This window comes from Myotis daubentonii, chromosome 10 (genome assembly GCF_963259705.1).
Source record: "Myotis daubentonii chromosome 10, mMyoDau2.1, whole genome shotgun sequence".
Lineage (NCBI taxonomy): Eukaryota > Metazoa > Chordata > Mammalia > Chiroptera > Vespertilionidae > Myotis > Myotis daubentonii.
Window position 1 is genome coordinate 34,136,604 of NC_081849.1, and position 72,089 is coordinate 34,208,692.

General features: G+C 45.1%; 1 protein-coding gene, 1 pseudogene and 3 gene segments (V, D, J or C); 3 read left to right on the plus strand and 2 right to left on the minus strand.

Moving 5' to 3' along the window:
* Positions 1-7,123: 7,123 nt before the first annotated feature.
* On the plus strand, positions 7,124-7,760 carry LOC132242852 (T cell receptor beta variable 27-like). The segment is given in 2 exon segments: positions 7,124-7,217; positions 7,344-7,760. Coding segments are annotated over 2 exon segments (342 nt in total).
* Positions 7,761-11,411: 3,651 nt separating this feature from the next.
* LOC132242853 (T cell receptor beta constant 1-like) lies at positions 11,412-50,342 on the plus strand. The segment is given in 7 exon segments: positions 11,412-11,493; positions 11,616-11,910; positions 37,688-37,743; positions 39,911-40,303; positions 40,728-40,745; positions 40,880-40,986; positions 50,107-50,342. Coding segments are annotated over 7 exon segments (939 nt in total).
* LOC132211281 (acidic leucine-rich nuclear phosphoprotein 32 family member B-like) lies at positions 23,251-25,046 on the minus strand (annotated as a pseudogene).
* Positions 26,525-30,478, plus strand: LOC132242850 (anionic trypsin). The gene is made up of 5 exons (XM_059712025.1): positions 26,525-26,658; positions 27,741-27,900; positions 29,380-29,633; positions 29,993-30,129; positions 30,270-30,478. The coding sequence occupies exons 1-5, from the start codon at positions 26,619-26,621 to the stop codon at positions 30,420-30,422; spliced, it is 744 nt and encodes a 247-aa protein (XP_059568008.1). The 5' UTR covers positions 26,525-26,618; the 3' UTR covers positions 30,423-30,478.
* Positions 50,343-62,053: 11,711 nt separating the features above from the next.
* On the minus strand, positions 62,054-63,227 carry LOC132211372 (T cell receptor beta variable 30-like). The segment is given in 2 exon segments: positions 62,054-62,397; positions 62,737-63,227. Coding segments are annotated over 2 exon segments (405 nt in total).
* Positions 63,228-72,089: the final 8,862 nt, after the last annotated feature.

A 72,089-nucleotide genomic window follows, 5' to 3' on the forward strand; every position in this document is an offset into this window, starting at 1 on the left:
CCCTTGGTTCCTTGCAGTCTCTTTCCAGCCCCCTCCATCTTCAAAGCCAGAAATGCTCATTAAAAGCTTGTGCTTCAAAGAGCTCTCTGGCCTCCCCTTCTGCTACCAGCTGGAGAAGTTGTGCTGTTAAAGGGCTCATGAGATTAGAATAGACCTACCTGGACAATTACTCTTTGCCAAAAATTATAACATAATCCCAGGAGTGATGTCATATTCATAGGTTCCACCTATACTCAAAAAAAGAGGGGATTATACATGGGCAAGGATCATTGGGGACCTTCTTAGAATTCTGTCTGCCACACCAACAGAGAAGAAAGGCCAAGAAAATCAGGACCCCAGAGAGCTTAGTTCCTCTGCACCAGCAGTTTATCAATGCAGCTATATTCTCTGCACTAAAATGGCAAACCCAAAGAGTGCAGTGACCTTGCCCTCATGAGCAATGTGCCATCTCCAACCCTTCTTCCATGCTCATGTCTCCTCTAAACACAACTGGGAAGAGTTCTTCACTTTTAGGGACCCATGTGATTAGATTGGGCACAACTGGATAATCCAGGATACTCTCCCTAGCTCAAGGTCAGCTGATTAACAACCTTAACTACATCCACAACCTTAATTCCCTCTGGCAATCTAAACAGTCTCAGGTTGTGGGGATTAGGACTTCAATACTTCTAAGGGGCCCATATTCTGCCTACCACAGTATTATTCCACTAGAGGGTGCTAAGAGATCCCTTAATACAAATATTATATTTCAGATAATGATGAAAGAGGAAGTTTGATAAAAATGAACATTGTGAGAATATATATTCTTCTCAAGTGCACACAGGACATTTTAAAAGATAGACCATATATTAAGAACAGGCAAAGTCTCTTCAGATTCAAGAAGATAGAAATCGTACCAAGCATCTTCTCAGATCACAATGGCATCAAATTTGAAATCATCTACAATAAAAACAATGAAAAAAAGCAAACACTTGGAGGCTAAATAGCATGCTATCAAACAATGATTGGGTTACCAAAGAGATAAAAAATAAATAAAAAGCATCTGGAAAACAAATGACAATGACAACACAACAATCCAAAATCTCTGGGACACCGGTGAAAGCAGTCCTGAGGGGGAAGTTCATAGCTCTACAGGCATACCTGAAAAAAAAAAAAGTAATAAATTATCTAACCCTGTAACTTAAGGAATTAGAAAAAGAGCAACAAGAAAACAAGAAAAGCCCAGAGTAAGCAGAAGGAATGAAATAATAAAGATCAGAGTAGAAATAAACAACACAGAGACAAAAAAAAAACCAACACAAAAGGTCAATAAAACCAAGAGCTAATTCTTTGAAAGGATAAACAAGATTGATGAACCTCTAGCCAGGTTCACCAAGGAACAAAGAGAGAGGACCCAAATAAATAAAATCAGAAATGAAAAAGGTGAAGTAACAACCGACCCCACAGACATACGAAGAATTGTATAAAAATACTACAAACAACTCTACTTCAACAAACTGGAAAACCTTGATGAAATGGACATATTCCTAGGAAAATATAAGCTTCCAAAACTCAATCTAACTACTGATGAAATTGAAACAGTAATCAAAAAACTTCCAGCAAGCACTGGCTGGTTTGGCTCAGTGGATAGAGAATCAGCCTGTGGATTGAAAGGTCCCAAGTTCAATTCCAGCCAAGGGCATATACCTCAGTTGCAGGCTGGATCTCTGGCCCTGGTCAGGGCACATGTGGGAGACAATCAATGAACAGGAGTTTCACATCGATGTTTCTCTTTCTCTCACATCCATGTTTCTCTTTCTCTGTCTCTGCCCCTCCCTTCCACTCTTTCTAAAAAATCAATGAAAAATTTCCTTTGGGGAGGATTAACAAAAATAACAAATAAATAAATATGCAAACCCACCTTTACAAAAACAAAAACAAAAAAAAAAACCTCCAGCAAACAGAAGCTCTGAATGGGGCAGCTTCACAGGGAAGTTTTACCAAACGTTCGAGGAACTAAAACCTATCCTTCTCAGACTATTCCAAAAAAAATTCAAGAGGAAGGCACACTTCCAAGCTCTTTCTATGAAGCCAGCATTACCCTAATCCCAACACCAGATAAAGACACTACAGAGAAAGAGAATTACAGGCCAATATCCCTAATGAACACAGATGCTAAAATCCTCAACAAAATTTTAGCAAGTCGGGTCCACCATTACATTAGAAAGATCATACACCATGACCAAGTGGGATTTATTCCAGGGATGCAAGGCTGGTACAATATCGGCTAATCAATAAATGTGATATGTCACATAAACAAGTTGAGAGACAAAAATCACATAATCATATCAATTGATGCAGAAAAGGCATTTGACAAAATTCAACACCTTTTCCTGATAAAAACTCTCAGCAAAGTGGGAATAGAGGGATCATACCTCAACATAATAAAAGCCTTAAATGATAAACTACAGTAAACCCAATGGGAAAAAACTAAAACTATTTCCCCCAAGAACAGGAACAAGACAGGGATGCCCACTTTCAGCACTCCTGTTGAACATAGTACCAGAAGTGCTAGCCATAGTGATCAGACAAAAAGAAGAAATAAAAGGCATCCAAATTGGAAAAGAAGAAGTAAAATTGTCATTATTCGCAGATGACATGATATGGTACATCGAAAACCCTAAAGACTCCATCAAAAAACTACTAGACTTTATAAATGAATTGGGCAATGTAGCAAGATACAAAATTAACACCCAGAAATCTATGGCTTTTTTTATACACCAATAATGACCTCACAGAAAGAGAAACTAAACAAACAAACAAAAGAAAAAACCCAACAACAATCCATTTATCATTGCAACAAAAAAAAATAAGATACTTAGGAATAAACTGAACCAAGGAGGTAAAAGACCTATACTCAGAAAATAACGGAAAGTTGAAAAAAGAGATAGAGGAAGACATAAACAAATGGAGGAATATACCATGTCCATGGATTGGTAGAATCAAGATCATTAAAATGTCCATACTACCCAAAACAACCTACAGATTCAATGCAATCCCCATTAAAATACCAATGACATATTTCAAAGACCTAGAACATACTCTCCAAAAATTCATCTGCAATAAAAAAAAGATCCCAAATAGCTATAGCAATCTTGAGAAAGAAGAACAAAGTAGGAGGGATCACAATACCAGATATCAAGCTATATAACAAAGCCACTGTTCTCAAAACTGCCTGATACTGGCACACAAACAGACATATAGACCAACGGAACAGAAAAGAGAACCCAGAAATCAACCCAGGCCATTATGTTCAATTAATATTTGACAAGGGAGACAAGAGAATATATGAGTCAAGACTGTCTCTTCAACAAATGGTGTTGGGAAAATTGGACAGATACATGCAAAAAAAATGAAACTAGACCACCAATTTACACCCTACACAAAAATAAACTCAAAATGGATAAAGGACTTAAATGTAAGATAGGAAACCATAAAAATCTTAGAAGAATCCATAGGCAGCAAAATAGCAGACGTATGTCGTAGCAATATCTTTACCGATATAGCTCCCAGGACAATGGAAACTAAGGAGAAAATAAATAAATGGGACTACATCACAATAAAAAGCTTCTTCACAGCAAAAGAAACCATCAACAAAACAATAAGAAAGCCCACTGCATGAGAGAACGTATTTGCCAATGTTATCTCCAATAAGGATTTAATCTCCAAAATTTATAGGGAACTCATACAACTTAACAAAAGGAAGAAAAACATTCCAATAAAAAATGGGAAAAGGACCTAAATAGACAATTTTCAAAAGAGACCATACAGAAGGCCAAGAGACATATGAAAATATGCTCAAAGTCACTAATCATCCGAGAGATGCAAATCAAAACAACAATGAAGTACCATCTCACACTTGTCAGAATGGCTGTCATCAACAAATCAACAGACAACATGTGCTGGCAAGAATATGGAGAAAAAGAAACCCTCTTGCCCTGTTGGTGGGAATGCAGACTGGTGTAGCCACTGTGAACAGTATGGTGCTTCCTCAAAAAATTAAAAATGGAACACCCATTTGACCCAGTAATCCTACCTCTAGGACTATATCCGAAGAAACCAGAAACACCAATCAGAAAGGATATATGCACCCCTATATTCAGAGCAGCACAATTTACAATAGCTAAGATTTGGAGACAGCCTAAGTGCCCATCAGCAGACGAGTAGATTAGAAAATTGTGGTACATCTACACAATAGAATACTATGCTGCTGTAAAAAAAGAAGGAATTCCTACCATTTGCAACAACATGGATGGAACTGGAGATCATTATGCTAAGCAAAATAAGCCAGTCAGAGAAAGATAAATATCACATGATCTCACTCATTTGTGCAATATAATGAACAACATTATAAACTGATGAACAAAAAATAGAACCAGAGACATAGAAACATCAAACAGACTGTCCAATCTATGAAGGAAGGCGGGGAGTGAGGGGTGGTTGTATGCATGCATATGAGCATGACCAATGGACACAGACAGTACGGGGGTGAGGTCATGTGCTGGGGACTGGGGGCAGCTGGGGAGAGGTCAATGAGGGAAAAGGAGACTCATGTAATACTTTAAACAATAACGAATTTAAAAATAAATAAAAGGGGAAAGAAACACACTGTGTCACCAATTGAAAGAAAACCCAATATATAAATACCTTTTATGAGGTCTTTCAAAGGTTAATCATACAGTATAGGAAAATATAGAGGATAGAGTGACTTCCTCAGGACCAATATGGCCTGATCTGAGGAAAGTAAAATAGGATTTGACGTGTGGTGAAAATTCTATAGTTTATAACTGGGATCAAGATCACACATAGAAAAAAATAAGATTTCTATATATTTAAAGGTATAAACCTTGTATTCTTCTACAGGAGTTATAAAGAAATGGCTCTTCAATTGGTAGAGGCAGGCATCATTATTGCTGTCAAGATACTGGACCCAGGAAGGGTGGGTGAGAGATGCAAACTTACTAAGTGGTGCCTCAGAGGAGGAGGCTGAGAGCAAGCAGTGAAGAAGTACAGAAGTACAGGGAAAGACAGAGGGAGAGGGACAGCACAGAAGGAAATGCATTCAAGTGCACAAGGTGCAGGGAGATGGCTTAGAGTCTCTGACCATCTAGAGGATTCTCTCTTCTTCCCAGCCTCTTTATTAGGGACACTGGAGCCTGCCTAGCATTGGGGAAGTAGAGTTCCCCAAACTTTTGAATATGGTGACCCTGGAAAAGAGGAATCACAGGGAAGGTTCTAGAAAGGAAGGGTGGGAAGGTACAGCAACTGGTTCCTAATGTGAGCTTATCGGGGACTCAGCAGCATTTTAGTCTTGGTTGATGTAGAGAAAAATAGAAGACACCAGAGCAGCCCTGCGGTCAACAGGATGGAGAGGAGAGTGAAGCATGTGTCTGAGGAGAGTGAATTAGCTGGTGGGGGAGTGGGCATGTAGGATGTTGGGTTAATCTAATATGGAAAATGCTTGGGACAAATTATACATCTTTGCTGTATCATTATCCACTTTGATGTTGTTGGGAGAAGCAGGGAACCTGGGAAAATCCCATGGACAGGAGGATAAATAGATAGTAAAGTTAGCTTTGGGGATGCAGTTGAACTGAGATGAGGTTGACTAAGTAATACGGAATTATTGACTTAAGACGGGTTCTTGAGAATGAACACTGCGTTCCTTCCCTCAGGACACCTACGCCCACAGCTGGGATGAGGAGGACTTGTCAGGACAACACTAACACCCAGGATTGAAGCTAAACTGAGCTCACTTGCCACAGTGCTTCACAGAAAGAAATGGTACAGCAATATAAAGAGAGAACGCTCCTTCTTAGAGCAGAGTTAATACCATGGGAGCAGCTGTTTCCCTCACTGGCATAGACGAGGGACTGTTGGGGGCAAGAATGTCTCTCTGAGATTTGAGGGCAGCCCCCAAGCTGGGATGAAGGCCCAGTTCTTGCTTGAAGATGATGATTTGGCAAAATATGGAAAGTCTCTGGGAAGCTGTAGCTGTGGTTGGAAGCAAGTAGGAGGGATGGGACAGTCTCCTTCTCTGTCTTCTTCCTCCCCAACAAGAATACTTTGATTCCAAAAAAGCACAAGGAAATCTCAAAGCTGTTCAAGGGGGAAGATATTCTGAGGAACACCAGGAAAGTCACCTCAATGACTCCCAGAAAAGGGAGCGATATGTGCAGCTGCTGGAGGAAGTCAGAAAAGAAGCTGTGACACCCTCGGCCTCAAGCAGGGTCCCCATGACTTGGATCCAGAGTAATCTGGCTGCAACACAGCATCCAGGCCCAGGGACCCTCCACATGAAGCCACATGAGGAAAAGGGAGCGAAGCAAAGCCGGTACCAAGAGCATACAGGGGAACTGAGTGTGCTGCATAAATGTGAGGTTCCCGAAGAAGGCAGACATCAACTTTGCCTTTCACCAGCCCCTTCAAGAGAAGGAGAGAGAAGAGGAAAAGGAAGAAAGATTCCCTAAACTCCGGCCTGAGGAAAGCAGCTGTTAGCACTTATGACCAAGTCTAATCTGCTGAAGAGGAAAGCCGTGTGTCCAGGATTTTGAACGGGATACAGACCAATAAATTAATCTATGGTGTGGATTTCTCTGTTTCTACACATGAGACTCTTTTAAAAGGTAATTGCTAAATATATATATATATATATATATATATATATATATATATATATATATATATATATCAGTGGATAGACAAAGATGGGAAGACACTTGGAATTTTTTTCTGCAGAATAGAAATGAGGACTTCTACATATAAAAGTACAGCTTTGATAATAGCATAAGTCTCCTGTAGTCACATTTCTAAGTGATACTCAAATATGTTATACCAATTTTCATTATAAAGTTGCAAAATTCAGAAACACTTGCCAAGCTTGACAAAAACACACAGATAAAAAGACATTGTCAAATGCTTAGAAACAAGCAGCCTCAAAGCAGAGCAGGGACAATGACAGTGACCACAAGCTTGCCCTCCCACGGTGGCTTGTATTGGTTGCCTGTGTTAAATGTCAAAGCTCTGAGAAAAGGGGAGTGGCTTCTCTCCTGAAAATGAGGGCCAGATGGAGACATTTTAGAAACCAACCAGAGCCCCCAGAGCTGGCAGACACCAGTGTGACGCTGCCATGGGCCCTCAGCTCCTGGGCTGTGTCATGCTTTGTCTCCTAGGAGCAGGTGATTCCCCGAACACCTGGGCAATCCTTGGCCAAAGCTTGCAGGTCTTAGCTGGAGTCTCTTCCTAGAGGCAACAGCACAGGCACCCTCCTCGGCTACCTGTAGCTCTGTCTCCTCTCCTCACAGGTCCTACTGAAGCCGAAGTGACCCAGACCCCAAGACACCTCATTACAGAGACCAAAAAGAAGTTGACAGTGACTTGTTCTCAGAATATGGACCACGAATTGATGTACTGGTATCGACAAGGCCCAGGGCTGGGTCTAAAGCTGATCTATTATTCAATTAATGTTGATCATTTTGAAAAGGGAGAGGTTTCTGACGGGTACACGGTGTCTCGAACAGAGAAGAAGAATTTCCCACTGACCCTGGAGTCAGCCAACATCAGCCAGACCTCTCTGTATCTCTGTGCCAGCAGGTAACCACAGCACTGCATGGCCAGCTGCTCTCCACACAAAAAAGCAGCCACAGAGCAAGGAGGATCCTCCCTTGAGAGGCCCCACCCAACCAGGAGGAAAACCTTCCCCCACCATCAGTGCCCATAGAAGTCCCACCCAAGTCCCCAGCTTCTGGGGCTCTGAGTGATGCAGACCCTCTCCAGTGTGTCCTGCTCTCACTTGTTGTACCAATGAGCTTGTCAAAGGCCAGGCAGCACAAGCTAACTGTGCTTGGGCTAGAGCTGGGGTAAGGGATTCCTTTCCTAGACAAGGCTTCTTACATACTCTGCCATCTTTTCTCCTTACTGACCTTCACTGTTGCCCAAAGAATAGTCCATACCAATCCAAGTACTCGACAACATGTTGTCCCATATCATAGATCCTATTCCTGGATGTTTTGTCACCAGGGAAATAGCACGTTCTGAGTCTTTTGCTAAATCTGACATCTCAGCAAAGTGTCTTGCCGTCCACCAAAATGCCTGAGCCAGAGATGTCCTCTCCTTCCACACCTAATCCGTGGCCACACCCTCTACATTTCTAAATATTAAATTCTTTGCAAATTTTACTAATTTTTCTAACCTCATTGATAACATCATGGTCCACCAAACCTCATCTCTCATATGAATTCCTTAATGGAAAATCCCCATCAGGGTTTTCCATTTACCAGTTAAAGTCTCATGCTTAAGTTACTTCACAAGCCTCTCAGCTCCTTCTAATGATGTGGTGTTTGCATACCTGCCTACCATCCTAACGTGAACTTCCTCTTTCTACAGTTACCACAATTGCCTTCCTTTCTACCAGATATATTCCACCTCTTTTGTGTGACCAACTATGTCCTATGCTGGCTCGCTCCTGGCTCATCACCTATAGTGTTCATCTTACCTAAAGCACCTTCCTCTTCCTATTTACCTGGATATCTACTAATAATAATTCTTCTGCATATGAATTGAGAAGTCATTTCTTCCAGGAAAATGTCCTTGAATTCCTGAGTAGTTTGGTTAGTTCCTCTGCTAGATGCTTGTACGACAGTCTGAACCTCTATCCTCATGGTAACTAACCCACTCAATTGTTTGTAATTTGAAATTTACACTAATAATAGACATTGAGGTTGATGAGAGCAAGGACCATGCCTATATTGTTTACTTTTAAAAAATATTCACCCTTATCAGAGTGCCTGAAGAAAGTGGTATTAAGTGAATGAGTGAGTCAATCTTCTCTTAGATCAGCTCCCCAGCACCCTTCTCACTGGTCCAGAAGCTAAGCCCCCTGCAAAGTCTTCTCCCATACAATTTGGGAAGATTCCAGGGGCTTTCACATGTGTATATAAAGAAGACAAATCATGTTTCTAGTGGAGTTTATTCTTCCTCTACTCCAGCCTCGGGTTTATTCTGTGCCATATGTCACCCTGACAAGGATTTGTTAATTCTCTTGGGTACCACTGTACCGTGGGATCCTCTTCTTTTCCCAATGGGCCCTAAACTACCTGCCTGACACTGCTGAGGCTTCTGTTCTGTACCTTTTATTCACCAGGCAATGCAATCTGGCACACCCTACTGTTGCTCCCCGCAGGTTCTACCATCACTCCAGTGGTAGTTGACATATGGCTGAGATGATTATGTCACAGGCTGGCTCATTGGTACCCATGTCTTATTTGAGTAACACCAGAGCTAACACAGATACCCCACCATGAACTCACTTGCCATGAGCACTGGGGCTTCTATCTGATCTGTAACCCTTTATCTCCTTAGAATAGGTGATTCATGGGAACAAATAGGATGTCCTTGAACTTGGTATGCCACACCCCTACACTAAATCTTTCTTGGGTGGTTAGACATCTGTGTCACACCTAAATTCTCTCTTCAGGTACCAGCTCATTTCATCCACAGTGTCTGTGGATGCTGATGTCAGTAAAATCCCAACTAGTAAATTTCAGGGTCTGAAAAGAAGGCGTCTCTATGATGTGACCAAAATATGTACTATGACCTATATGTGCTGATTCAGACAAGAGCCAGGAATGAGGCCACAATCAATCTATTAGTCCGTTGGTGTCAGGGGAACCAACAGATGGGAAGTCTCTAAGAGATATGGCATCTTTTAAAGTAATACTGAGAATCCCTCCTAACCTGCAGACATATCTAGACATATCTGCCAACAGTTAACCCACAACACTGCACAGCACTGCCTCTCTTCACAGAAAGGGCTGACACAAGGGGAGAGGTGGCTGTGCCTTCCTGAGCCCTGCCCCTACCAGGGGAAGCTACCTCTCCCACAAAAGCCTTTCTCAGTTCACCTTACTAGAGACAGTAGGAGTCCATCCCAGGGCCTGGTGGAGGATGGCCCAGACCCTTTATCGGAATTCACCTGATACCAATCCGGCTTCCCTGGCACCACCTGCTGGAGGGTGATTCTCTCTACCTCAAACACAAGGTGGTCCTCAGGCTTTCTAGTCCATTGCATTTGCCCGTCCCCACCACTCTCACCAGCAACAGCATTGGACTCTCCAGTCCTACTTTAATTTCCATTCAAACTGCTTTTCTAATTTCAGGTCTTAGCCCTGAATTTCCCTTCTCAGGGCTCAACACCTTATTTGTAGTTATTTTATAACTGCATTTCATTGGCAACTGTCACCTAACTACCATCAGATTGCACACACCATTTCCTCTGCCAGTTCCACCTGGCAAACTCATTCTTACCCTTCAGACCTCATGATTGCTTCCCAGGTTCCCCAGGAGGTCTCTGGTCATGCACACAGGATGGCTAAGGTTTATGACACAGACCTGGTAAGGATACACAGCCAGATCATAAGGGAAAAGACCTAGGCAGAGTATGGAGGAATCTATATGAGATGTCCTACACTCCCTCCCTCCCATGAGGCTGCACACTTTCACCCCAGCTATGAAAATGCAGTCACCTGTGTGCAATGTTGCTGCCCAGAGAAGCCCACCAGAGATTCAGCACCCAGATATTTTTGGTGGCTGGTTTTATGGACTGAATTGCATCCCCTCAAAATTCATATGTTGAAGTTCTATGCTCCAGTATCTCAGGATATGACTGTATTTGGACATAAGGTCTTTAAAGAAGTAATTTATGTTAATGAGGTCATTGGAGTGGGTCCTTTCCCAATATGCCTGGCGTTATATATAAAAAAAAGAAAAGAAAATTAGGACCAAGTCACACACAGAAGGAAGATCATGAGGTAACAAGGGGAGAAGATGGCCTGCTATAAGGCGATTGGTTCCTCTGAAGAAACCAATCCTGTTGATGCCTTGATCTTGGACTTCTAGCCTTCAGAATAGTGAGCAAAACAAATTTCTGGTTTTTGTCATCCACCATGGAAGCATTAGCAAACTAACACAGGTGATCACACAGGCACCCTCTCCCTGGCACATTACAAAATTCCAGACTCAAAGAAGCAAAGTGGGTGTTCAACATAAACCACATTGTGCCAGCAGCCTAGACACAATGAACTAATCAGTGGGGACACTACTGAAAGCCAGATACCCATGTGCAATCCCAGAGCCTACCATGTAATCAGGTCCTTCTAAAATAGCTGTCTCAGGCTTGGTATGCTATTTTCTACACACACACACACACACACACACACACACACACACACACTGACACTCCCATGAGGAAAAGGGGTGGCTTTCACTCTAGTCCCTCTACTAGTAAATTCTCTTAGAATCTGGGGATTGCTGAGGGATCATGAGTGTGGGCAGGGACAATGACATCAGAGATGATCAGGCCTGTAACCTAGGCCTCAGAGAAAATACACTTGTGCCTCAAACCTGCTATGGGACTCAGGCTCCTCTGTGGTGTGGCCTTTTGTTTCCTGGGAGTAGGTGAGTCTGGGAAGTTGGTGGTGAACTCCTAACTTATTATTTCTAGGCCTTGGATACAAGACTTTTCCCTCATCAAGCTTCTTGATGACCACCTTTTTACCTCCTTTATCCTCCTTTCACAGGTCTCATGGATGCAGAAGTAACCCAAGTCCCAAGATATCTGATCAAAAGAAAGGGAGAGAAAGTGTTTATGGAATGTTTACAGGATATGGACCATGACAGAATGTTCTGGTATCGACAAGACCCAGCTCTGGGGCTGCAGCTGCTCCACTTCTCATATGGGGTTGAAAATAATGAGAAAGGAGATTTCCCCGATGGGTACAGTGTCTCCAGGAAGAAGAAGGAGGGCTTCTCCCTGATCCTGGGGTCTGCCAGCACCAAGCAGACATCTGTGTACCTCTGTGCCAGCAGTATATCCACAGCGCTGCACAACCACATCCTCTCGGCACAAAAAGGGCAGGTGCCAGAGGGAAGTGACCCTAACTCAGGGCTGAGTTACACCGGCTACTTTGAACAAAGATGGCCACTCCGTGGAACCAAGCCCATGGACGTACAATTTGGCCTGGAAAGCACAGGATATTTTTTATGCCCCATGCACCATCGTTTCTGAATTAGGGGCCATTTCGAAGTTAGTCTGCCCAGACTTGTGTATTATCCCCAGCCTAAATTCATGAGACTCTACCCCAGTCAGGAGGGAACATCCTCACATATATTTACATGGAAGAAGCTCTGTTCTATCATTTTTTTTTTTTTACCAATTTTTCTCTCCCTGTCTTATTCTTGTCCTTTTACTGTCATTTGCCACTTTGCTCCATGTCTTTGCTCTTAATCAATGTTTCACTAGGGGGCATCACACAAGCGAAACTCCTTCTTCAGATGAATTTTATTCTCTCTATGTTGATTGAGAAAGCATGTGGAATTTGAATTCTATTTATTCAATCTAAAATTAGAACAACTCTAATAAAAAACAATCTTTCTCCATGTTCTCTAAGTGGTCACTAATGTTTTACTAGAAACAGGTAAAGAATAAATTATGATGCAGAGGTTATAAAAATTAGGTTACTTCTGTACACATGATCATCTGGAAAAGTATCTGTGTATTTAAAAAATATATTTAATTGATTTCAGAGAGGAAGGGAGAGATAAAAACATCAATGATGAGAGAGAATCATCCATCTGCTACCTCCTGCACAACCCTCAAAGGAATTGAGCCAAACCATGACCTTCTGGTATATAGGTCGACACTCAACCACTGAGCCACTCCAGCCGGGCGTATCTGTGCATTTTAAAGAGTGAAACATCTATCCTGTCTGTAAATAGTAATTGAGTCCTTTGGGAATACAAGAGAAATACTTTGCTTGGAGTGATGGATACACGATGCAGTGTGCAGATGATGTTTTGTTGAGTTATACAGTTAAAACCTGTATTGCAAGCCAATGTCACCCCCAAGAAATTCAGTGAAATAATAAACATAGTAAAAGATTATAACTTCAAAAAAGAGTATTGGAAAGCTTGGTAGAGTTCACAGGTGTGTGCATTTGTCAAAACTTATTTATTTATTTATTTATTTATTTATTTATTTATTTATTTATTTATTTATTTATTTATTTTCTTCTCTTCCTGGCCAGGGCAGCCTCCTGCCTTCCCTCCCTCCCTTCCCTCCGGTCTCCACCCGGCCGCGGCCAACTGTCCCCGAGGACGGCTTCGGATCCGCCGCACAACTCTCAGCCCAGCTCGCGGCCTGCGTGAGGAGGACGAGGAGAAGGAGGCGAGCCATGCTGCTGCGGACAGACGGGGTGCGGCCCCCTAGCGGCTGCGGGTGTCTCCCGCCGACCCCGCGGCCCGGGCCTCCCCTCACTTCCGCCACCGCGGACCGAGCTGTAGGAGGCCCAAAACTTATTTAATGGTACTTAAGAGTTGTGTCTTTTACTGTATGCAAATTTACCTTTAAAAAGAATCATAAATAAATATTGAACACTAGTTAATTAAATGCATGCTTAAGTGTTTAAAAGTGAAGTATGCCTTTAATTAACTTTTAAATGTATCCAAAATGTACATGGGTAGATGGATAGTTTTATGATAAAGCAATAAGTAGCTTTATCAAGGTGGTAGAATCTAAGTGGTGGGCACATGAATGTTCAATATAAAACTTTCAACTTCTATAGAGGTTTTAAAATTCTCATAATAAAATGGGAAATAATAATGAGGCAAATATGTATGTTCTGATATAAACTAAACTTTTCAATGTATTGCTAAGAATACATTGTTAATAAAATAAGCAGCAAGGTATAGGAAGACCAATCAGATACTTGTAAACTTGAATAAGTCAAGAATATGTCTAGTAACAGATACAACAAGCTTATTGACCAGTTGCTTCTGGGGAAGGTACCTTACTTTTTGCTCAGTTTTGTGTTTTTTGAAATTTTAACCACGTGCATGAATTCAATAAATAAATACATTAAAATTATATGATAACGGTAACCATGACACCTCTGAAAGAAAAGTCTAAAGGCACAAGTGCTGTTTGAAGACAATGAAAAGTGAGAAGAATGTCTTTGCTATTGTTTTATAAAAGAAAGAATACCACTGAGAGGGAAAGATTTGGAATTCTTTAAAGACTAAGAATCACTTGGTAATTTTTAGGATTTAGGATGAATGAACCAGAAAAAGATCTTGGGTTATTTTGGCAGAAATTTTGATATATTTGATTAAATTTTTTAAATGTATCCCTAGATATCAAGAAAAAAATGGAGTATTCTATACCTTTCATCAGTATACTAAGCAGGGTTTGTCTTAAATCACTCACTGCCTCTGGCACCGCCCGTAGATGTACAGGCTGCAAACACACACACACACACACACACACACACGCATAGCAGAAAGGGTTACTGAAATATTATTATCTCTAACATGCTGCATTTCCTTGATCATAAGGTAAATTGTTTTTCCAGTTATATATTTCCAAAATATGAGTGAATCCTGTAATCTATATTCATTTCTAATGTAATATTAACACCACCTAAAAATAGCCATTATGTTTTTGAGAGTGCATCTTACTCAGTGGTTCTCAACCTTTCTAATGCCGTGACCCTTTAGTACAGTTCCTCATGTTGTGGTGACCCCCAACCATAAAATTATTTTCGTTGCTACTTCATAACTATAATTTTGCTACTGTTATTATTTGTAATGTAAATATTTGATATACAGGATGTATTTAGGTGACCCCTGTGCAAAGGTCATTCGGCCCCTAAAGGTGTCGCGACCCAGAGGTTGAGAACTGCTGTATAATTAGATGGACTTTCTGAATAAAGATATAAGGTAGGTTAGTTTTACAAGGATTTGTTTCTAAAGGTCCTTGTTTCCTTTATGGTGTTTGGCCTGTCATTCTCATTCATTCACCAGATTTTATTAAGTTCAGACAACTGCAAAGTGAGACCATCCTTGACAGTATTGATATTCCCATTGGGTTTTGAGGTCACATAGACATGGACTTGAGTCTTGCTTGTGTCACTTACTCTTGGATTATGTGAACTTGTGTAGATTATTTAAGATCGTTATGATTTCCTCATCTGTAAAAATAGGATGATAGTGCCTAAGTAGCCTAATTTATAGACTGAAATCATACATGTGAAGCATGGAGTAAGTGCACCAAAAAATACTGGCTCAACTTTTATGAACAATAAAGTATTTTATTTGGAGGGAGGAAAACAGGAGTAGAGGCCAGTTTACTAGAGTATGGGTTGAGGGAGGAATAATGGGGATGGTTTGGGACAATGAAGACTCAACAGACAGTTGAAATTTTGAGTTATAAGATTCCCTCATATTCTAAAGTTTTCTTTAGTTATTTGAAGTGCTGCATTCCATTTTTGCTTTATACCCAAAGGGTAGCACATACATGGCACTGAATAATGATGGATGGAGAGGTGGTGGACATATAGTGGATGTTGGCAGTGACATACTGGGAAACCTTGTGAGTGAAGAGTTACACAGTTCCACTAGGGGCAGACTAATTTTCTCCACATTTTGCAGAAACCCAACTTCCTATTTACAGGAAAGGAACTACACAGTGGTGAGGAAAGATGACCCTGAGTTTGACTTCTCAGTGTCTTTTCTCATGGAAGAGGAGAGGATATCACCTAAAGATGCTGACTTTCCTACTACTTCTCCTAGGACAAGGTATGAGCCTTATTGGGTGGGGAAGTCTGGGATTAATATTAATGTTGAATAGAGGAGTAGAGGGTCTGAGGCCACCAGTCAGAGAATGGGGGGGGGGAGGAGGGGAGGGGAGATGATGGATTATAGGATATGACAGAATAAGAGTTGGCAGAACAAAATGGAGGCAGTGCCCCAGGGTTCTTTGGGAGCCAAGGTGACATTGGAGCAAATAGTAAAAAGAGCTTCCTTCCTGGGGACAAGCTGGTCAGCGCTCATGGCTTTCTCTATCTCCCTGCAACCAGGCTCTGTGTTCGGTGCTCTCCTCTCTCAAAAGCCACTCAGGGACATCTGTCAACGTGGAACCTCGGTGACAATCCAGTGTCAGGTTGATAGCCAAGTTGCCCTAATGTTCTGGTACCAACAGCTTCCCGGACAGAGCTTGACACTGATTGCTACGGCAAATCAGGGCTCTGAGGCCACTTATGAAAGTGGATTTACCAAGGACAAGTTTCCCATCCACCGCCCAAACCTAACGTTCTCCATTCTGACTGTGAACAGTGTGAACCCCGAAGACAGCAGCTTTTACTTCTGCAGCGCTGGAGACACAGTGCCGGGCACAGATCAGAGATCTGCGCAAGAACTTCAGCTTCCTCCTGCCCATCTTCCTCCTCCCCAGTTCCCATCCAGATGAGCTCTGTAGAGGCAAGCTGGAGGGAGGAAACCACAGCTTTCAGGCAGAGACAGATGTTTGTGTGTTTGTGGGTAGGTATGAGTATGAATGTGTAGACTGAGATGGAGAGAAAATGTGTAGGACTAGCTGGAGGGCCTATCCACAGACATGAAAGGTGGCTACTGGGAGCCTGAAGATAAATTCCTCCAGAAGAGTGCTTAGAAATGCTCAGTAAACACAATCAAATATAGTTTCCCTTCAAGTGACAAGTTCATAAATACCCTTTAACTATTTCATCTCAACGCTATATTTAGTCTGTTCTCTATCAATATAGTTCAGAAGGCCCTTAGTCATCTTGATAGCATACTGGCCCATTGCACTTGTGGTATTATGGTGATTGTTCTTTGTGAATAGAAATTATAAAGCACTCTAGATGCCTCAGTATATGACATATGCAGGCCAGAACAATGTATAATCTGCAAAAGTTCAGGGACCTGCCACACTGGTGAGCTTTTAAGTAGTCCAGATGTGTGGGACATGTCAGAATTTCCCCTCTAATATGAGAGATAAGTCTTATTACCATCTACTATGCAGAAAGAACTGCAGTAATTCGTGGGCTTCTATGGACTTTGGAATTAACATATACTGCAGTTGGGTGTGCTGCTCTGGTCTATTACTATATCATCTGTAAGGCTGGCCCTGGATGGGCACAAGAGAGTTGTGTAGCAGAAATAAGGTTGGGATGAAAGCGGCCCTGCCACCTGGGCCAGAGGCCAAGCAGGCTCAGTTGTTCTTGAAGTACCTGAGGCCAATTGGGATGCTCTGTGAAGCCCTTGGCATTCCTCAAGGCTGATGCAGAGTTTTGGTGTAAAGCCATCCTTTTTCCACCTGCCAACAACTTGTTGTCCTTTGAAAACCTGCTCCTGGCTTTTGACCAAATGCCTCATCCCACATTCAGAACTGGATGTCATCTGATCAGCAACACTGGAAGGCTGGACAACCACAGAGTTTTCTGTGATACGTGGGAAATGTATAACCAAGAGCAGACTCAAGCATAGCTGGCTTCATACAGAAATGATTTCCATCTCACTCCTAGTTTACTACAAGGTCCAGTGGGTCTTGCCCAATTTCCACACATACTAATTCGGGGGCCTCTGGGATCCACATATGAGTCTATTGGATCTAGTGCAGTGGTCAGCAAACTCATTAGTCAACAGAGCCAAATATCAACAGTACAATGATTGAAATTTCTTTTGAGAGCCAAATTTTTTAAACTTTAACTATATAGGTAAGTACATTATTATTAAGTTAATTAGGGTACTCCTAAGCTGGCCTTTGCTAAAAGCGTCCTCAGTCTGACTGAGGTACGTTCGCTGAGGTCGACCCCTTCCATCTCTCCCATCCACAATCATCTTGTATACTTGTTTCATCGATCTTTTGCGTGCAATTTGCGGAAGCGACTAGCACTAACCACTGCACACCAGACTGCTGACTGACTGGTTCACTCAACTCGTGCATGAATCAAGCACATCTCCCCCACACCGTGTCTCCTGTTGCCCAACTGACCAACACCCCCCACTTCTTCTAACACCACTTCTTCAAAATAGACTCTCCCAGGCTGAAAACCGACTTCTGTGCATGGGCCATGAAGTTTCAATCGCACTGTACATTCACGCCCGCACGTGATATTTTGTGGAAGAGCCACACTCAAGGGGCCAAAGAGCCGCATGTGGCTCGTGAGCAGTGGTTTGCCGACCACTGATCTAGTGGGTCCAGTGCCCGCTTCCCTTCCTGCATCATGCTCCCATTTCCCCAAGAAGTGGGCAAATTCACATACAGATAAGTCGGGCTGTGAGCATCTTTCTATATGATAGCACAGGTTTCTCCTAAGAAGCATTAAAACACTAGCTAGAAGCTTGAATTCTGGCATCAGATAGACCTGAGTTTAAAATTTGGCTCTATTGCTTGATCACTGGATCTAACTTTGAACGGGTTGCACAATTCCTTTATATATCTCCACATATGTAAAATGACGATAATAATGATACCCACAAAATGAGGTAGGAGGGTTTGCTATAAGAATGGGATGAAAAAACCCATATAAACTACATAACACTGTGCCTCATAGCGATAAAACATGCAACGTAGTTACTACCTAAATTTATTTCTCACTGTAATACATGAAATTATACCTTAGCAATTCCTTTCCTGAGGTTAGCTATTGCCCTTTCTGGGAAAATTTTATTTATTATTACAATAGTTTTAGCTGTTTTAATTGCAAAATAAATGCATGGTATTGTGATATACAGAGATTATTAAAATGAGAATTTTTTTAAATATTTTTATTGAGTTTCAGAAAGAGAGGAAAGGAGAGGGAGAGGGAGAGAGAGAGAGAAACATTGATGTCAAAGTGGAACATCAATTGCCAGCAACCCTGGCATGTGCTCTGACCAGGAATCTAACTGGCAACGTTTCTGTACATGGGATGACACTCAACCAACTGAGCCATACCAGCCAGGGCTAAAATGAGAATTTAAATCATGCATTTAAACAAAGTTAGATCATATCATACATACTGCTTTATAATTTATTCTCTTAATCCATCAATATTTCATAAACACCATTTTATATTAAAATACTTTATGTCAACTTCTATAATAATATTTTAATGCATTAATGATAATCCTTTTTAAAAATTGTTTAATGATTTTTAGAGAGAGAGGAAGGGAGAGAGAGAGAGAGAGAGACAGCAATCATTTGCCTCCCGTACACACCCCAACTGGGGATCAAACCCACAACCTACGTATGTGCCCTGACTGAGAATCGAACCCACAACCCTTTGGTGTATGGGATGATGCTTCAACCAACTGAGCCACTCACCCAGGGCTAACCATCCTTTATATATCAGTTTTATGTCAAAACCAATGGCAAGGTAAAAACCGTATGCTAGATGACAGGGTTATTTCATTTAAAAAGCAATGGTTGTGTGTTTTGGTTTATTTTTCTTACAGACTCAGCAGGCAATAACGAAATCCTCTTTTCCTCACCTTCACATGACTGTCTCCTTATTATTCAGATTTTAACTCAAATATCACCTTCCCAAAAAGATCTTTCCTGGCCACCTTACCTAATACCGCACTGTTGCCCCAACCACCTGTCACTCACATTGATTATCACTTTATCCTATTTTAATCCTTACTAATCACCATTATCTGATAGAAATATATATGCTATCTATACATAATAGACATATTCTTATTTATTGTCCGTCTCCCATTGCTGTACACGCAAATATACATCAATGCCACTAAAGCAAGCACCTTTTCTATTTTCTGCATCGCTGTTTTCTTATAGCTTAGAAAAAACACAGCAATATCACGGGAATTTAGTAACTATTTACTGAATGTTATGGATGAGTTGTACTTCTTCAAAATTCCTGTGTTGCAGTCTTAACTCCCAGTACTTTAGAATCTGACTGTATTTGGCGACAGAGTCATGAAAGACCTAATTAAGTTAAACCAAAGCCATTGGGGTGGGCTCTAATCCAATCTGGCTGGTGTCCATATCACAAGAGATTAGGACATACTTGGAGTTAACACCAGGGTTGTGCTCACAGAGGAAAAGTAATGTGAGAACACTGTGAGAAGGTAGCCATCTGCAAACCAAGGAGGGAAGCCTCAGGAGAAACCAATCCTGCCAACACCTTGATCTTGGACTTCTAGTTCCAAGAACTGTGAGAAAATAAATTTCCATTGTTTGAGACACCCATTTTGTGGTATTTTGTAATGGCAGCTTTAGCAAACTAATACACTAGTAGAGAAATATAATTCATAAATAGAGGAAAGTTGGCCAAGCTGTATGGACTTCCTTGGAGAAAAACTCTAGAAAAGCATTTGAATGTAGATAATGTCAACCCATAAGAAAATGAAGTAGATTGTTCTAACAGGGAGGGAACGGATGCTTTGACCTTTATATCTGGATACAAAGGTGGCCCAACAACATGATCCAGGCCCTTTGCTGCCTCCAAGGCTGGGAAAGAGACAGATGTTATGGGTTCTAGATACGTAAGCCCAAAACCTGCTCAAACACAGTGACCCTGAAGTGGAGGGTCTTCAAATGGAAACTGTGTTGGTTGGTGCCTATGTGGACAGAGCACTCCCTTTTGGACCTGAGAGCCTTTTGCATATACTCCTGAATGGGTTGGCCTATAGCAGTGGTTCTCAACCTTCCTAATGCCTTGACCCTTTAATACAGTTCCTCATGTTGTGGGGACCCCCAACCATAAGATTATTTTTGTTGCTACTTCATAACTATAATTTTGCTACTGTTATGAATCTTAATGTAAATATCTGATATGCAGGATGTATTTTCATTGTTACAAATTGAACATAATTAAATCATAGTGATTAATCACAAAAACAATATGTAATTATATCTGTGTTTTCCGATGGTCTTAGGCGACCCTGTGAAAGGGTTGTTCAACCCCCAAAGGGGTCGCAACCCACAGGTTGAGAACCGCTGGTATAGAGTTTTATGAGCCAAATGAGTGGAGGGAGCCCAATTGGCTTATCACCAAGCTGGACTTGTGGGACTCAATCTGGATATAATATGAACTGAAAAATAAATACACATGTTACTCATTAAACTCTGAGTATCATGGGAGAAGTCATGGCTGCTACAATAACGATTATCCACATGGGTAGTCCTCCTAGGCTCTCTCCCGATTTCTTCTGTTGTTTTTTTTTAAAATATATTTTACTGATTTTTTACAGAGAGGAAGGGAGAGTGATAGAGAGTTGGAAACATTGATCAGCTGCTTCCTGCACACCTCCTACTGGAAATGTGCCCGCAACCAAGGTACATGCCCTTGACCGGAATTGAACCTGGGACCTTTCAGTCTGCAGGCTGACACTCTATCCACTGAGCCAAACTGGTTAGGGCCCGATTTCTTCTGCTTATTCTCCAATAACCTTGGGAGTCACTTAAGCAATTCTAGTAGGTCCAAGGATGGGACAAAGAGTGACTGAAATGTGAACAGAAAGACCATTATAGTATAGAGACCAATCTATATTTACATTAAAAAAATAACCTCAGTCTACTTCCCTATTCACCCCTCCATAGAGGCCTAAAGAATATATAAAATATGCAAATGTTTCCTCTGGGCATAAAACATGTTTGTGCTCCCTGGCTTCAAGGTGGGGGATAGGATGGGGTTAGGGGAGGAGCAGAGGCTACTCCATTTAGCCAACCAGCCATGACCTGTCTATGCCTACACATCTCTCTCACTCTTGGATTTTTCTGGATCACACAGAGGGCTCCCCCACTATCCAGATTCAGTGACCTCCAGGATAAGATATTCAAGAAAATAGTCCTTATTGGATAAAGGGAAAACATATAGTTTAGAAAAATAATGGAGGAAGAAAGGAGCTGGGAGTTTGGAAGAAAGATAGCCCGCAATGTGACAATCTGATTGGAGAGTGATAAAGGAGACTGAGGCCCAGGGAGGAGTTGATTGTTGATTATGAGCTGAGAAGAAATAACTGAGTTGGGGGGGGGGATTTAAAAGGAAGAAATTAGTGATTTGTAATCTGACCAAAATCTACTTCTCAGACTACTGGGAGGTCTGAAAGAATCTAATATGTGGAAACACAATGGAAATGAATTTAGCTTAAAGAGGTGTCATCTGTTAATTCCTTAACCAGGTGACCTTGATGAAGTCAACCTCTGAGCTTTAGATTTCTCATTGGTAAAAAGAAGAAAACTATACCTCCTGCCTACCTCATGAGGCTGTACTGAGCATCGAATAAAAGGAAGAGCAGCCAATATTTATTTCTATGTTTAAGCAGGCTGATTCTAGAGTCAGACTACCAGGCTACCATTCATCTCTACAAATGACAGGCTGTGTGACCTTGAGCAAGTTACTTCACCTCTATAAAGCTCATTTTGGCATCTATAAAATGGGAAACCCCATAAGTAGCTATGATAATAAAAATTTTTTATAAGGTCCTTGAAAGGTTCACACAGTGTTTGTATAGTAAGCACCTAACAACTCTTTCATATTATCATAATTAAAAGACAATGGTTTGATATGCTAAGCACTAAATATGAACTAAGAGAATGTCTTAAAGAAATAGACAAAGGAATCCAAGGTTCAAATTGAAGAGTACCAAGAGCTGTATAGACTTATCCAAATTGAATTGAAGCAAAGGAGGACTTGAATCCATCCCACAGACCTGAATCCATGCTACACATCTGAGCCTAGAGTATGATGCAAGTCTCCACCTATAGCTATCTTCTCTGTCTATAGGGTGGTTCCTGATACATTGAATAAAACTGACCTCATAGTCTGTGTGGTTGTGATGGTTTATTCTAAGGAGCACAAAATATCAAAGGAAGGCTAGTTTTAAGGCTTTAGACACAGAAAATCCCCAAGCTCTTGGGTGTTCCCTTTTAGACAGTATCAGAGCTGTAAGCACCAATACGAAAATGTTTCCCCATGCCCAAAAATAATTTCCTATATTCTACCAAGGATTAATTACCTCCCCAATACTTTTCCAGGTCATGTTGGTATCCACAGCAAGAATTTCTCCTTATTCTCTAAACCAGGACTTTCTATGAAGACCCCACAACAAGGGATACAAAGAAATAGCATATTAGGTGATGTTACAGGACAAGCCCCTATTATTGAGGCTCCATAACCTGGATAACCTGGGTCAGCTACCTGTGAGCACAGAGAGGTGTGTCATCCATGCCTTAGAAGTGTACTAGAGGGGTCCAGGTCATGGCAAGGCAAGGCTCTGAGACCAGGTGCCAGGTGGAATGCCGCGACCTTCATGGCAGGGTTCAGGATCTGAAGGAGAGGCTGATGCACAAATGAAAATATTATATAAGAAGTATTAATTTAGAAGGCATTGGGGGCCAGGTGGAGCCTCTTTCTTTTTTTCCAAAAATGTTAAGATTTTATTTACAAAGCTTCTTTGTTTTACAGAAAGTAAAAACGTGTTACAGTCTTGGTGTAACTGGTAGCCACAGCTGGTTGACTCACCAATCATAGCTATCCATGCTACAGCAAGAGTCTTACATGAAAACCTAACAATGCTTACAATGTTGTTGGGGTGCAGTCCCCAAGCGTGGTCGTGAATTTCCAAAAGGGACTAAATGGAGGAAGGCGGAATGTCACAGGAACTATTCTTTGGCTCTTTGAGTGGGTGGGTGTCCTGGGGTTTGTAACACAGCTACCTTTTTTTTTAAACAGCTCCCAAATCCATATGATGAGCAGTCCAACCAATACTGAACAGTTCTTTTGGTTTTTTTGCAAATTACTTGGGTTCTTAAACATCTTCTCCATCATCTGTTTCTCTCTTCCTCTTTTCAGCTTTCCTGCTTTCTTCCTCCTCTTCATCCTCATCCTCATCATCCTCATCTTCATCAACTTCTCCATCATGTCCAAATTCTTCCTCCTCACTGACTTCATCTTCATCCTCTTCTCCTTCTACATCTTCATCTTTATCTTCATCATCAAATTCTTCTTCCTCACCATCCTCATTCTCCTTGTCCTCCTCATCTTCTCCTTCTTCATCATCCTCTTCTTCATCCACACTGTCCACCTCAGCATCTGAGTCAGGAGCTTCTCGATCCTCTTGGTCATAGCCATCCAGGTAGGTCAGCTGGGGCAAGAGTTTGAAGACACTCTCTCAGTAGTCATTCAGGTTAGCAACCTCACAGTTAAACAGATCCAGGCTTTTCAGACATTCAACTTTTTCAAAGGTTCCAAGGTACTGATATCTTTCAGTTTATTTCCACTTAAATTTAGATGTGTGACATTTGGAAGTTTTCCTGCCAACATGTCCAAACCCCCAGAGATTCTATTGTCACTGAGTTCAAGCTTTTTCAATTTTGGTTGTTTGGGGAAATTTGAAACTGAAATCAAGCCTACATTTATTAAACTGAGGAACTCTAAATTCACAAATTCAGCTGTTAAGCCTTCAGTTTTCCCATCATCTGATTTGCAATTGTCCAGGACATGTTCTTGAACAGCTGCCGGGGTCCGGTTCCTCAGCTCCAGCTTGAGGATACACACCAACCTCTGGCCTGGTCTGATTTTTATTCACTTGAATACACATTTGCCCTTTAGCAATGCATACAGGCAGATCTAAGGTAAAGTTTGATGAACACTGTAAGGGTTATCAGGTTAGGAAATTTCCTTGAGCCATTGAGCCCACTGCAGAGCAGTTTTATGCTGATTTTCAACCCAGCTGAATATCAAAGTCCATTGGTTTTCCAATGTTTCTTTTTGCATTTTTATGCTAACTGCTGTTTGCTTTAGCCTCCAGGAGTGGAAGGTTAATTACCTCTTCTATTTCTGCCAGGAAGACAAGCATCAGGAGGGATCAGGATGGAGCGTGCCCTCTGACTTGATCCTAAACAAACATTCTCTTAGATCCACCAGCCATGATTCTCATGCTTCTCTACACTTCCCATGTCTTCCTGTAGGCCTGAGACCATTTTCAGATCTGTATAATCAGGCAAGACAGAACCTTTCTGATTCTCAGTCTCATCTATAAATGGAGATAATTTTGTTCTGCATAACTCACAATTAAAACATTTGTGAAAAGTTTAACTTGAAACTCAACACAAATGAATATCAGCATGGTGTGTGTGAAAGCCCTTTAAAAACTGTCAGGCACTATACAAATATAGCAGTATTCCCACCTGGATATAAGCCCATTGGCGGTTAAAGGGTGTGCAGTGAGGACAGGGGAGGGCTCTGAGCAGTGGGTCTCCTGGTAAGGAGAAGCTGGCTTCCAGTCATGTCAGACACTGGACCAGAAGACACCCCATGGGCCCCTCTCAACCCCATGGGTCTCACATTGGCATTTCCCCCAATTCACTCTAGTTTTCAGTTCCTCCATCCCTCTTAACCTACTTTCTATCTCACCACTTCTGAGTTTTTCTCATTTGGCTCTTCATCTCCAGAATATTTACTCATTTCTACCTTTCATAGAATTCAATGAACTCTGCCCACTCCTGCCCCGCCACTAACCCTGAGCTCAGAAGAACTGAGAAGTCTCTTCATCAGAGGGTCCTTCAACCAGGCTCACATAGACTCATACACAGACTACTTCCATCTCTATACCCCTCTGGCCAGGTTTTGCCTCAATAAAGTACAGAATTGTGTCTTGGTGGCCATGGAAGGTCCCAAATTGAAATCATTTTCTGGGAAGATTCACTCTATATGGATCCCAGCACAGAAGTGCCATTGCATCTAAAATAGAAAATTCCAGACACTCCCCTCCCCACACACACACACTGCATCTTTGTTATTGATCACCCAATCCTTAGCTCCTTTACCATGTGCTAATCCTTCTACCTACTGCTAATCTTCTGGTCAGAAACCAATTTTATCAGTCCAAACCCTTTCTAATATCTGATTGCACATAATTCTAGCTCAAACTGTCAGCTCTTAGCAATTGAGGCAATTTTCATCACTGTTAGTATAGATTCCCATGGCAACCAGGAGGCTGCTTAAAGAGAACCTATAATAAGGTGAGTGGTGAGAAAGGCCAAGGTCCTGATGGTGAAGAAGAGGAGGAATGTGGTCTTCTGTCCCCCAAATGTACCTGGTGACACCATTTAACCCTTGCCCTTTCCACCTTCCAAATACCCTCCTCCATAGGCTTTGAAAGGCAGGAGAGCCAGCTGAAAGCCCAGAATTTCAAGGAATGCAGCCTCATCCTTCTCATCACCTCTTCATGATACAGTCCTGGTTCCTCAAAGCCTTGGATTTGACCTTCCTGCCCACTGATTTAGAGTTGAAAAAGGGTCTTCACGCTCACATATAGAAACTTAGAGAAGACTTCTTTCCTCTCAGGGGACACCAGGATACTGAGCAGCCACATTTATGACCAATATCAGCCCTTCCTTAAAGTCAGTTAAATAAATCTCCATGAGGTCAGAAAATTTCTAAGGGCCCAGGTTACTCTTCTCCTCCTAAACCTCATCCTCTTAGCCTAAGAAGGCCCAGATGTTATATGAGGGGCTTGGCTTCCCCTGTTCTCCTCATCCTGGAATACCTCTATGAATCACCAGGTCTTCTTCCTCTCTGCCCTCAGAAAGTAAATGTTCTAATCACCTGTAGGTCACGAACCCACAGAGTGGCCAAAAATAGCAGAGTTGATCCAAGACCCTGGGAAAGGGAAAACTGCAGGTGTGTTTGTACAGGGAGTAGGGGTGGCCACCTACCCTCACTTCGGGAGGTATAAAGGCTCTCCACCACCAACCCAGCTCTACTTCTGCCACCATGAATCCACTCCTGATCCTTGCCTTTGTGGGAGCCGCTGGTGAGTTCCATGTGTTGCTTCAGGCTCTGCCTCCTGGCAGAAATACAAGTTCCACCACCTTGCTGCCTCTCCTATTTACCGGTGCTCTGATGTTCTCTCTCCCCTGTCTAACACCCCTCTATCCCATTCCTGGGCTCTCTTTAAGCCTTACCTCTCTCACCTTCTGGATGACCCACTCTCAGCTCCATCATCCATTCATCTCAGGCTTTTAGAAGAGAGGATGGAAAGGGAGGTGAGGTGAAACTGGTTTATTAAATTGACCAGTGGTCTTGAGGCTTAGGTCTGACAACTCTGGGCTAGCTTCACTGTGGATATTTCTTTAATTATTATTATTGATTAAGGCATTACCACTGTGGCTATTCTTAACCCCAGATACACCACCTACAGAGACTGAAAGAACATTCATGCCCGAGTCCTAGCTCTAGAAATTCTGACTTCTTTGGCCTAAGGTGTGGCCTGAGCATTGAATTTTTAAGTTTCCCAGGTGATTTTACGGTTCTCAGGTGTAGAGCCAAGGTTGAGAAACACGGTTCTATCAGCCAATAACAGTGCTTAACTTTGTCCCATCCAATGGGTGTGGGGGCTCCTCTCTCTGGCCTCTCTGTGCCGATTTGAACTATGGGAGAAGCTGGTGCAGTCAGAGTGACTGAGCCAGGAGGTTTTCCTTGTTGGGCCAGCCCATCCTGATCCTCCAGGGCTCTGATAGTCGTGGGGAGCAGATGAGTGATGTTGAGCAGGAGAGAAGCATTCAGTGGGTGAGAACACCACATTCTGAGCTGTATCACATTGAGGGCACTATGAGGATGTTTATTGTGTCCTCATTCTCCTGGTGCCCCTGTAGAGGTCTGGGCTGGATCCCTGCAGGGAACCTAGCTATGTGCCCTGCAGACACAAGGAGAGACTCAGGAGAACCCCATCCATTGCACTGACTGGGGATGGCAGTGTGTCCTCACTGCCCGTCCTTGCTGCCCGTCATCTCTGTGCTTATGAAGGAATCTCAATTAGTATGACCTGGCCAGGTGCTCGGGCTATACCCTCTAACATCCTGCTGAATTGGCTTCTCCCTCCTGTCTCCACTCAAGTTGCTTTCTCCACTGATGACGATGACAAGATCGTCGGGGGCTACACCTGCCAGGAGAATTCCGTCCCCTACCAGGTGTCCCTGAACGCTGGCTACCACTTCTGTGGTGGCTCCCTCATCAATGACCAGTGGGTGGTGTCTGCGGCTCACTGCTACAAGTCGTAAGTGCTGGGCCCTGATGGCAAAATCCACAGAGGGGGCTCTTGGAGAGCTTGGTTCAGTCTAGGGGAGGGTGGGAAGAAGGACCATAAAGAGGAGAAGTTGTCAATGACAGCTGATGCCCAGGCATGGGGGTGATGAGAGACACCTGTAGGAAAACTCTGACACCCCAAATAAATAAATACAACAGCCAGAGCTACAGTCATGAGAGCAGAAAGAGGCTATTTAGGGTACAAGGCCCAACTGGGAAACAGGCAAGGACTTCATACAAGTAACCTTTGCCAGTGGATGCACATAAAAACACCTAAGAAATGTTAAAAAAAAAAAAAAGAGAGAGAGAGAGAGAAAGAAAGAAAGAAAGAAAGAAAGAAAGAAAGAAAGAAAGAAAGAAAGAAAGAAAGAAAAGAAAGAAAGAAAGAAAAAAGAAAAACGCCTGGGGCCTGTCCCAAGGTAATTAATTCAGACTTTTCAGGAAGAGGTGTCTAAATTTTGAACTCTCTCAGCTGAGACTCACTGCCTAGAGCAAAGGTTCGCAAAACTAAGTGTGGGTCAGAATCGCCTGGTGGATCTGCTGGACCATGGGTGGCTGGATCCCACCCCCAGAGGTTCTGGTTGAGTAGGTCTGGGGTGGAAACCGAGGCTTTGCATGTCTAACAAGGTCCTGGGACCACACTTTGAGACCCACTGGATTATATCATCCAGAACGATAGTGCTTACCAGACCAGGAAGGGAGCAAAAGTCACCGCTGTACATAGCAAAGTCACAGAGTGTGAGCAATGCCTGGGGGCTTCAAGAAGCTCATCTGTGCCCATGACATTGGAGGCATGGGGTTGGGGGGGGGGGGGCACAGCTGGAAAAGCAGATTGAGGAGCCACTGCAACTGGACTCCTTCACCCCATCCCAGCTCCACTAACACTTACATCTGAAGCAGAAAGGCCCTTGGTGTCTCAACTATACTTTCCCCCACCCCTCTGCTGCCCTGTGCATGGGCACAGCCCCACCATTGCCATGACCTTCACAGTGGGTTCAGAATAACTTGAAGGAGGGCCGATGACACAATAGATACACTATACAAAACATTTGAGTTTAGAAGGCATTGGGGCGGGGGCGGGGCGGGGGACAGGTGGAAACCTCTTTCATGAAGAGGCACACTGAGTTCTGGCCTAGTCAGCTTTTTATTCACTTTGAATACACATTTGCTCTTTAACAATGAATACAGGCAGATCAAAGTTAAAGTTTGGTTAATGAAGTAAAGATTATCAGATCAGGAAATTGCCTGGAGCCATTATAATCACAGCTGGAGCAAAACTTGTGCTGATATTCAGCCCTGCCGACTATCAAAGTCCATTGGCCTTCCCATGTCCCTTTTCCATGTTAACTGCTGTTTGCTTTAACCTCCAACACACCATGAGCAGGGAGCCGGGTATCCCAGGAAAGAGTGGGGATGTGCGAAAAGGTCCTCAGTTCTCCTCTCCCAACAGTCGCATCCAGGTGAGGCTGGGAGAGCACAACATCGAGGTCGATGAGGGGAATGAGCAGTTCATCAACTCCGCCAAGGTCATCCGCCACCCCCGCTACAACAGCTGGACCCTGGACAATGACATCATGCTGATCAAGCTGTCCTCGCCTGCGGTCATCAGTTCCCGGGTGTCCACCATCTCCCTGCCCACCTCCTGTGCGCCTGCTGGCACCCAGTGTCTCATCTCCGGCTGGGGCAACACCCTGAGCTCTGGCAGTGAGTAGGGTTCTCACTTCTTCACTCTCTGACTTCCAAATGTTTCCCAGAATGGAGCATCGCCTGAGCTCAGCCCCCTCAGCATCCAGTCTGCAAATAATGTCAAGTGTCCACCACCCTCAGGCTCCGTCCTGGAGGCCAGAGAGATGCAGAGTCTCGAGGAGTTGACCCAGAATAGGACAAGCATAGCACTTGCCATTCTCGCCTCCAGGGAGGGGTTCAGCAGTGGCCATTCTGGGAACTGAATCGCCTTGATTCTTGCTGGGGCTTAGGTTCTTGGGGACAGCCCCAGATTACCATCCTCCATCCTGGCCTGACTCTCATTTCTCCTTTCCTTTATCTCTTCCTCTTCCTCTAAGTCAACTACCCTGAGCTGCTGCAGTGCCTGGATGCCCCATTGCTGGCCCAGGAGCAGTGTGAAGCCGCGTACCCTGGACAGATCACCGACAACATGGTGTGCGCCGGCTTCCTCGAGGGTGGCAAGGATTCCTGCCAGGTGATTGCCCTTTCCCAATCTGAGACCCCTGCCCATCCACATGGCCTGCCTAGAGGCTGGATTTGAATCCCCAAGGCCATAAGCTGTGCTCCCCTGTTTCTCCCTCCTTATAAACTGTGTTGTGCCTTCCTCCTCCCCAGGGTGACTCTGGTGGCCCCGTGGTCTGCAATGGAGAGCTTCAGGGAGTTGTCTCCTGGGGCTATGGTTGTGCCCAGAAGAACAAGCCTGGTGTCTACACCAGGGTCTGCAACTTCGTGGACTGGATTCAGGAGACCATGGCTGCCAACAACTAAAGATCCCACCTGTCCCCCTGCCATCACTATGCTAATAAAGTGACACTGATCTGAAAGCCTATGTCTGTATCTGCTTCCCTGCCTGGCTCTGGCCAACACCCTCCCACCGAGGTCAGCCGGGTCTGGCCGGCCCTTATACCAAGTGCCCCACTTATCAAAGATGCTCCCTGGCATACTAGTTTAGCAGCAAATAAAAAGATGGAATCCAAAATCATAAGCAGGAGAGAGGGGACGCTGTTTTCTAGAAGGAAATACATTTCCAAAAGGCTGTCAGAGGCTCCTTGACCTTGGCACTGGAGTGCAGTGTGCCCGTGGGCACAATGTGCCGGGCCCTTTCCTCCCTCTTCCTGTACCCAGACTGAACACACCTGGGGAAGCACCTGTGCATCCACCTTGGCCTCTTCTGAATCCCTGTCACGTGCACTTAGCCAGCGTGTGCTCCCCAATGGGCCCTACTTCCTGACAATCTGCCCATGTGTCTGGGGGGAAAGAAGCTTCCCTGGGTCTCCATCCTTCAGGCTCCAGAGAAATTGGCCTTTTGTGCACCTCACCTGATGATACCAATATACATATACTGTACGGAGCTCTTATAGACATTACATGGTTGTTTCACCCTCCCCTCTGCAGTGGATATCACTTCTGTGGTACAGACAAGAAAGCAGAAGTTAGTTCACCTACGTCCCTCGTCCAGCAAATGGTAGATCAGGGGTTCAACTTCTTATTTGCCTGGCCTCAAAGGCATGCTCTCTCTACCCTGCCTCACGGTCTCTCCCATGCTACTGTGGTCCATCAACTCTGCCCTTCAACATCTCTCCAGCCCACTCCCTGCATCACTGCCCTTACTGAGGGGGCTGGCCTTCTGTCCACCTTCTAATACTGCACCCAAAGAGGTCCTGCTCATTACATCAAGTCCTGATTAATACCTCTCCTGACCTCCCACAGCTTCCAAATGGAACCCAAGCTCCTTATCCTGAGATGGGCCCTTCCTGCTTTGCCCCTGCCTATGTTTTCAGCCTCACTCCCTGCTGCTCCCGTCCCCTCCAGTGCTCTGAAGTCCCTGTGGTTCCTCCAATGAGCCATACACCTCTGACCTCTAGCTCTGGACACTACTGTCCATCTCACTCAATGGTCTTCTCACCCACCCCTTCACCCTCTTCAGAAAGGTCTTTTCTGACTCCTCCTGTTTCTGATTCCTCCCCTCACCCCTGTGCCACTGGCCCTCAAGCCTGAGTGAGGAACCCTGCTTCTGATCCTCGCTGATGTCTGTCACAGTCCTGCTCGTGCCACTGAGTGAACATAGATCCATCTGCCTTAGTATTCGGTGGTGAGCTCCTTGGGAAAGAAATCTTGCCTTGCTCATCCTGATATATCTAGTAATTAAACAATGCCTAGAATATAATAGCCCCCCAGTAACTGAATCAATAAACTATGACCTAGGAGTGGAGAGAAATGTACTGAAGAAAGACAGAGCCTCCAGAAGAATGGTTCTCCAGGTGTGGTCCCCGGACCAGCAGCACCAGCATAACCTGGGAATTTAGGAGAAGTGCAAATTCTTGGTCCCACCCCAGACCTTCTGAGTCAGGAATTCTGGGATGGGACTCAGCGACTCACATTTTGGCAAGCCTCCCAAATCATCCTGATGCAAGCTAAAGCTTGAGAACCAATGCGCTAGAGAGCTTCCTAGCTGTACTCTCTGTGAAAACAGTAGTAAGTAACATTTTTACTATTTCAGGGACCACACTCATCATTAAAGGCATTATCTATCTTATCTAGTTCTCACAGGAACTCCTAAGGCAGGTGACATTATTACTCTTCCCATTTCACAGATACAGAGGCTGGGGCTTGAAGGTCTCACAGATGTCAGTGGAGGGCCTGGGTGGGGGCCCGGGCAGACTGGCTCCAGGAGGTGGGCTTCCCTGAGGGGCAGGACCTTCAGTGGCTGCAGGGACAACAGCACCTACCGGAGCACCAGGACTTAAGTAAGGAGGCCTGGTTGCCTATTCCAGCTCTGTTTCTGCATCACACGTGAGGTTGGCAACCTATTTAGCCTCAGGTTTCAGTTACATCTGAAGAAAGTAGGAGACAAATTTTAGATTAACATGAGAGTAACCGCATGCTTGAAAGTTTCAAGAATTATGCATATATAAGATGTTATTTGTGTATCTCCTTCCCGCATGCCAACACACACCTTGAGAAAGGCACACAGGTAACCCCACTTTCCCCTGGTCCCCGTGAGCACCATCCACATTCTTCTCACTCCCTCAAGTGGCCACACTGAGATTGCAGCTACTTAGGTCTTAAAAAAGAAAATAAGGAAAGGCTGCCCCCTGCTGCCCAAACTGATGAATGACCGCATTCAGCGCTAAGCTCTTTTTAACCCCTCTCCCCCTATTCCCTCCCCCCCACCCCCCCACCCCCAAAAAGCTGCATATGACAATGTGACAGAATGGCAAAACTGGGGCAAATCCCATCAGAATTAAAAGAAGCTGTGATACCAAGACAGAGTGGTATTATTCTCTGTAAGGTGGTCAGGATGAGGATCCGGCCCAGCTAGATAGTCCAAAGGAAACTTACTGAGAGGGTCAATTATTGGTAAGACAGGAAAATATACGGAAATAGATCAAACTAAGTCATTACAGTGATAAAAAGTGTTTCTCGATGTTGAAAGGGAATAAAGACCAGGTCTTACTACAGTTCAACTGATAAAAGCAACCCAAGACCTTTTATTCGGGCTTATGATAGAGTGTGAGATCTGCCGCTATCCCTAAGTAAACAGACTGTCTTCCCTTTCTCTTTTTTTCTCTAAATTTTAAGAGCCACACTATTGCATCCAACTTGTGACACCACCAGGTAGCACTCTAGTGTTCTCTACCCTGACACCTGTTTCTTTACATGTCAGGGGACAAGCAGTGGGTCCAAACCTGGCACTGAAATAGAAATATCCAGGGTAATTTGAGGCTTGATTGTTTATTTAAGTACAAATTAGTAAAGCCAATCCCAGGATTTTTAATTCAAAAGTACCTGGGACTACTCAGAAATATGCATTTTTTTCACAAGCTTCCTCAGCAAATTCACAACCATAAAACCATGGGCACTTGTTATTCTCAACTGTTTTGTTATTTCAAATAATGCAAATAGTTTACACAGATTTTTTAAATTTGTATTCAATAATATTTAAGGATAAATATCCATAGGTGGAATTTCTGGGTGAATAAATAGATGCATTTTTGTAATTTGTATAGATATTTTCAAATTGTTCCCCATAGGGTTGTGTCATTTTGCACTCCTATCCACAATCAATACAGTAGTCTCCACTTTATCCATGGAGGATACAGTCCAAGACCTCCAGTGGGTGCCTGAGACAGACCATGGACAGTACCAAATCCTATGTATACAATGTTTTGTTCCTATACATACATACCTCCAATAAAGTTTAATTTATAAATTAGGCACAGTAAGATATTGACAATAACAACTAATAATAAAATAAAACACTATTAAGAATATACTATAATAAAAGTTATATGAATGTTGTCTGTCTCTAAATATCTCATTGTACTGTAGTCACCTTTTCACTGAAAGGAAGCACTTTACAGCATCTCTTTTGATATCCAAATTATTAGCATCAGTACTCTTTTGCTTGGGGCCATTATTAAGTAAAATAAGAGTTATTTGATCACAAGCACTGTGGTTCCAAGACAGTCGGTCTGATAACGGAGATGGCTACTAAGTGACTAAGGGGCGGGGAGCATCAACAGCATGGAGACACTGGACAAAGGGATGATTCACATATACTCAGAACAACATGTAATTTAAAATTTAGAAATTGTTTATTTCTGGAATTTCTCATTAATATTTTCAGACCTTGGTTGACCACAGGTAGCTAAAACCTTGGAAAGCAAAACCTTTCATAGTTTGAAAGGTGATAAAAGGAAGCTCCATTTAGTGAAATGAGATCTAGGTCACTCAACTGGAGGTTAATCAAGGTCATCTCATGCAGGAAATCTAAAATATCTACCAACTTAAAATGTATCTACCCTGCAGGGAAGAGGGAGAAGACTGACTGATTATCTGGCCATGATTGTATGTGCCTGAGACTATTTCTCCAGTTCTTCACACCCACTTCCCCGACTCCCTTGACCTCCCTCTGACATCTGAGCTCCACAAACACAGGTGTGGTCTTCCCTCACCCACACCCATTCAGAAATGCACTGAGCTCACAGCTCTCACTTTGGCCACATCTAGGAAAGCCCAGCCTGGGCAGCTCATGGTCAGTTCTCCAGACCACCCTAGAGGTTCGGAGTGGGGCCAAAGGGACAGAGTCTGGGTGTTTGTTAGGGCCTCATTCTCAGATGAAAGGCGTGGTCTCTGAGTGTCACAACCTCAGGGGCAGGCCCAGGATAGAAAGGGGGTTCCACTTTCTGGCAGGGTGGCTCCCCACTATGACGACAGACTCTGCAAGAGGGGCGGATACCAGGTTAGGGAGAAAACCAAGCCCTGTGGTAGGCAGTCTCAAAAAGACACATGTCTCTGAGGAGCTAAGAATATCCTGAAGAAAGGGTATGGGGTGAGGAGGGAGACCCTTGGCCTGGTTTGAACCTTGCCACCTCACACCACGGGGCAGGGGATGATGCCACTGCCCCCAAACTCCAACACCCTCAAAGGACAGCTGCTCTGGTTGTTTCTTCCTGGCTCTGAGGGGCGGGCCCATGGGAGGGGCGTTTTTGTACAAAGCTGAAACATTGTGGGGACAGGGGGCCACGGTGATTTATCTCTATGGGAAACCTTTACAAAAACCTCTCAGCATGACCCAACCCCATAGTCCCTCCACTTTTCTCTAGGGTCACAGGCCCAAGAGTGGCTTGGTTCAGAATGCCTCCTCCTCACTCCTGTCTACCTGTCCAGCCAAGGCCAAGGATAAGGACAGGCCTGAATCAGAACTGAAGCTTCCAGGCAGAGAGCCCAGATGTAAGAAGGACACCTCAGTGGGTTTATGGGGGAAGGACTCAGGGAGACTCCTTCATCCCAGGACAAGGTCAGTGGGAAGGTACATGGGAGGTGACCCAATCTATAAAGAAAGAAGATAGATATATATTGGGTTCTGGGACCCTGCCCTCCTCTCCAGCCCACATACTTTGAGACATTTGAAAAAGGGGCACGGGGCCCTCTGGATGGATCTAGCCATGCTCCATGACCTCAGAAGTCAAAGTTGAATATGTTCTTCTGTTCAGTACTTATAAAGCAGGGATGGGGGGCAGTTAGTTCTCATTCCAGAGACCAGCCAGGGCCCCTCCTCTCCATGCCTCAATTCTGTTTTCTTCCTTGCCCCATGTCACTGTGTGAACACCCAAGTTTTCTTTGGAGAAGGCACCAGGCTCACAGTTGTAGGTAAGATATGCTCTGGATCTTCCGGGGCCCTTGGTAGGGCATAGTGGGTCCAAAGTGTGCATTTTAGAGTGGCCCTATTCTGATGTGCTAACTATGATGTTACCTTCGGCCCAGGGACCAGGCTGATGGTCGTAGGTAAGGCTGGGTCTCCAGGGGGGTCTGGGGAGGGAGGACTCACCCAGACAACATGGGCAGGAAAAGATGACCTGGCTCCCAGGTTCTACATCTGTGAACCAGTTCAGAGGAAGGTCCCTGTACGAGCACATTCACTCAGCCACCTGAGGTCCCCTGTAATCCCAGAGCTGAGCCTGAGGGGTGGTGCTGCCCCTCTGAGTAGTTACCTGGGAGAGGGAGCTGGGAGAAGGCCAGAGGGTCATAGCGATCTCTGACATTGGCCCATCTTCCCTCGCCAACAGAGGCTCATATTCCCTGCTCTGAACTTCATGGGAGATCACACCGTGCCTCTTCCCCATGTCACTGGGCTGGCTCTGGAAGGGTATGCAGGGTGTCTGAAGCAGGCTAGGGACTCTATAAGGGAATCCCAGCTGTGCTCAGCAGACAAGAGGGGTTTTGAAATGGATCCAGGACGCTGTGTTCTGGAAACACCCTCTATTTTGGGGAAGGCAGCCGGCTCACTGTTGTAGGTAAGCAAGTCTAAGCGAGTTGGGGCTGAAGGGCTGGGAGCCTACAAAAAGAGGCAGGGACCCAGATGGAGCCTGTCTTGGGAGCTTAGATAAAAGCATGTTTTCATCGGAAAGATCTGAAGTCTTGTCTTGATGCAGACAGGAGGGACCAGGCTCCATCTCCAGTAACCCAATGGACTGCCTGTGCCAAAGTCTGGGTTCCTCTCCCCAGGGGCAAGTAGTCTTAGCCAGGAAGGGCTCACCTTGTCCACCTCCTGAGTCCGTGGAAGGTGCCCCGTCATGGCCAAGGTAGATGGAGAGCCTCTGGAGGTAAAGTTGCTGTAGTCCCACTGTTTGTCTCTCACACAGAAGGGGATGGACGCAGGAGGGGGGATCTCACAGGGCTGAGTGGGTCCTCTTACCACAGCATTTCTGGTGGCACAGTTGTCTCCCCTCCACCTCCCAGAGTTAAAATTCTGCTGAGAAAAGGGAAGGAGAACTGGCAGGTGAACTTGAGGAGGAGGAATGTGAGGCCTCAAGGACAGTTTTCTTACCAGGCTTTAGTGTTGTGTAAGTAACGAGAAGCTATTTTTCGGCAGTGGAACCAAGCTCTCTGTCTTGGGTAAGTAAAAGGCCTCCCTGGGGAGAGCGTGTTGTAAGGTGGGAGTTTCAGGAGGATGCCTTGGAGAGGACAGGGACTGAGAACACAGCAGGGAACAGGCTCCGAGAATGTGGGTGAGTGGACTAGAGTCCCGGGAGTTCTGGGTGGACTGAGCTTCTGGAAGGAAGGGCCCCACACCTGTGGTTCTGGGGTTTTTTACACTCCTGTGGTACTGTGAGCAACCAGGCACAGCATTTTGGAGATGGGACTCGACTCTCTGTCCTAGGTAAGGTACTGGCCTGAAGTGGTGGGGCCACTGTCCCTTAGACCTGACTTTGTCTCTGCTCCCAGCCCTGGTGGAAGGGGACTGAGGGAACTCTTCTATCCTGGAGGGGAGTTTCAGTCTTCAGTGCATAATCTGCCTCCTTACTCTTCTCCTGGTTCATCCTCCTTCTTACATTGGTGGATATGCCCCACCGGAGCCTCTTGGTATCCCTCTCCCCATTCTATGCTTGGGTCTTCCTCCTAATAGACTCTCTTGGGTCCAGAGCCATGAACCCAGGCAAGGAAAGGTGGCTTCTGGCTCCCAGGGAGCTAAGACTAGCCCTCTGGCAGGAGACCGCTGGTAGGTTTTGCCACAGCTCTCTGCTGTTGTGTTCCTATAACTCGCCCCTCTACTTTGGGGTCGGCACCAGGCTCACCGTGACAGGTATGGGGTCCTGCTCCTGACTGGGGGGTGCTTGTGCTGGACCATGATGATCAGTCGCTGGGAGGGGAGTGTGGAGTAAGGACAGGATCAGAGCTGCCCTCCTTCCTGGAACTCAGGGCCCTCTCCACCCTGCCCGAAGCCTCCTCCTTGCTCCACTGTGTTTGTGCGCCATCTCAGCGGTGGGTTCCACGCTTAGTCTTCAGGTTCTGTGTTTGCTTTCTCCTCTTCCCATTGTTCTCCAGACTCCTCTCATCTCTACTTTTTTATTACTATGTTGTTTTACTTTCCCTTTCTTTTCTGATCTTCTCCATTTTCCCTCCCATTCTAACTCCAGCCCTGCACCGTTCACTCCGTCCCTGTCTTGACTTCTCCAAAGATCCCGGTGTGTCTTTCTGGGTGGTTTGAGGGCTCAGGAGGCAGTGAGGGACCAGATGGGTGAGGTTGGGGTGGTTTGAGAGGTGATCCTGAGTCCCAAAGGCAGAAGTCCATGTCACAGCATTGTAAGAACTGCAGGGGAGTCTCTGGGGGACACAGTGTTTGGTGGGGATTAGCGGAGGTATGTCAAAATTAACTATTACAATGGGAACCTATACCATCTTCCAACAGACTAGATATAAAGAAGAGAAATAGGTAGGAGGACTCATTTTCTCAAACCTCCGGGTCTGTGCTGGGATTACAGGCTAAGGGACCTGTGCTTGGGAGAAGCGGGGCAAAGATGGATGGGTCTCGGCTGGAGATACAGACAGGGCTGGAGGAAGGGGGCAGGTTGGTTGGCTGGATCAGGCTTTGTTCCACAGATGGGGGCACAATGTCAGAAAGTATGATGGAATTGGGGTTGGCACCAGGCTCGCCGTGGGATTCACAATGCCTGGATTCAGGGGAAGAGGGCTCATGAAATTAGAAAGTTAGAGATATAAACAGAGTTAACAATGCCAGCCTCTTGGAGTCCTTCAACTGTAAGGGGTTAAGTTATGTGAAAATCATTTGTAAAGGACTCACCTATGGGCACCATCCGTCTCATTCCCATTGTTTATCTACTCCAAAAACTGTATTTGTGGTCAAAACAGAACCAAATACAGGGAGCAGAAAAGTCTGACAAAAAGGAGGGTGCTTGAAAGATGGCTGTGGTGTCTTCCATCCCTCTGTGTATTCAGGTGGGAAAATGCCTTCAAACAATTCAAGAAATCCTTTCTCTCCCATCTGTCAGACTGTAAAAAGGCCCAGGGGTTTACAATATGGAGCCTCTGATGAAATGGCCTTCAGACTTTGGGAGCTTTTTCCTACCCAGCAACCAAGGTCTCAGTGCTTTTAAGAATGCAAAGGTTGGCTGTGAAATAGGATTCCAACCCTGGCAGGGAGGCTTGCTGGGCACTGGCAGGAAGAAAGGGCTCAATCCGTGGGGAGTATCTCTCATGAGATGACAGGCATCCCAGGCAAGCTACCATGAACCCCGTGTGTCCGCGCTTGGGAGGAAATGTGGAACAGCTGAGAAGATAATAGCCAGGTGCACCTTGGAAAGTTACACAGTAAAAAATAAAGAAGAGAGAAAAAAATTTGAGTTGGGTATAGTATATAGAAAAAATATTTAGTCAGATGCAATGGGAAAGGTGTCTCTTCTAGATAAGAAAGACTAATTCTTATATGTGCTATCATACTGACAAACATATACACCTTACAAAACAGGACAATGCTAATTAGAAAAAGTCAGTTTAGCTCCCAGGGTTATGTTGCTAGTGAGAATCTTCTGCCTTAACATCCAGGCCCATTCAACTCTGCTATAACCACTTCTAAATCTCAAAGATTACATCGAGCACCAAAGAGGGCTTTGAACAAGGAAGAACAGATAAGACAGATATACTCCTCTGATAGGTAATTGAGCAAGGCCTGAGTGTGAGACTTTAAAAAAAATCCAAGAAAATTGGGACAAAAGGGGGTGCCCCCTTAGGGAGGTGGAAAAGATAGTCACTCCATGGGGTGACTAGGAAGGAGATGGGAAAGTCAAGGAAAAATGACAATAGAGAATGGGACCTATAAACAAACGGGATCTAATACATAATGTTGCTTTATGTTGGCCCCCTTCCGCAGGCCCACATAAAATACACACAGCCCCTACCAAACCTAGACAGCTCTCAGACCAGCCCTACTCCTAACCCCTCTCCCCTTCCAGACGACCTGAACAAGGTGAAACCACCCAAGGTCACTGTGTTTGAACCATCCGAAGCAGAGATTGCCCGGACACAGAAGGCCACGCTTGTGTGCCTGGCCACAGGCTTCTACCCCGACCACGTGGAGCTGAGCTGGTGGGTGAATGGGAAGGAGACCCAGAGTGGGGTCAGCACAGACCCTCAGCCCTACAAGGAGCAGCGCAACCACAGTGACTCCAACTACTGTCTGAGCAGCCGGCTGAGGGTCTCTGCCACCTTCTGGCACAATCCTCGCAACCACTTCCGCTGCCAAGTGCAGTTCTTTGGGCTAGACGAAGAAGACCAGAAGAATTGGGAGGACACCCGCCCCATACCCATCACCCAGAATGTCAGTGCTGAGGTCTGGGGCAGAGCAGGTGAGTGGAGCCTTGGAGGGTCAGGCAAGGAGGCGCCAGACCAGAGAGAAAGGGGGATCCAGGTAGAAGGCCACAAAGACCAGGTTAGACTTTTTTTTTTTTAATAAAAGGAGTGGGATGGGAAGATGAGAGCACACCATGAAGAAGAACAGGCACCTTGGGCTAGTTCCTCCTCAGATCCCCAGCCAGCACAGCCTTGCAGCTGGCCGCTTACTACTGGCCTGGGTGGCTCAGCATCTGTGTGGTGTGTCCCCATCCCCTTCAGAGCTGCCACATGTGTCTCATGAATTTCAAGGATAATGTGTCTATATTGGCACACAGGAAGGCAGTGCTAGACTCCTCTGGTCTGGGCCTGAAGTGTGCTGATTACAAGGCTGACAGTGTTTCATCTGCTCATCTCTTCTCTCCCTCTTCTTTCTTTCAGATTGTGGCTTCACCTCAAGTAAGTGACCCTCTGCTTCTTTCTCTCCTTCTCCCATGGTCTTTGGAACCAGAGGATGGAGAACCCATGGACCCTGGGAAGGGGCAGAGATATCTGCTTAAAAGTATGTACTTGCTCTCATTTCCTACCAACAGGTTCCTACCAGCAAGGGGTCCTATCTGCCACCATCCTCTATGAGATCCTTCTGGGGAAGGCCACTGTGTATGCGGTGCTGGTCAGCGCCTTGGTGCTGATGGCCATGGTAAGGAGGAGGGTAGGGTGGGCAGGCAGGTTGGAGGTGACACTCGAAACATAGCAACTCAGATCCAGGACCAGAGGTGGGAGGAGAGGAAGAGGGGTTTTACTCACATTTCTTAGAAGATGCCTTACTTAGTCAACCTCCAGAACCACAGTGGAAGAGATGTGAGGGAAAGAGAAGCTGGGGTCACCTGAAACCTAGTTATGAGGAGCCCTGTTCATCTAGTCAATGGGCCATCCTGCTTCCTCTAAGTCCCCAACACTCCAGGTAACTCCAAAACCTTCTTCCCCTCTTCAGGTCAAGAGAAAGAATTCCTGACACCAGCTCAGAGGTGCAGCCAGGAACTTCCAGCCTGTTATCTCCCCAATATGGATTCCCCTTTTTCCATTCCTAGCCAGTGCTTCTGAAGAGCTGTCTCAATCTCTCAATTCATCCTGATATCCACCTGCTATATACTTGCACAGCTGAACACTCCTGACTAAAATCTCCCTAACCCCAGGAGACCCTGGTGTGCCTACATTGACTGAACCAATAAAAATGGCCTGTTCTGGCTTGATTCTGCCTTGAGTGTCTACATATCTCTTTTTTTCCATCTCTAAACTCTCATGGACTCCAGTTAGGATAGAAACAAGATGTAGTCAAAGAAAGTGCAGTCCCCTCAGGTAGCCAGGGACCCAGCCTGTGACTGGCACTGCTCCTTCTGTGGGGAACTTAAGAAATGCGAAAGGTGGTGATGGGACGTGAAGAGGCTCACTCCCAAACAGACTAGAGAAATGGTGATGCTGACCATAGGAATCTGCTGACCTACCTGGACAAAGGTGCTCTGTGGAAGAGCTGACCTACATAGGTGTGTCAACCCGCCAACTGGTTATGTCCCCCTGGCTATCGAAGCCTGATTTTCTACATGTCATTCCTGTCCCTGTCAGCTGTCTCACTGAGCACATTTCTCCTCTCCATTCATCACCAACCAGGTTTCCCAGCTGAGAGAAAAATGCACTGACCTGGAGATTTATCCTCAGCAGCTGTGTCTTCAGTTTTTTAAGTTACAAATCAGTTTATCTATTTCTCTCTAGTGAACTAACAGTTGTGAAGATTCCCCTTGATCATGCCTAGAAGGATAGAAAATAAAGTTTCTCCAAACCCAAGATCAACCCTATTGCTATTTCTAGAAATCCTACAAAAGTTCTTTGTTGTCTCATTGTCACCATGATCATGTAGTCCAAAATTCTTAGGATGGCATGAAAGACCCACAATTGTCCTCCACCTTCTTATTCCACACTCACCTCACTCCTCTCATCACCAAACCCCCTGAGCAATTTGCTTCCAGGCCATTTTGCACTCCTCTACCTGGAATGACTGAGTACTCTTGACTCCTACTTACTTAAAGATTTGGCTCAGTATCTTCCCTCAAGAGGCCTTCTCTGGAGCTCCTTACCCCTTATTCTCTTAAGGTTGGGTTGAATGCACCCTATATTTTGCTATCATTGTGCATTGTGCACCCCTCCTTCCTGACACCACACTTGATGCAAACTACCTCTTCACTTGTCTGACAACCCCATTTGATGGTCAGCTCCTGATAACAAGGCTGTGTTTTACTACAGCATCCCTGGGATATGGCCTAGTACCCTAGTTCAGTGTAGAAACCCAATAAATTATCTTTGAATAAGTGAATGAATAAATGAGTGAGCCCAAAGTGACCCAGTTTGGGAGCAGGTATCACGACAAGCCTGCCGGAAATAGCCACGTACCCTGCCATCTACAGGACTACAGAACACAGCCTTCCCTCACCATTGTAACACATGCACACATTCAAATGTGTGTGCACATATATGTACATATATATATAAACTCATTGAATACATAGATAGCAATGTTTTTCTATGAACTTGCAAGAAAATAAAGATATCCAAGTCACAGTCTCCAAGCCTACCTTTTCCTAAAGGGGATGATTCATGACTAGAAATAGCTGAAATACAGGCGATGCTTTGAAACAGCAATGCAAGCTGTCTACTGAAATGCAGTCAGAGGCGAGTGCTCAACTTTCTGATTGGGAAAAGTCTGAGAAGCTGGAAAACTCTTCAAAGGAAGAATGGAAGTGTTAATGACCGTCAGAGGCATAAACAAAAGTCGAAACAATGGGGCTGGGTACTTCGGTGTAGCTGAGTACAAGGTTCAGAGACAGGAGTCATAAAACATAAGGCTGAAGGGAAGATGGACCAGCATGAGGCCTGGCGCATAGTAGATGCTCATTAAATATCTGTGCAATCAATGAAGGATAAGGAGCTTGGACTTTGTTCAGGAAGCAATGGGGAATTACAGAGGTTTCTGGGGTGCTGTCCTGGTGCCATAAGTAGCCATCACCTGCTCTATAGATCCCACCCCTCGCTCCTCCTACATCGCCTGACTATAAATGTGCAGGTGGGCACGGTGAGTCTCAGAGGGGAGACCTGATGACATAGGAGACCTCCTCAGAGTTGTGTATGTTCCAGGGAGGGGCCTCTCTGCCCCCCATCCCCACTGGCACCATAACCTTCCCCAAGCCCCTCCCCACTCTAAGAGTACTCTGAGTTTGTCTTTCCCCAGCCCCACTCAATCAGACCAACCTCTGCCACCTGTGCTTCCTGCCTCTGCTCAGTGGTTGAGGGAGGGGGGCTAGAGGGGAGAAAACATTTTTGTATCATGGTGTAGCATTGTGGCAACTGGGGGGGGCCACAATGATTCAAGTAGAGGAGGTGCTTTTACAAAAAGCCCTGCCTCAGAAAATGCATCCACCCAGCACAGGGGATACGCTCCTGATGGGGAGAGTAGCTGGGAGAGGTCTCTGAGGCTGGTCCCAGAAGGTCTTGCAGGCACCCTGACTCAGTGAACACCTCTACATCTCTCTGCTCCAGACTCAACTTCCCAGAATGCCAAGGGCCAAGGCAACAAAGTGGGATCTCATTCAGCTGTCTCTAAAACCTGCCCTTTGACAAAGTAGCGCATGCAGCATTCATCAAGAACTCACAGCAGCCCCGTGGGAAAGACCTTGCTCCATCTTTTCCAATGAAGAACTAAGGCCACAGGGGCTATAAGTAGCAAGAGGCAGGGTCTAGCCCACTCCAGCCCAACCACCACCAATACCCCTTCAGATTTCACCGCCACTGTATTGTCCTCAAGCCAAGTTGACTTCCTCTGTGAATTGGGGGTGACCTGACAGTGTCCAGATTGCCATGTCCAGCTACATCTGGAGATGGGGGGATGAGAAGCCAGGAAGGAGGAGGGAGGCGCTTAGGCTGCGCCAAGGGGGATGGGGAAGTGTGTGTGTGTGGAGGGGGGAGGAATTCTTGGCAGCCCCTTCCCACTGTGCTCCTATGCTGAGCAATACTTCGGGCCAGGGACCCGGCTCACGGTGCTCGGTAAGAAGCTGCTCCAGGTGGGAGGGAGGGTGGACTCTCACTTGGACGACCCCTGAACACTGGCCCTCAGGGAGTGGGCGCTGGAGCCTCCCAGGGGCCCAAGTCCGGGAAGGTGGGGTTTGCGCCTGGGTCCCCAGGGCTGTGCGAACACCGGACAGCTGTACTTTGGGAAAGGTTCCAAGCTGACCGTGCTGGGTAAGGAGGGCAGTTGGGGGTCCAGAGCGCTCCGTGGGGCAGGATGGAGGGGGGGGGGCAGCTACCCAGCTCCACTGGGGCTGTGCTCAGAGGCAGGGCGACACTGGGTCGGGGACTCTGGGTGCTGGGTGCTGAGTGAGCTATGGAGTGCCCGCTGTGGCGGGAGCGGAGACCTGGCTGAGTCCGGGGCAGCAGCCGAGGGCAGCGCCGGGTTTTTGTCCCGGGCCTGGGTGCTGTGAGCACAGATACTCAGTATTTCGGCCCGGGCACCCGGCTGACCGTGCTAGGTAAGGAGGGACGCCTGGGGGCCAGGAGGGCAGTGGGGAGGGTCGGGGAGACCACGGGGAGCGGCGCCTGTTTTTGTGCTGCGCCCAGAGGCTGTGAACCAAAACACGCAGTACTTTGGCCCGGGCACCCGGCTGACCGTGCTAGGTAAGCGGGGACGCCCGCCGGGCGCACGCGGGTTTTTGTGCGGGGCTCGGGGGCCGTGACGGAGAGACCCAGTACTTCGGTCCCGGCACGCGGCTCCTGGTGCTCGGTGAGCGGCGCGGGGCGCGGGGAGCGGGCGGGTTTTAGTGGGGGGCTCCGAGGCTGTGCTCCGCGGGCGCCACCCTGACTTTCGGGGCCGGCAGCCGGCTGACCGTGCTGGGTGAGTGGCCGCGGGACTCGGCGGGGCGGGGCGGGACGGAAGGCGGCGGCGCAGGGCCCTCGCCTTCTGGGCACCTGGTCCCCCGGCGCTGCGCCGGAGCCGGCGGGCTGGGAGCCGGGAGCCAAGCGGGATGTGGCGCGGCGGGGTTTACGTGCGGGGCTGGGGCTCTGTGAGCCTATGAACAGTACTTCGGCGCCGGCACCAGGCTCACGGTCGTCGGTAAGAATCGGACTTCTCTCTGCCTTCCCGCCCCAGCCCCTGGGGCTCTGGAGAAGGGTGGCGGCTGGAGCTGGGGCGCCGCGAGTTGTCCGTGGGTAGGGTTGGCTCTGTGAAGGGGGGATGGGAATGGGGGGGGGGCTCAAGGTCCGAGAACATGGGCAGAGTGTCAAGGGGGCTTTGGGTCTGTTTTTCTGGGGTATTTAGAGGCAGGGTGGGCGGTGGAGAAGAGGATTCTTTGAGCTCTGAGAGCTGCTAGAAGGCAGAAAAAGGCTGAGACTAGAAAACCTGGGCTGGGGAAAGGGCGGGAGGGGTAACTGCTCCACCGGGGAGAGAGCTGGAGGGGCAGGAGAAAGTGGGAAGAGCTCGGATGGCCGGCCCCCTGCAGACCTGGCTTCTGGGAGGTGGAGGGTGCCCTGGACAGAGGAGGGGAAAGGATGACAAACAGTGGAAGAGAGAGGCCCAGATGATAGAGACAGAGAAACATGAATCAGTGAGGAAAAGAGCCAAAACAAGCCGGGTTTGCTGATTGGATTTAGAAGTGTGGACTTGAGATTAAATTGAAAACCCTTTCTGTCTCTCCTAAGCCTCAGACCCCTGGGGTGGGGTGGGCAGTGGTAGGGGGAGGCAGCACCCAGTCCTGCCATGGCTGGTCCTAGAGGAGGGACAGTAACCTCAGCCAACTGAGGTGCATTTACCCCCAGATGGGTCCCCTCTCCCCCAGGCTGCAATCATTGTCCTCACACTAAGAAGTACTCTACATAACAGTCTAGGTTAGTGGTTCTCAATCTTGGCTGCACATTAGAATCACCTGGGAATCTTTTTAAAATCCGGATTTCTGGGCCTCATCCTCCGGAAATTCTGTTTCTTTGTTACTAATGTTGTGGCTTCGCCCCATAACAAAGAGACAGAATTTCCGGAGGGTGAGGCCCAGCAATCAGGATTTTAAAAAGATTCCCAGGTGATTCTAATGTGCAGCCAAGGTTGAGAACCACTGGTCTAGATGGTGTGGAAGCTCATTTATTACGAACACATAAACTGCAGATATTTTGCTGTGAGGTAAGGAAAATTCCCAGGAGGATCTTGGGCTCTTAGAGCTGCAAAGGGACCCTAGATGTCACCTGGTGATGAGAATGCTGAGGCCAGAGAGGGAAAAACTCTTTACCTGGATTATGTGATAACCACGAGCACTGTTGGTAGTTAAATTCATTGGGCTGGAGCCAATGGGGCTCAGCTGAGCTGCCCAGAGGATTCGCTGGCTGTGGGTGATCAGCCAGGTTGGAGAACAGACCTTGACTTTCGAGCCAGTGAACCCAGGTCTCAATCCCTGGCTCTCTAATGATTGGTGACCTTGGGCATGTGTATCTGTGTGACCCTCAGTTCCCTCTAATATACAATATCTTTAGCAAAGCCTACCACTTACTATCATTGTGAGGATCCCAAGGGAAGGCTCTTGTAGAGTGTTCAACAAAGGGTGGATTGCTGTAATTCAGTGCCTTCCTTCCCCACCTCTACTCACTTGATCACTGGGGAGGGCAGGAGTGGGTGAACCCAATGTCCTAGGAGGGGCAGGATTTGGCCTGTGGATAATGGAGTGAGGGCTGTGAGAAGTGGGTCAGGAACAGGCAAGCAGAGCATACACACACAGAAGCTCATTAGCACGCACACCTACATACATCTGGGCAAGCTACTCACACCTTACAGGGACTCACAAACATGGAGGGATAAGACCTGCCCCCACTGCGGGGCTGTATTAGACAGTGCTTCAGAGTCATCAGATCCTGCTTCTGCTCGTGCTGCTCATCGCACCATGGGGAGCCTCACACATGGCTCAGAGGACATCTTTCATTTTGACACTAAGCACTGATAGTTTGCCAGGTGAGGGGTCAGAGGAGTGCATCTGTAGTTACCCTGGAGGCAGGGGCTTGGAGATGAGAGCTAAGTAACCTGGCTGTAGGCAGAAAGGCTGATGGAGCCGGTACTGCATGTTTTAGGATGTGGCCACTTCACACAGAGCGGGCTAGTGAAGACCTAGGGACTTGGTAGCAGGTAGCAGGGAGGAGGTCCATGGCAGGGAGCTGACATGACAGGACACAGGCTGGCTCAAAGTGAAAATGTGGGGACACTTGTTAAAAAATTATTTAGAATTTCAAAATGGTGGCAGCAGCCATTAAACCAAGTGTGTGGTCCTTCTAAGTGTGGGGTCCTGTGTGATCTGTGGCTGTGACCCCATTTTAGTAGAAGTATGACATCTCTGTTAGAAGAGCATTCCTCTATCTTCTAGGCGGAACTGGATTTTCATGAGAATGAGATTTCTTAATTTTTAACAGCATTGCCCAGAAACAAACACAATGAATGGAAAACAGTATAAAATAAACGGGGAATGGCCCAGAAGGAATAAGCCCGCCAATAGAAGGCCTTCACCTGTGGCCTGGAGGACACTGCAGACAGGCTTAGGACAAATTGTATCATGACAACTGGGAGCAAGAAGTTGCTCCGATGCTCTCAGATGCTCATTTAGGTGGGAAAGATGCAACAGGTGGAAACAAAGGGGCAGAGAAGTTTGGAGAATCACTGAGTTGGACATAAGGGGAGACTACTCTCTGAGCTGAGGAAAACTCCGGGGTTCTTGGAGGTGGTGGAATGGCTTGAATGACTTCATGAACCATAAAAAAATGCCAGGAAACCCCAAAGCTCATGAGCATGTCATGATACAAAAGGGTGTCCTCACCTCAATGGATAAAAATGTGCCATTTGCACACTGTCATCTGAAGACAGCCCCAGCTCCCAAATGATCCCCTTGTCCCCAAATCCCCTTTCCTCAGCCACTTAGCTTCAGATATTAAAGACCCAACTGAGGACTATGTGTCTGAATTGTTGTATCTTTTAATCTCCACACACACCCTGAACAGTCTGTGTTGTGATTCTCCCTTCAGGGCAGGAAAAATGATGCCAAAGTCCTAAAGTCATTTCTGAGATTTGGATCCTGTTTTTTGGATTCCAATCCAGTGCTCTATTTAAATAATTACTAAGTAATATGGTGAGAAGTAGACAGGTAGCTTTTATTGAGGGGAAGAAATGAAATAACATACTCAGACATTAGGCAGTACCATTTATCATGCCACCTTAGGGGATGGAGAGACAGTAGACAGTGACACCCAAACAAACAGGACCTACTACATAATTTTGCTTTATGATGACCTTTCTTCTCGTCATACACACACATGCACATGCATGCACACACAGCCCCTACCAAACCTAGACAGCTCTCAGACCAGCCCTACTCCTAACCCCTCTCCCCTTCCAGACGACCTGAACAAGGTGAAACCACCCAAGGTCACTGTGTTTGAACCATCCGAAGCAGAGATTGCCCGGACACAGAAGGCCACGCTTGTGTGCCTGGCCACAGGCTTCTACCCCGACCACGTGGAGCTGAGCTGGTGGGTGAATGGGAAGGAGACCCAGAGTGGGGTCAGCACAGACCCTCAGCCCTACAAGGAGCAGCGCAACCACAGTGACTCCAACTACTGTCTGAGCAGCCGGCTGAGGGTCTCTGCCACCTTCTGGCACAATCCTCGCAACCACTTCCGCTGCCAAGTGCAGTTCTTTGGGCTAGACGAAGAAGACCAGAAGAATTGGGAGGACACCCGCCCCATACCCATCACCCAGAATGTCAGTGCTGAGGTCTGGGGCAGAGCAGGTGAGTGGAGCCTTGGAGGGTCAGGCAAGGAGGCGCCAGACCAGAGAGAAAGGGGGATCCAGGTAGAAGGCCACAAAGACCAGGTTAGACATTTTTTTAAAAAAAAGGAGTGGGGTGGGAAGATGAGAGCACACCATGAAGAAGAACAGGCACCTTGGGCTAGTTCCTCCTCAGATCCCCAGCCAGCACAGCCTTGCAGCTGGCCGCTTACTACTGGCCTGGGTGGCTCAGCATCTGTGTGGTGTGTCCCCATCCCCTTCAGAGCTGCCACGTGTGTCTCATGAATTTCAAGGATGATGTGTCTATATTGGCACACAGGAAGGCAGTGCTAGACTCCTCTGGTCTGGGCCTGAAGTGTGCTGATTACAAGGCTGACAGTGTTTCATCTGCTCATCCACTTCCCTCCCTCTTCTTTCTTTCAGATTGTGGCTTCACCTCAAGTAAGTGACCCTCTGCTTCTTTCTCTCCTTCTCCCATGGTCTTTGGAACCAGAGGATGGAGAACCCATGGACCCTGAGGGAGGGGCAGAGATATCTGCTTAAAAGTATGTACTTGTTCTCATTTCCTACCAACAGGTTCCTACCAGCAAGGGGTCCTGTCTGCCACCATCCTCTATGAGATCCTTCTGGGGAAGGCCACTGTGTATGCAGTGCTGGTCAGTGCCTTGGTGCTGATGGCCATGGTAAGGAGGAGGGTAGGGTGGACAGGCAAGGTGGAGGTAGAGGGTGAAACATCACCCATGGGATAGGAGGGGATCTCAGAGCCGGACCTCAGCCCTTTCACCTCCAGGGAATTATAACTGGACTGCCAGTCTGGGCAGAAAGTATAGGGATCATTATAGAATGCAGCATTGAAGGATGGGGAGAATCAGCCTGCCCTACCCAAAATTGGGGCCAAAGTTGGTCTCCTCTGACCCACTCCTACTGTTCATGACCCCTGGGATCCTGACAGTGTCCTCTCTTCTGCAGCTCAAGAAAAAGGTTTCCTGAGACCAGTTCCAGATGAACATCCTCAGACATTTTTAATCCAAACCCTAGATTCACCTTCACATGCTTCCAGTCTGTGTTCCCAATGAAGGATTCTCTCCTCGCCCTCTTATCTCCTACCTATATAAGTATCTTTCCCTTCTCTCTGCTGCCCTGCAGACTGAGCTCCTCAATACTGAGTCTGAGATAAACTAAACCAATAAAAATGTTGTGCTGGACTTGGTAGTGTTTCATGAGTGTCTATGGAGTTCTGCCCTTCAAAGACCCACCTTCTGGTTGAGGACAGCATCACCTCTCAGGCATATGGAGTGACGGACTCTCCTCTCTGATCAGTGCTACTTCCTCCTGTTCATCCTGGTGGGGGTGGACCTTATACTCCATACCCAGGCATTCTGTGCCCCAGTACATAGGGTTAGTCTGAGGGGTAAGGTGCTATGCTCTTGAAAAAGGATGAGGACAGGTAAGGACCTCAGTACAAGACAAAAGACAGGGCATACCTGTGGGTTAGAAAGCCTGGTCATTTCTCAATTCCAGATTCAAGTTTCATTTATTATGCATTCACGTTTTATCTGTGTCTGTTAACAACTCCATCTTATCTTATTTCTGGACTTCAGCACAAGATTTATTTAGCTCTATTCTGCATGTCTAGGTTAGAATCCTAAAGAAAGAACAGAGTTTAAAATGCTGACACGTGAAACCTAATTTCCTAGAGGCAGGACACATGGGGTCAGGCCCTGGGGGTGGAATAGAGACAGGAAGCAGGGTTCAGTGGGGCTGAGGTGCTGTAGCCACATAGCCCTTCCAATGGGCAACTTCACCTGAAGGGATGGAGACCAGGCCACCCCGGATACAGCACACTGAGTGCACCCACTTGGGTGGACGATTACCTTACTCAGTAAACTCTACAAGAAGGTTGCATTTACTGCACTAGAGGAGGGGGGGCAATTAGAGAAAAGAAGGCAGAGATGGAGGGAGAGAGTTCATGTGTAAGTTATTTGAGGCCAAATGTCAGTGGTAAGAAGGAAGTCTGAAAGCTAAGAAAGGGTGGTGAAGATGAAGTCCTTATTGATGCCCTGCCTGACTTCAGACTGGGGGCTGGGCACTGGCCCACGTGTTGTCCCAGTTTCCCTCACAACAACCCTAGAAGCAGATATTAGTCTCCCCACTTCACAGGTAAGGAAACCACAGTCCAGAAATCAACTGACTGGTAAGCTGGGAAACACTGGCACATTCTGCTGAAGATTCAGGAAACATTTCCAAGTCAACACTTGGATGGTGTGATAGTCACACGGTGACACTGGAGCAGCTGCTCCCAAACTCTGATGCAGGACCCACAGCAAGAGTATGAAGAGACCTTGAGTCCTGCATGTATTTGTTTTCCAGTGCTGCTGTAACAAAGAACCACATCCTTGATGATTTAACAAAATATATTCTCTCATAGTCCTGGAGCCATAAATCCACAATCAAGGTGTCAGTAGGGCTGCACTCCCTTCAAAAATTCTAGGGGAGCCCAGCCAGTGGCCAGTGCGGCTCAGTGGTTGAGCATCGACCTATGAACCAGGAGTTCATGGTTCAATTCCTGGTCAGGGCACATGCCCAGGTTGTAGGCTCAATCCCCAGTGTGGGGCATGCAGGAGGCAGCCAATCAATGATTCTCAGCATTGATGTTTCAACTCTCTCTCCATCTCCCTTTCTCACTGACATCAAATATATATATATATATGTGTGTGTGTGTGTGTGTGTGTGTGTGTGTGTGTGTGTGTGTGTGTGTAAAGTTCTAGGGGAAAATTGTTTCTTGCTTCTTCCCATTCCTAGGATTGTGGCAGCCTCATTTCAACCTTCTGTCTACCCTCATCACTTTCTTCCCTATGTCTCTGTGTCTAAGTCTCCCTCTCCTTTTCCTTACTAAGGCAGAAGTTATTGGATTTAGGACACAAGCCTAACTTCAGAAGAATTTCATCCTGAGATCCTTAACATTTATATCTGCAAAAACCTTAGTTCCAAATTAGGTCACATTGGGTTGGCACAAATTAAGGGTGGACACTGTTCACCCCACTGCACTGAGTGTCTAGGAACTGGAGGTGAGAGGATTATCTGAATCATCTCACATAAGTCAGAGAAGGATGTGGCCCAGGGCAGGGCAGGCCTAGAAAAATCATCACATGACTATAAGTTCCCATCAGTCACAATAATCTCTAGGTTTCTCTAATTCCAGTACAGTTTTGTTCTTATTGTGGTTGCTTATTTGTTTTTGTAATGGCTAAAAAAGTCCCAATACAAAGGAGACAGAGTTTAGGTCCTAGACCAGCACCCACAAAAGCAGCACCTTCCATTCTTTAGGCATGTGTGGTGGTTCCTCTCAAGGGTGGGATAGGGAGATGAGCTGCTGAAGGGACAGTCAATGCCTCAGAGAGAATAGGGCATTGCGTGGGCCAGAGGGAATGGACTGGGACATGGGTGTTGAGAGATGGGGTATTGAGGGATGAGAGCATTGTGGATGGGGTATTGTGGGACTGTATGTTGGGAGATAGAGGTCTTGGGGAATGAGGTGTAGGGGGAATGGGGTATTGGGGACAGGGGCCTGTTCCAGCAGAGCTGTGAGGAGGGAGCTGAGCAAAAGTAGGGCAAACATCAAGGTGGAGGTGGGTTACCCTCACAGAAGAGAAGTGGGGTCTGTGGGCTTGGTGACTGTCATCTTGGGAGTGCTAAAAGCAGAGGCATCAGCAGGTGGGAGGATGTGGGAGAAGTTGCTGGTTAGCACCTGTGGTTTGTCAAGGTGAGGAAGGAAGGAATGGCCTCTGAAGGATGAATGACTCAATGCCGGAGACATAATAGAGGTGGAGAAAGTTACAAACTTCATCTGGTTCCCATCCAACATGCCACTTGACCCAAGAAAGGCTCCTTTCTTCAAATCTTTACAGCCATGGAGAATTAGTACTTGAGACCTCTCTTGAAGCTCATGTGTACAGCAAGGGTGTCTCTCAGACAGCACAGCCCCCAACATTCCACGCCCAGGCACTGGGAAGTTATTTTATTCTGCATCTGCCTCTTTCTCTAGAATCTAAATAGGTCCTTCTGGACCAATTCTGGGCATGCCATCCATTCTTCCTCAGGTGAAACTGAGCGCAGATGGGTTAGATATAGGGCAGTCATCTCATTTATTGCATAAATGGGGATACTATTGAGAGGAAAATGGGATGCTGGGATAAGAGGGGTAAATCAGGACTGTCCTCATAAGTGCCCAGGACACACGGACACTCCAGTAAAAGGGACCCCCAGGGGGTTTCTGGGCCCAGAGGTATTCCTGGAATGAAAGGCATTAAAGCAATTCCTCATCTACTTGGGCCTATCAACCTATTCCAACCTCGGGCTAATCTAAGCTTCATCCCATTAAGAAAATCTGTGGGCAGAATGTAGTCTAGGCACAAACTTCACAAGTGACATACAGTTCAGGAGTAGAGCTTGATTATTGATTGAAGACACTTGAAGTCAAACATCTCTAGAAGAATGCCCAGGGTCCCCCAAGTTATCACCATTCCATGGGGCACAACTGGACTCACCATGGTAGCACCCCAGGAGAGGAACCTCAACCCTACAGATTTTAGAAATTTATTCAGAAATTAGGAGACAGGAGGAATTCAACTGGTCATGTAATAATGGAAACATCCTGGTGTGTGTGTGTGGGGGGGGGGGCGGTGCAGGGATTGGGATTCCTATGGGGAGAGGCTAGTCAAGTCACTGTCACTTGTCCAAAAGAAGAATTTTCCTGTCAGCATCAGTATCCGCCAGAGACCTGCAACCCTTCCTACTGCACAGCTCATGGCCAGGATGCATAAGCTTGGTCAGTGGTAATGGGGTTAGAAGAGGTTGGGCCCATCCAGAGACAAAGACTTTTTCTCTCTTAAGTAAATGATTAAGGAAGAGTGGGTAAGAGAAAGAAAAAAAAAGGATTTTGATGATTATATAAAGAAGAAGTGGTACATATATACAATGGAATATGACTCAACCATAAAAAAGAATGAAATCTTACCATTTGTGACAACATGGCAACATGGATGGATGTAGAGGGTATTCTGCTAAGAAAAATTTGTCAGACAGAGAAAGACAAATGCTATAGACTTTCAATTATATGTGGAATCAAAAAAAACAACAACAAAACAACAACCACCTACACGAAACAAATTAACAAACAAAATAGAAACAAACTCACAGATACAGAGAACAAATTGATGATCTCCAGATGGGAGGAGCATTGGAGGTGTGGGTAAAAAATGTTGAAAGGGATTAAGAAGTACAAATCACCAGTTATAAAAATAGTCATGGGGATATAAAGTACAGCATAGGGAATATAGTCAATAATGCTGTAATAACTGTGTATGGTGTCAGATGGGTATGAGACTTCTCGCAGTGATCACTTCATAAGTTATATAAATGTATAATCACTGTAAACTAATATAATATTGTATATCAATTATAATTGAAAAATAAATTTAGGAAAAAGAAGAAGGATTCTGGATGAATAGAGATTGGGATAAGAGTAAGGGATCCTGATAGATACTAATCTCTCCATTTCCTGCCCTGAGCCATTTCCCCATCTTCCTCCTCCCAGGTGCCCCAGAGAATGGCAGCCCAGTGACCTCAGCCCAAGCAGTCTATGTAACACACAGCTTCGAATGTTCCGTATAGGAGAAACTTCATGAGGTCTTTTTTCTTAGGGATGGATGTGGGAATGGAGAATTGGTACTTGAGACCTCCCTTAAAGCTATATGTGTACAACAAAAACATGCTCATACCTAGAGGTATTACATTTAAGGCTGTTAAGAGATGTTGATGGAGATCTCTGGAATGCCTAAGAACCCCATGTCAGTTTTAGCATTGCCACTGACCCATGGATGAATCAGTCATCTGCAGCCCCACTGACCTCTGCTTAAACTTTCATCACCAAGTTCCCTTTTACCATGTTCATGTGGAAATCACCCTATGCCATATAGACTGGCAGTATAGAAGGCCACCAAGCCTGGGCAATTTTAATTACAATTAATTCTCATTATTTGTGGCAAACTCCCATCCTTTCAAAAAGGTAATTTCTGGGCCCTGACAGCCCACAATGTGAGACATCATCCATCCCATCTGGGCCAGGAGCACAAAGCACTTCCTGCCTTAATGTAGGGTCAGACATCCTCCCCTCCCATCTGGAGGACTTTCTTCTCTTGCACTGTGTTTATGGACCTGAAGTCCCTGGGCTCTTAACATGCCCTTCCCCTCTGCCTCTCCTTAAGTTGTATTGTGACAGTATTTGTTCATGCCCTAAATCACTTCTCCTCCGTTTCCGTCCACAGTCTTTACCTCTGCTGCACTTGTACTTCTTGGGGAATATGGGGTCCCAGAGATGAGTGGATGGGTCTGTACATCAGCAATAAGGGCCTGAAAATGAGCCTCCAACTGTGGCTATTCCCACAGAAGTTTCATCAGCCTCTTCTAACTTATCTTTCCTCTGTGAGTATGAGAAGTGATCTTGATAGGAAGACTGCATTCCAGGGCTTCCTGTTGACCCCCTACAGCATCCTGGCCAGACTCGCTGACATAAAGAAGTGGCTTTTAGCCTAGTCGGCGTGGCTCAGTGGTTGAATATAGACCTATGAACCAGGAGGTCACGGTTCAATTCCCAGTCAGGGTGCATGCCTGGGTGGCAGGCTCAATCCCCAGTGTGGGGAGTGCAGGAGGCAGCCGATAAGTGATTTTCTCTCATCATTGTTGTTTCTATCCCTCTCTCCCTCTCCCTCCCCTTTCTCTCTGATATATATATATATATATATATATATATATATATATATATATATATATTGTTGTTGTTGTGTTGTTGTTGTTTTGCACTTATAGCTTTAAGGGAGGTCTCATGACCCCTTCTGATCAGGACGAGGCCAGTCCAGCAATTACACCTCAATCCTCTGCACCCTCACTACCATGGTGGGACTTGATCTTAACTGGATCTTGGGTGGTAAAAAAAAAACACACATAAATTTCTGTCTTGAATCCCTCCCCAGTTATGCTCAACTTGCCCTTGGACAGAAAACTCTTGACTTGTCTGGGTAAGCCATTTCATCACTATGAGGAATTTTGCCCTAATTGGGTGTCCATAAAACTCTTTGTAGTGGCCCTCATTGGTCACAATGTTACTCCTATGAGAGCCCTTCCTAAGACACCTCCAGCCAAGCGTCCACAAATCTATGAGAGACAGAATCAGCGGAAGCTTCAAAAGCTTGAGTTTGCAGAATGGAAAAAGCAGGCAGTAGATAGGTGAGAACACTATATAAAGAATATGAACTTTATCAAAGACTCATTTCTAAGATGAGAACAATTCACTCATGAGTAAAATTAGAGTAGGCCATTAGATTTCCAAATAATAGCCTGAACTATGCCAGATATCTTTTAAGATAAACCCATGATAGTGTTGTGCATAATAATATAAAGCAGATTTGTAAATATTAAAGAAATCTAACAAAATGCATGTTGGCATTACTATCAATTAAAATAAAATCATATATTTCCCTGTAATCCTATAAAGGAAGAGAAAGAGATGAAATCAGGCTTACATAAGTGGCATTGTGGTCTGATTGGATTCTACACTGGTCTTTTAATTGTAATTATGTCTTTATGTTTGAAACTATGTAAAAGAAATCAAATTGGCCCTACTATATTATTTTCTAAGTAAGTTAGAAAAATTTGAATTTCAACAATATTTACAACAAATAAATGGAATTGTAGCATTCAAAAATTAAATATATATATTTAAAGCCAAAGAGACCTAGGCTTAAACCTTAGATCCACCACTTATTAGCTACGTGGCCTGCAGCAAGTGACCTGGGGCAAGAAACTCAGTCTTCCTTCCTACAAAATGGGCTCAATCACAACCTCAAAATCACATAAGGTGATTTGATCTTATTTAATCCACACAACACATAAAGCTGTTATCACAGCATCAATAAACATCTGCTGCTATTATAACAATTAGTATTCGCCTAAAGATTATTTTCAAGCCAAACTTGTCCAGTTCTCTCACTTTTTGTTCCATATGGCATGGTTTTGAGGACTCCCAGCTCCCACAGCCCAGCCACTCTATTCTGAAAACATTTACTAAAAGTATGATGTCCAGACAGGAGACTCTGACCTACAGAGGGCAAGAAGGAGCTTAACCTCCTTATCCTCAATATCTTCTACATTGGGTCCATAGTAGGGCAGCTTTTCCACGTCTGTACTCAGATCACCCCATTGACTCACAGAGCTCACTTTTCACTCCAACCCTGATCATTTTTACATTCACTGCAATGTGTTCAGTACATGAGCAACATGGTCCACTTCCAATGTTTCGAAGGTTGGTTTTCTCTCTTTTGGAGGGTGGCTGGGGGTGGGGAGGGCTTGTTTAATTTTATCATATTTCTTCAGCTCATCTCTCCAACCTATCTCATTTCTGCAGGATTCTGATTCTGTGGTTCATCATATTTACCCCTCCAGCCTCATGCCTCCTCATATATGATTGCCATGACTTATTTATTCTTATACAAGTAGTCCCTAAAATTCTTAGGAAGATCTCAGCTCAGCATAAAGCCCACGTTCCCTAAGTGTTGTCTGAGACCCAGGAGCTGCTGAAACTCAGAGAACAGTTTCTGGTTCTCAGCTGCATGGCCCTGGACAGTTCACTTTTCTTCTCTGGGCTTCTAGAGCCCCTCTGTAAAGTGAGGAGGTGGGCAAAGTGATCTCTAAGGAATCGTCTAGCTCTGCTCTTCAGATTCAGTGATCCAACATCTGCAGGTCTTAAAGCCGCATAAGGGAGGCCACTCAACTGGGACTCTAAGCTCTTCCCCAAGACAAATCATTCACAGCCTCAAAGAGTGGCAATGGTGTAAGGGGGCAGTGCGGACCCCAGGTCCCACAGCTAGAAAAGAGATCCAGGGCCATGGATGAGTAGACAAAAACCATGTTTAAAGGAGAATGGCCTTGAATCAAAGGCCAAGAAGTAAGGAGCTGCATGTTGGACTTCTTCAGGGGACAACCAGAGAAGGGATGGGGTGTCTGAGCCCAGTGCAGGGTGCTGGGCTGCTTATCTCTGAGTAACATCAGCATAGAGAATAACAGCCACCCACCTGCCCTTAATGCCATCTCAGGGACTCACAACAGGATGTGGTTTGGTATTTACCAGATCCTGCCTCTGGGGTGCCTGTGAAAGTTCCTCCCCCCAACCCCCATCCTGAGCCCCCTAAGAACCACATGACCACATCCTGCCCGACCTCTTCCGTGCTGCTCTCTTTACTGGGGCCCTGGCGAGCACCCCTGCAGTGGAAAGAGAGGAGAAGGTCTCTCAAGAGGGATCTGGGCAGACCACCCCACCCCCAACTTAACTTCTACACCTGCAGGAGGTCACACTGAGATCTGAAGCTGCAGCGACACCTTGGAGATAGTGAGGAATGCAAAACAGCTGCAGTAACTGCTCTGACCCAATTGAGGTCCCTTCCAGCCCCACATCACTCAGGCACCTCCCTTCTCTCATCTGCCCCCTAAATGCCTCACCCCCCACTCACCCTCCCACTTCCTTCCACTCATCTAGTGAGAGCTGTTAATGAGTCACCCAGAGGGACCGCTAGGTAATGAACAGACTGACAAGTGGACAGTCCCTGAATGTCTGAGCTATGTCTGTGTGCTGTACTGACTGGGTTTCTTTTAGCATCATCCCCCTGCCCCCCCTCCGTGCTAAGGCCTGGTGGATATTCTGTGCCATCAGGGTGAGAGGAGGAGAAGACATAATGCAGGAGAGAATAGAAAACCAGAGTCTGAACATCCCAAGAGAGGGAGAGGGAATAACATGAGACATATAACCCATCAGGCCTGCTTTGTGCAGCTCACAATCTGTCTCACACTCAACCCAAAGCTTAGAATCCCAGTCAAAATTATGAAGTAACCAATTGCTGTTTCACCAGCTTCCCAGCCCAGGGTATTTCCATCTTCCCCAAGCTTCCAGAGGCCCAGGGTCTCTCTCTCTCTAAGCCCCTTGAGTGGCTGAAATACAGGCAAAATGACCTGAAGGAGTTTGTTCCTCTGGCTGCCAGCATGTAGCCCTGGATCCCATGTGTGGGACTAGTTGTCTGGGCTCACCTACAAAGTCAGAGCCAAGAACCAGTCCTGTAAGATCTCCTAACTTAAAGAGACAGCCTCAGCTGCCCACAGGGGCAAGTGAGATTGGTGAGTTCCTGGCCAGATGGAGCATATCTGAGTGGCGTGAGTCATCCTGAGCTGCTTTCCTTTGTTTCCTGAAAGGATGAGCACTATGGGTATTTTCTGGGTCGTCGGCACCATGGAAACCATAAGGGAACAGGACTCATGAACAGAGCAGGCAACATTGAGAATATTAGCTTGTTCTGATGAATTTACATGGCTTTAGGCCTTTCCTTGCCTAGTCTCTCCTTACCTAGTCTTGTCCTGTGTCTCTGTCACCCTATTCCATGACCAGGACTATTTCTGGCTGGCTTTTTTTGAAACTTACGATATTCAGGAGACCTCCACCTTTCCACTCAAACCTACTCTCCTGCTGAGAAGGTTATTTTGTTTTAAAGCTAGCCTCCCAAAAACTAAATCTTGCTAAAATTCTCTCTCCTTCATGAAGTTTTCCAGAACTTTGCTGAATTTCTTACAGGAATGAAAAATCTATTTTAACTCTCCTGTCAACTCCACTTGAATAGTAGAGATTACCTGGACCACCTCCCTGTTCAGAAGGACTCTGAGGCTGCATGAAACCCCCCGAAAAAGACCAATGGCCAATCTGAATGGGCTCAACATAAGGTACAAGTTTCATGGGTTTGCCACCCAAGTGCATTTAGCATTTTAAAAGATTTACTACATAGTTTAAATTTTAATTTTTTAAAATATAGCCGAAGCCGGTTTGGCTCAGTGGATAGAGCGTCGGCCTGCGGACTGAAAGGTCCCAGGTTCGATTCCGGTCAAGGGCATGTACCTGGGTTGCGGGCACATCCCCAGTAGGAGATGTGCAGGAGGCAGCTGATCGATGTTTCTCTCTCATCGATGTTTCTAACTCTCTATCTCTCTCCCTTCCTCTCTGTAAAAAATCAATAAAAATATTTAAAAATAAATAAATAAATAAAATAAAATATAAGTCTTTCTTTTGGGTGAGTTGAATTAACTAGCTTGTAAACTCAAAGAGAGGAAAGTAATACCTAGCTGTTGACAATTAGACCCTGTAATAGGGCTTTATAAGGTGAGCACCATCTTATTTAATACACTGAACAATCCAATAGGGGAAGTTAGACAGATGAAGGAAATGAGGCCTAGAGAGATTAGATAATTAGCCCAATGTTAAAACTTCTGGTAAATTTAGACTCAAAAACCCAGTGCCTTAAAAATACAGAGATGAAAAGATCAGCAAGGCTTCCAGGGGGAGAAGAGAGAAGTTAGCAGATGAAGCATAAGGAACTATCCTTCCACTACCCTTAATGTTAATAATAAGGGAGGCCCAGGAAGGAAAGGGACATGTATGAGAACTTTCTCTATTACCCACTCAATTTTTATGTTAATCTAAAACTGTTTGAAATACCGGAGTCTATTAACTACAAGTAATCAGACAGCACTGTTTCCAGGAGGGATCTGTTTCTGCTAATGTTCAAAAATCAGCTAATGCCTAAACAGTAGCTTGAGGCATTGCTTACTATTCAATGAGTTGTAAATTACTTCTATGATCACAGCACTACAGAGAGAAACAAAAAGGTAAGCCAAATGCCTTGATGAAACCATGCTGTGGCCATGCCCAGCCCCAACTTGAATTACTTCATTTTTCTTTTTAATGCTTGTGATGGCTCAGAGTGTCCACCACACAATAGTTGCTTGATACATAGTTGATCCTGATGGTGCAGTAGGAACCCTTGGGCACTGTTAAATACTGTCTTGCTCACTAGTGTCTCTGTCTCAGATTTTCCTTGGCAGAGTGAATGTTATTGAAAATAAATATGTCTGAATTGTCCTAATGAAGTGATGCCAGAAACAAGAATATTTTAAGGCTTTTTGTGCCCCCTCGTGGAGCAGAAGTGACATTATGAAAGAAAATCTTTTTGAGAAGAATGAGGACAATGACGGAGGGATGAGGAAGGAAGCTCCGTTGCCAAGGTAACTGCGGCATCTCTTTCCAGTCATCTCCATAAGCCTTTTCTCTCCTTCATTCCTACCCAAGTAATTTCTCTCTTTTAGGGCTTTGTCATCAGATAAGCGTGCCTCTCCTTTAGCCTCTCTTTGATTACCACCTGTTTCTCTGCTCCCTCCTTTGCTAAAGGGGAAGGGATAAGAAACAATAGAATGGGAATTTTTAAAAAGCCTGAAATGCAAAACAATAATCAAAATCTCTAAGTGCATGTTCCTGATACTGACAGAAGCACATTTGTAGTCACATGAGAATAGTCCACGAACACCTTGTCCTTCACTGGCTCAGGTCTCATCCAAGCCTCCACAAGATACTGTCCGGGTGATGAAAATTGACCAAGTGAGTCACCTGAGTTGGCATCTTCCTATTTGTTCACCAGTCCACCACCACACCACATCCGCTTACAGGTGTATGCTTCCTCTCTCACCTGCATGCGTACCAGCCCACTCCCCAGTGCAGACCAACCGCAGTCAGGGAAAATAACATGCTCTGAGGACTGCAGTATGGCAGCCACGGGCTAGACATCCCCACATTGGGAACTTGACTGTGTGGATGAAATTCACAGGTTCTGCACATGTAAATCATTTTGTTCTCCCTGAGAACTTAGTAATGTTCTTTTGGGGAACCTGCCTTGATTCAGCTGCTCTCACATTGGCTGACCATGAGAAACCCAGTGACAAATACCCTCCACCCAGTCCCCGAGTGAGGGCTCCTGGAGAGTGTGGTGAGGACTCAGGGGAGGGTGGGTTTTTGCACAGAGGTCTGCCCCACACAGCTCAGTGTGATACTCCAAGCACAGAGATAGAAGCCAGAGTCGCTGAGCAGGAGCTTCTTAGAATGTAGAATGAAGTAGCCATCCTCGGGTCTGGAGGCTTCTAAGTTCTCGGGCGCCTGAGAGGCTACCTGGTTAGTAGTGATGGAGTAAAAGAGCATCTGGGGGCCCCCTCCTTCAGCCTGCCGGTACCAGTATAGGTTGGGGCTTGATGTCCCCTTCACTGTGCACTCCAGGGAGAGTGGGCTCCCCTTAAGCTTCACCTTGGTAGATGGCCACTGATGGATGGTCTGTGCTCCGACACCTGTGGGTAGTGGAAAAGGCCATTTGGAGTGAAGAATCCAGCCCAGCTTGCCTTCCATCCAGACAGAGGGGTGGCTCAAGCCCTTCCATGGCTCAGGAATATGGGATCAACCCCAGGAAGTAGGTTGGGAGGGCCAAGGGGGCAATGGGTCAGTGGGCAAGAGGACACCAGAGAGCAAATGCCTTCCCAGGAGACAGAGGTAACCAAGACCCAGCACACCAGTCATAAAGCCCCATATTCATTCCAGACAATTAAAGGAATGTAAAGAGAATCAAACCAATAGCTGAGGCTCTGGATTCACCGGGTTGAGTGAGAGTGAGGACTTGAAGGGAGGCTTACCAGAGAGGAGAGTACCCGTTAAGAAAGTGCCCAGGAGAAGGGCAAGGAGAGAGCAGAGCATGTTTCAAGCCTGCCTTCAGTTGAACAAGCCTAGTAGACAGGGCCAGGCAGGTGGCCAGGCCCCTCCCTCTTGGAGATCTGTGGCCACAGAGCAGAGGGATCATTTCCCTTCAAGCTGGGGAGGAAATGAGGCCAGTCTCCTTTTAAGTGTGTGATGAATCACCCCCACCATCCCTGGGAACCAGCTTTACCCTGCACCGGTATCTGTATTAAAATCTTGCTGAAGTCCTGGTATGTAAATAGATTTAATGACTCATGAGCTACCTGTAAACAAGAGATGACTCTCTGGCTCCCCCAGGAGACCACCAAGACTAACCACCAGAGAAACTGTGATTCTGGCAGGATGGTGAAAAGTGATTTTAGTCTATCTGAAGTTGGAAACCAGATATAGGACATGTCCACTGGGTAGCTGGAAAAAAGGCAAATCAAGGCTCAAGGGGATTTAGGTCTTCAGCGTTTTCAAAGCAAAAAAGCTCAGCTCTGAGGGAAGGATGAGAGCTGCTGTAACATCCAACCAAAGGATCTGCATGCTCTTCATCCTAGCAGACAGGATCTGAGACCTGGATGGCTAGATCAACTCCCAAACTGATCAAAGCTGGACTCTGTGTTCCTTGTGCCTCTGATTTGTCCTCTTAATGCAGCGCGAGGTAGAGACACATCCTGGGGCCTTGGAGCCAAATAGATCTGGGTTCTAACCATAACTCTGCTTCGTGCTGGTTAGGAAACCTCAACAAACACTGATCTTCAATTTTCTCATCTGTGAAATTAATATAAGGATTATAATACCTATAAATGGTTGAAAGATGCACTTTGCTTGGTGCATTGTATGCACTCATAAGTGTTGGCTGTTTTTTAGACTTCAGGGAAAGCCTGTGCTTACAGCAAATTGTAGAAGGTTTATAGTGTGGTAGAGTGGAGGGTGGGACTGAGGGGATGACAGAGACATCAGAATTATTGCCAGGCCATCAGTTTATAATAGCTAAGGATGAGAATCTGGTAGGCAGCTGGTATAACCTCATTCTGTTGAAATGAGACATAGGAACCCAAGATGCCTGGAGGACAGCCAACATGTCCCTGGGAACTTCCCCTTCTCTCTGCCTTTACCATGCTCTGTCCTCTGAGGATTCCTTTTCAAAACAATTACTCAGTGTGTGTTGGACATGGTAAAGTGGTGTAGGTGAGTAACTGGGAAAGAGTCTCAGTAGAAGTGGCCTAACAAGGAGAATGAGCCTGAAGCAAACCAGGAATTTGCAGTCCATTCCCATTTCATCAGAGTCTGGTGATGTATTTGTTATTGTTGCTGATGCTAACAATTCAAAGTTAGTGTTGGGATTCTTGCTTCCAACAGAGTTTCCGCTGGAGCACCTTTTTTGTTTGTATTTGAATGCACTATATTTGTAGGAGAGTGTTTGTTTTATTCTTTCCAAATTTAATGAATCCTCTTATAATATTTACTTAAAAGATGACAAAGCAAGTGGTAAGCATAGGATGCATCCCCTGAGCATTTAGAACATATGATGAAAAATAGCTATTGGCAGTTGTTCAATCTCAGTTTTTAGAAATCTGCTAATAGGACTCATTATAATATCTATGTATGTATGGCTGGAGGGAGCAGCCCAAGATGATGGGTGCCCACATACACACAGACAACCTCTTTCCTCCTTTAATTCCCCTTTCTGTTTGTCCTCCTTTCTTTTTGCTCCTAGAATTTTTGTTGACTTAGTCCTGAGCGGGAATGGGCGTGTAGGGAGGGTAGATAGGAAATGGCAGCAGATACAAGGAGGAGGGAATTGCTCTTGCTCTTGATGGGACCATGCCGTGCTCCCATTGGGCTGGCATTTCACACCAGCAAAGGCCATGTGGGTCTTGCATAGCCCAGAAGAGCTGATGTCACTCATCAGCTGCATTGGCTCAGCATCATCACCAAGCAGAGTCCAATACAATCTTCCTCTCTAGAGATGGCTCAGCAGATTAGAGGGTGAAGAGAAATATCAGACAGATCAGAATAGCCAGCTGGCTTCTGACTCCCTGATCACTGTCACAACTCAATAGCTTGGCACTCCTTCCATGTGGCTGATGCCTTAGAAAAATACCTCCTCATTCTCCATCCCTATCTGCAATGCTGCTTATTCATTTAATATACTCAAGTCATTCATATATTGAAATGTGAGGATATGATCCCTCTGCTCTGCGGCAGCAGACCTCCAAGAGGGAGGAATCTAGCCATATGTCTGGCCAGGTAAGGGGGTGTCAAACAGACAAATGGAACTGAAGGCTGGTTTGAACTATGCTCTGCTCTCTTCTTGCCCTTCTCCTGGTCACTTTCTTAGGTGAGTGTCCATATCTCTAGCAATTTTTTTATTACCATGTTGGGCTTCTCTCTCCATCCTAGATTATATATATATATATATATATATATATATATATATATATATATATATGAGGAAGGGAGAGGGAGAGAGAGATAGAAACATCAATGATGAGAGAGAATCATTGATCGGCTGCCTCCTGCACGTCCCCCACTGGGAATGGAGCCTGCAACTCAGGCATGTTCCCTGACCAGGAATCGAACCTTGACCTCCTGGTTCATAGGTCAATGCTTAACTGAGCCATGCTGGCTGGGCCATCCTAGATTCTTAATGAATCACGACTGACAGGATAAAGTTTTATCCATAAAGAGGATAGCAATAAATTCAACTCTTTTCTTTTTAATATGAAAACTGAAAGCTATCCCTAAACAGTAGATTTGGAAGATACTTGCAGTGTCTGTTCTTTTTCCACTACAGAAGAGTTAAAAATTACCTGGGCTGATGGAATGGGAGAAGAGTCAGCCAAGATGTTCTTAATTTCCCTGACCTCTAACCTCTCCTGCCTTGACCTCTACCTGGCTACATCCTGAACGGGGAAAGAGATGAGAGAAAGGTTGGGAGAGCAGAATCAGAAGCTCAGAGTCTGAGGGAAGAAATGAGTTGTCCTCATTTCCAGGGTGGAAAGAGCAAGGTTCTGCTTCCCTATCAGAGACCAGGAGGTAGAAATGGCTTGTGGGGAGCAGAAAATGCCCCCCAAGGTGTAAATTGCAAATATAGGAAATATGTTAAAGAATAGAAAAATAAATATCTAATCACATGCAATATCATGCAGCAGTACTGTTGAATGAAATAGAGCACTATGTGATACTATGGAAATATACCTAAAATATGCTGCTAAGCAAAACAAGCAAGCTGCCAATAATATGCATAAAGCAGTGTGATTTATATCAAAACACATATGCAAAACAGTTTATATGTATACTTACGCGCGCACACACACAGATATACACATTCATTTATTCAACCAGTAGTAATGGGGTGCTATCCATTCCCATATAGCTTATTTTAGTAAAAACTGCAAACGTATAGGGAAAAAAGGATTGGAAAAATGAACACCAGATTGATGACAATGGTTATTTCTGAGAAATAAAGCAGGAGAGGGAACAAGAGAAACTTTGTTAGTTTTTCAGTGTTTTTTCTTAGGTAGACATAATAGTATAATGTATGCTGAGTACCATTGACTAAGCCTCAGTCTCACCCCCCTTCACTTATTTGAGCCAGTAAGTACAGTCATTAGACTCACACTCCATTTTCCTTCCTCCCGTCCATAGTAAATATCTACTGAGAACAGCATCAAAGAAAGGTGCAGAGTAGTACAGACTGACAAAGGTCAGAATGTCCAGTGAAAGATGAATAAGTGAAATAAACAGAAGAAATGATCCAAGAGAAGAAGAGAGGACTGTGTGAATTGGAAATGCTGACAGAAAAGATGTTGAGAAAGAACTGTCTTGTAAGATAAAGGCATTCAGTGCTTGGCCCAAGTGGTGTACGATCTGGACTCTTGAGGGCTCCTCAACAGATAGCCTGAGCTCATAAATAAATGCCAGGAGGGGGACTAGAGAAAAGAACATGAATTGGTTATTGAATCATCTTAGGATGTGAAAATGGGTCAGCAGAGGGTGCTAAGCTATAGATTTTAGAGGGCTGTGGACATAAAAGGCAAAGACTTCAAATAATGACGAGCAGAGGGAGGGTGGCAGAAATGGCCCAAAGTACAGTTGGTCCTACCACCACCCACCACGGCCCCCCTCTGGTGTTAGTTTTGGAGAAATCTCAGATGAATCCAAGAGCGGGAGGAGGAATTTCTAAAGAGGAGGACTAGATAGGACAAGGATGTGAAGCTAAAAATAAAAGTTGAGAAAACAGTATGTACACTAACTGCATAATGTCAACAATTGTGGGGATGAGACTGGATGCTGCCAACAGGGTGCCTAGGGTGAAAGGGTGGTGCTCTGGGCTCTGGGTGTGGTTAATTGGGAACATTTGGGCAGATGGCAAAAAGGACAGCCATTCAGGGGAAAGTCAGAATGAGAACCGGGGTGTCCAGTTGCTGTCACTCCCAGATCAAGGGGCTTCAAAGTGGGAAAATCAAGTTCAAGAGGCTAGAGGCCAATGAACCTGCACACTCACACTCTCACACACACTTTCCTATGCACACCCGGAGATTCCAAATGGGAGGCTGGTAATGAGTCATATCAATAGAACAACAATTATTTGACCAGTCAGGTATGTTTATTCTTGACTATGTTACTAAGAGCAGTGAGGAAGTGAGAAAGCATCATTTACATCTTTGTTTAAAATCTTGCTGTGCTCTGTTAAAAGTTGTGTGCTAAACTATAACTGAGTTCTCTCTTACTAAAGGAAGTTGAGACAGAAGCAGTTTAGAAGGTTTCCTAAAAGTCAACAGTTGCTCAAGAAAGTGTCTCATGAAAGAAAACAATAAACTTCCTATGAAAATTTAAGAAATTCTGAAAAAGAAGCTTAAAAATTAATGGGCTAGCCCCTGCACACTGGAAGGTCAAGGGTTCAGGTCCTAGTCAAGGGCATGTACCTGGGTTACAGGTCTGATCCCCACCCCAGGTTGGGGTACGTGTGGGAGGCAACCCATCGATATGTCTCTGTCTCATCGGTATTTCTCTCTCTCCCAAACTCTCTCCTCCTCCCCCCTCACTTCCAATCTCTCTAAAATCAATGGAAAAAATACCCTCACTCCTTAGGTGAGGATTAAAGAAGAAATGAATAATAATAATAATGGACTAAAGAGATGCAGGGAATGGGCTTTTTTTTTTTTTTCCTAAGAAATAACATACTATGAGTACTTGAGTCCAGGTGCAATTTAGTTGTTTTCATATATTATCACCCTTAAAGTAAAGCTGTGAGGTAGTTGGTATTTGTCCCATTTAACAAATGAGGGCCTTAAGGCTTGGAGCAGCTAAATCACTTGCCTACGGTCACACAACACAGGCAACATCTGGGCTCCGCGTCATGTAGAACAACCACAATGCTCATGAGTTTAATGTACTCCACTCCATTACTTCTTGTCCTAGAGGGAGAACAGCCAGGATCTGCATGGTTGCTGTGCAGACCCCGGCATTTCCCCCTAATGTCTGATCCTCTCTCAGACACTGTGCTTGGTGTTGAAATGTTTAACAGCTTTATCCTGACAAAGACCTCATACTGTAGATGCTTTTAGTATTGCCTCTATTCCACAGATAAGAAAGCACAGATGGGTTAGACAATTCTGCCCATGGTCACAAGATTACTAAGGAGTTAGTTGAGCCGAGAGACCAACCCAGGCAGTCTGGCTCCAAAACTCTTAATGATGATGTTGTGTCATATCAGAGAAAATGGTTGGTTTTGCTTCCCCTATGGATAGAGAAGCAATAGAAAGAAAGCTGGGCTCAGAGGCAAGAGATGAAATTTTAAAAATCTTCTCTTCACAAGACTGTTGAGTAGACAAAAGAACAACAACCTGAGGTTTCTGTTAGCATGTACATTTGCAGTCTCAAGAATTTCAAACATTTGAAAGACAATGAGAATTTCACAGAAACTGAGAATTTTGGGACTCCTAAGTGACTTTCAAAACAAAGGGCCTGGAAGCAAGGCCAACTATGGAAATCAGGAAAAGGAATCAGGAAAAAAGAGAAAGAAAAAAAATCAAGTAAGTTGACTCAAAGTACAAAAATAGTATTAGTAATAATCAATTTTTATTGAGTGTTTGTCATTACCAGACATTATTGTAGACAGCATGTTACCCTGATCTAGAATGACTAGCAATGTGATCAGAATATCCCCCAGAACATGTTAGAAGATCTCTTTAAATGGCATTCATTTTTAAAATCTAATTAAGTAAATAAAGGCTTATTCTTTGAATGATTCTAGATTCCATGATTCTAAAAATAAAAGAAGATTCCAAGAACATAGCCAGAGAAACAAATGGCTTGGAGAACTGTTATAACAAAACAAGACAAGCAAATACACACACACACACACACACACACACACACACACACACACACGAGTTGATTCCTGCATGTTTCATAAAAGCCCAAGATGTGGCCACTACCTTTAGGCTTAATGAAGCTATAATTATGAAAAAAATAATAAGAAGCCCCTATGATGGTATTTTCACTAATAGCAGTGGCTTATCCATGTCAGGTGAACTTCTTAAAATGTCCCAAGTCTGAGGAAAGTAGAAAATAAGAAGATAGAAGCTTAAAGAAAGATTAAATAAAGAAGCTGGTATAGGACAACTGGTCTACACTTATAAAATTTCAATATCATGAAAAACCAAGAGAGAAGGAATTCAAAGATATTGTCACCTGTACATGCCATATCATTTATATATGGCATATATTTGACATTTATGTATGTTACATATCTAACATTATGAAAAAATTAAAATCTGTTTTAGAGACAAGAAAGCAAATACCTAAGTGTAGAGGCAAATAGCTTGTGAGAGAGGCAGCATTCACAAGGTGTGCTAAATGCAGATAAGTTAGTAATCTCTGAGACACATACAACTAGATAAAACCCAGCCTGAATGTGCCAAACATAGATAGAAATGGATGGGGGGAAAGTGAAAGGAAAGAGGAGAGGGAGGGAGGGAGGGAAGAAAGAAGGAAGGAAGGAAGGAAGGAAGGAAGGAAGGAAGGAAGGAAGGAAGGAAGGAAGGAAGGAAGGAAGGAAGGGAAAGTTGTTTTGAGTCCTGGTCATTATGCAGATTCAGCAACTGCCCTGAACTGCTTAAATTCAGGCTTTTATGTGAAAGAGAAATAAACTTCTATCTCATCAAAATCCACCCTGCAGCCTTTTTACCAGCTCTCGATTGCTTCACTCAGAGCTTCTTTTATATAAATGGGGGGGAAAACAACCCACTCTTTTTGTTTGTTTGTTTTAAGCCATGATTATTGAACATCTCTTACCAGCAGAAGAATGCATAGCCTAATTGATATAAGCTCAAAAGGGAGATCCTTGTTTTGGATACTTTGCTCATTGGCTTCATAAGGCAGCACATGGAGGATGCCCAGAGTTTATTTCAGGGCATAGATGAAGGAAACAAAGCAGGATGCAGGATGCAGGATGCAGGACTGAGTGAGTGGATCTGGTGACACTTATTCCTAATCAAACGTATTTTAGACCAGAATGTGATGTAAAACAATGGCTTCATTTCCCTGACTAGGGTGTTCTCCAGGACAGGAAAATCAGAAGGAAAGGGAAAAATAGAAATAAAATAAGGCTCTTAATGTAAAATGCTTCATGTAGCCAACATGTTATCCAAATAATCCTAAATTTACAGAAAAAGTCAAGGCAGAGGCACATCCCAACACCTATTCCACCTGTTCAACCCAATTTCTCTTTATCCTATTATTTCTGGACCTAATTTTCTAATCCTATATAATAAAAGGCTAATATGCAAATTGGCTGAATGGTGGAACAACCAGTCGCTAGGATGTGCACTGACCACCAGGGGGCAGATGCTCAGTGCAGGCGCTGCCCCCTGGGGGTCCGTGCGCTCCCACAGGGGAAGCACTGCTCAGCCAGAAGCTGGGCTCATGGCTGGAAAGCACAGTGGCAGTGGCGGGAGCCTCTCCCACTTCCGTGGCAGCACTAAGCCTTCAGTCGGACATCCCCCAAGGGCTCCCAGACTGCAAGAGGGTGCAGGCCCTGCTAAGGGACCCCCCCTGAGTGCACTAATTTCATGCACCGAGCCTCTAGTACTTTTATATTCACCTTTTTGCATCCAAGATCATCCCTTTAAATATTCACAATGTATATTATTGCTATTTCTTTTCTCTTTACTCTTTTCAAAATTCTGTTCCTTCCTTTCTGCTCACTGTTATCAAAAATCCCATTGTTCCTAAGTGAACCAGACACACATCCTCTCTGTACCTGGGTCATATTCATGTAAACACTCAGTGGGAGTGAGGATGAGCAGAAAATCACTTAACCACGGGGATAGTATACAGGGAGGGGATGACAGCAGTCTTGCAGAGAAATTGCTCACACAGAGATGCTCAGATAAATCTGTAATCAAAAGAAAATCTGAATGCTTGGCCAAGGAGAAGTAAATTTCCTGAGGCCAATCCTTTGTTGGTTTCTTTGAACTTCTTTAGTAATTGGTCATTCCTATCACCTGCCCCCAAGCTCAGATGCTATCTACATGATTACTTGCTTTCCCTGTGTCCTAGCTGGGGCTTTGGATTTGGAATACACTTGCATTCAAAAGACCTAGATTACAAAGAGAAAGAACGATAATACTTAACACTTTTATATTATATATATATATATATATTATTTATTATATATCACTTCTGTGTTATATTATGTATATATATAATATATATGAAAGTAAAGAGATGAAAAAAGATATTTCATGAAAATGGAAATGGAAAAAAAAAAAAGCTGAGGTAGCAATACTTATACCATACAAAATAGACTTTAAAACAAAGGCTATAACAAGAGACAATGAAGAATGCAGCAATTCCATTTCTGGGTATTTATCTGAAGAAACCCAAAACCCTAATGTGAAAAGACATATGCATCCATATGTTTGTTGCAGCATTATTTACAATATCCAAGCTATGGAAGCAACCTATGTGTCCATTAATAGATGAATAGATAAAAAAAAGTGATGAACATATACAAAGGGATGTGAAACAGCCATAAAAAAAAAAAAAAGAAAGAAATTTTGCCATCTGCTACAATATGGTTGGACCTAGAGGGTATTCTGCTAAGTGAAATGAGTCAGACAGAGAAAGACAAATACCATATGATTTCACTTATATGTGGAATCTAAAAAACAAAATAAATGAACAAACAAAACAGAACCCAACTCAAATATAGAGAGCATTTTGATGGTTGTCAGAAGGGATTAGAGTTGGGGAAACAAGAGAAAAAGGGAAAGGGATTAGGAAGTACAAG

Bases quoted from the DNA above. Each gene is read 5' to 3' on its own strand.
- LOC132242850 (XM_059712025.1), top strand. From the start codon at position 26,619: ATGAATCCACTCCTGATCCTTGCCTTTGTGGGAGCCGCTG. The intron at 27,901-29,379 runs GTAAGTGCTGGG...CTCTCCCAACAG, and splicing joins GCGGCTCACTGCTACAAGTC to TCGCATCCAGGTGAGGCTGG. The intron at 30,130-30,269 runs GTGATTGCCCTT...CCTCCTCCCCAG, and splicing joins GTGGCAAGGATTCCTGCCAG to GGTGACTCTGGTGGCCCCGT.